General features: G+C 34.8%; 5 protein-coding genes and 1 long non-coding RNA gene across 6 annotated transcripts; 3 read left to right on the top strand and 3 right to left on the bottom strand.

Annotated features, from left to right (window-relative positions):
* The first annotated feature begins 8746 nt into the window (after positions 1 to 8746).
* Positions 8747 to 9774, top strand: LOC122277778. Its single transcript, XR_006229116.1, has 3 exons — positions 8747 to 8862; positions 8961 to 9048; positions 9186 to 9774. It is a non-coding gene; the product is annotated as an uncharacterized LOC122277778 (long non-coding RNA).
* Positions 9775 to 12481: 2707 nt separating this feature from the next.
* On the top strand, positions 12482 to 19113 carry LOC122276279 (tRNA wybutosine-synthesizing protein 2/3/4). Its single transcript, XM_043085874.1, has 9 exons — positions 12482 to 13347; positions 13795 to 14194; positions 14316 to 15509; positions 15715 to 15844; positions 17041 to 17276; positions 17729 to 17864; positions 18435 to 18511; positions 18672 to 18778; positions 18857 to 19113. The coding sequence occupies exons 1-9, from the start codon at positions 12600 to 12602 to the stop codon at positions 18961 to 18963; spliced, it is 3135 nt and encodes a 1044-aa protein (XP_042941808.1). The 5' UTR covers positions 12482 to 12599; the 3' UTR covers positions 18964 to 19113.
* A 6362-nt stretch (positions 19114 to 25475) lies between these two features.
* LOC122275445 (peroxidase 42-like) lies at positions 25476 to 27629 on the top strand. The gene is made up of 4 exons (XM_043084509.1): positions 25476 to 25809; positions 25907 to 26095; positions 26576 to 26741; positions 26908 to 27629. The coding sequence occupies exons 1-4, from the start codon at positions 25579 to 25581 to the stop codon at positions 27315 to 27317; spliced, it is 996 nt and encodes a 331-aa protein (XP_042940443.1). The 5' UTR covers positions 25476 to 25578; the 3' UTR covers positions 27318 to 27629.
* Positions 27630 to 29179: 1550 nt separating this feature from the next.
* Positions 29180 to 34788, bottom strand: LOC122275683. Its single transcript, XM_043084839.1, has 6 exons — positions 34026 to 34788; positions 32608 to 33468; positions 31445 to 31635; positions 30909 to 31115; positions 30513 to 30573; positions 29180 to 30044 (listed from the first exon to the last, which is right to left on the bottom strand). The coding sequence occupies exons 1-6, from the start codon at positions 34239 to 34241 to the stop codon at positions 29454 to 29456; spliced, it is 2127 nt and encodes a 708-aa protein (XP_042940773.1). The 5' UTR covers positions 34242 to 34788; the 3' UTR covers positions 29180 to 29453.
* Positions 34789 to 42022: 7234 nt separating this feature from the next.
* LOC122276780 (cysteine-rich receptor-like protein kinase 26) lies at positions 42023 to 53975 on the bottom strand. Its single transcript, XM_043086686.1, has 14 exons — positions 53760 to 53975; positions 52412 to 53026; positions 52166 to 52315; positions 51002 to 51288; positions 50465 to 50671; positions 47285 to 47596; positions 46770 to 47152; positions 46496 to 46588; positions 46153 to 46271; positions 45840 to 46047; positions 45470 to 45704; positions 45201 to 45345; positions 44858 to 45044; positions 42023 to 42781 (listed from the first exon to the last, which is right to left on the bottom strand). The coding sequence occupies exons 1-14, from the start codon at positions 53973 to 53975 to the stop codon at positions 42648 to 42650; spliced, it is 3291 nt and encodes a 1096-aa protein (XP_042942620.1). The 3' UTR covers positions 42023 to 42647.
* A 10492-nt stretch (positions 53976 to 64467) lies between these two features.
* LOC122277171 (cysteine-rich receptor-like protein kinase 25) lies at positions 64468 to 67717 on the bottom strand. Its single transcript, XM_043087067.1, has 5 exons — positions 66801 to 67717; positions 66512 to 66619; positions 65493 to 65715; positions 65218 to 65362; positions 64468 to 65047 (listed from the first exon to the last, which is right to left on the bottom strand). The coding sequence occupies exons 1-5, from the start codon at positions 67621 to 67623 to the stop codon at positions 64727 to 64729; spliced, it is 1620 nt and encodes a 539-aa protein (XP_042943001.1). The 5' UTR covers positions 67624 to 67717; the 3' UTR covers positions 64468 to 64726.
* Positions 67718 to 72089: the final 4372 nt, after the last annotated feature.

The raw sequence follows: 72089 nt of genomic DNA, 5'->3' as shown, positions 1-72089 counted from the left end.
AACTTCCTTCAAGTGCAAGAGAAGCTGCTGCTCATATTGACTGTATAGGAGAATATCGTCGAAATATACAACCACAAACTTGCCAATGAAAGGTTTGAGAGTTTGGTGCATCACTCTTGTAAAAGTGTTAGGTGCGTTTGACAAGCCGAATGGCATGACCAGCCACTCGTAGAGTCCTTCATTTATTTTGAAAGTTGTTTTCCATTCATCGCCAAGCCGAACTTTTATTTGATGGTAGCCACTCCTCAAGTCAAGCTTGAAAAAAATTTTTGAGCTTGCAAGCATATCTAACATGTCATTTAGTCATAGTATGGGAAATCTATATTTTATTGTGATTTTGTTGATAGTGCCACTGTCCACGCACATTTGCCAACTTCTGTCTTTCTTGGGGGTGAGTAAGGCTAGAACAGTGTAAGGACTCATGCTTTCTCAAATTAGCTCCTTGCGGATGAGGTCTTCAACTTGGTCTTGTAAGACTTTGTGTTCGTTGGGACTCATTCGGTAGTGCAGCAAATTGGAGAGACTACACTCGGCACCAAGTCAATGCAATGTTGTATGTTACGCATGGGAGGGAGTCCTGCTGGTAGCTCTTGTGGGATGATGTCCAAAAATTCTTCAAGCAAGAGCCACACGGTTGGTGGCAATTCGGATGTGGTCTCCTCTATCCTTCCTTTCACAACTAGTGTCACAATCTCGCCACATTCCTTTGCCTCAATTAGGAATTGGTCTTCGCTCACAGTAAGAAAACTAGCTTTCTTTGCAAGTGATGTTGTGTCGGGCGGTCGCTCTCCTGCAGGTAGCAATGTCACTTTCCGTTCATGCCACCAAAACATATACGTGTTATCGCACCCCCTGTATGTGGCATCCACATTATATTGCCAAGGTCTCTCGAGTAACACGTGACAAATATCCATATCCATCACGTCGCAATCTGCCACATCATTGTAAAATTTACCAATTGAAAAAGGAATTTTATAGGTGGTAGTTACCTTCGTCTCAACCCCCTTCTTGAGCCAACTGATCTTGTAAGGTTTGAGATGCTTCTTTATGTCTAGTTGTAACGTTGAAACCAACGCCCTTAACACTATGTTTTCACAACTCCCGCTATCGATGATCAAGTTGCAAACGTTGTGATCAATTGTGCAACAAGTTTTGAAGATAACATGCCTTTGAGTGTGGTCTTTCTGGTTTGGTGCTAAGAGGAGCCGTTGGATGACACAATTCACCAAGTCTCCTTCATCACCTTCTACAAGCTCACCTTCCTCCTCTGATCCCTCGTCGTCTTCCCTAGCCGAGTCTTCACCATCCACTATGTTGATTGATCTTCTCGCAAGGCACTCGTTGGAGCAATGCCCTGGTTGGTTGTAACGGAAACATTTACCGGTGATTGGCCTGTTGTAAGGATTGTTGCCAGTGCTCCCTCTACTCCCTATAGTGGCAGTGCTAGACTTAGGGGCTTGATAGTTGTTCTATGTCTTTGGGTCACGACTAGAGGAAGGAACATGTGGTGGATTCGGCTGAATCGGTGGTTCAATTCCTTTGTTTGTTGGTGAGAAACTCGGTGTCCTGGTGGGGGGTTGGGAGAGTTGTGATTCAATCTTCATCGCCAAATTGAATGCTTCTGAGAGCATCTAAACGGTGTGCAGTGTCACCTTGTCTTGTATGGCGACGCGTAACCCTCTAATATACCTGGCTACCTGTTGTCCTTTCATTTCCGATAGGTTGTTCCTAGAGTTTAGGCGATAGAACTCCTCAGTGTATTCATTAATGGACCTTGTGCCTTGTCTGCAGTTTTGATATTGTTGGTACAAGAGCTGCTCATAATTTGGTGGGAGAAATCAAGCTCTCATTAGACTTTTCATCTTATGCCACACACGGACGGGTTGCTTGCCTTGTTGTCTCTGGTTATTTTGAGTCTGTTCCCACCAAGCGGATGCGCCACCATGTAGTTTATAGGCCACCAACTTCACCTGTTGATTCTCAAGTATCTGCATATAGTCAAAAAAGTTCTCCACTTCCAGGAGCCAATCAAGGAAGCTTTCGACGTGGAGGTGTGCATTGAAACAAGGTAGATCAATTTTTATTTTGAAGTTGAAATTACCATTGCAACCCCTCTGATTTTAATTTTTCTCCTACCACTGCATCCTCAAGTTCATCCTCACTTGAGGAATCGTCTCCAGCGTTGTCGATTGGTGGTTGTCTGAGTCCCCTCCCTCCTCTAGGGTGAGCTTGATCCTATTGCCTTTTATTATGGTCTCTATTGCCTTCCACATGGACGTTAGTAATAGACCTTTGGATCTCTTGCAAGACACGCTCGATCCTTTCAAACCACTGTTGGTTTTGTTGGTTTTGCGTTTGGATGGATTCCCAAAGGGCCTTATCTCGAGGTTGGTTGTTATCATTTCCTGCCAATGAGTCAGGCGAAACCTTGCTCCGATGCCAATTAACGTAGCGGAAACATACAAAGATAGGAAAATTCAAGAAGAGTTGTGTCTCCTCAAACAATGAATCATAAGTTTATTGATAAACTCTGTAATGCTTACAATAATTCAGATGATCCCCCCCATTGTATGATTTGGTTCCTTAATAAAGGAAGCTTAGGCAACTTAGGAAATTAATTCAAAATGGAAAGTAGACTACTGTAATATTAACAACTAAGGTAACTTATATTGGAATGGACATAAAATCTGCAAGAGCCTTTTTAGGAAAGAATAAAATCAGCAATCATTCTTGATTTGTGCTTGAATCTTCTGATGATCCCTCCATTCTTGGTGTCATGTCTGCTGCATCATAATGTACATTAGTATTAGTAAAATATTATGTATTTATCAAAAAGAATATGTTGAGAATTTATTGGGTCATAAAATGTAATGAATATTTATATTTTATATTAATAACATATAATCAAACAAATGTTCATATTTAATATTAAAATTTTATGTTATAAATTATAATATAAAGTTATTTCATATATAATTATATATTATATATAATATTTTATATAATACTAAAAATTAATTTTTTATATATATTTTATAAACCGGTTCGATCCAGTTCGGTCCTAGAAAGTCAAAAACTAAAACCGGATCGGATTTAACTAATTTTTAAAATGTAGGAATTGGTCCCGGACCAGACCGATTCAAAACTGGACCAACCGTTTAGAGCGGTTCTCCGATTTTTTGGTTTAAATTTTTACCTCTACTTCTAAGTCTCAGTTTGGATGTCCAGATAATATACAAATTATCTTATCTGAGTTGTAAGTCATCTTTTATCTATCTATCTAAATGGTTGGAAACAATAGCTTATCTCATATCTGATTTTTCAACTAACGCTACAGTAATGCGACAGTAACGCTAATTATCACATTTTTAATATATAATTATCTATTATAATTTTATTTTATTGTAATATATAATTAACAATATATATTTCAGATTTTATAAAATATAGTATAATAAATAGGTCATAATATAAAAATATATTTTGGAAAAATAAAAATATTTATGAGTTTTTAAATTATTAATAGATATTACTTATTTTTAATATATTCATAATATTTTCCACCTAATAATTAAAAATACTTTTTAATAATTGGTGGGACCTACCACTTTATCAAATCCCAAAAAGTTAAAACCATCTTATATCATCTCACTATCCAAATATATTCTTTTTTACAAACTATGTTATCTTATCTTAACTCAAAAATCTCATTATTATTCAAAATATTTCATCTCATCTTATCTAAACTTTGTAACCAAACAAGACCTAAATATGGTTTAGCTTAAGCATGGCTTTCTTTGATCTATCAAGTGATTACAAATGGCATTAGAATTTCAAAAATATGAAATTTTATTCATTCATGCAGGAACCCTACCAAACTAAATATAGTTTGCTGACGATGATATATAATTGTTCCCGCATGGTCTTAAGTTGATTCTTCTAGACATTTTAGGCACAAGTAATTGTTCATACAATTATTAGGGTTTGTTTAAATTACAATTATTATGTGGGCCGTATGACGCTACGTATGTTTAAGCCGTTGTTTGCAAGGGTGCAAAAAAAGCTTGTGGGATGGAAATGAAAGCTCCTATCCTTTGGCAGTAAGATTATCCTCTTAAAACATGTTTTAAATAGTTTGTCGATTCACTTGCTCTCTGTGCTGAATTTACTGAAAGGAGTAGTTAAGGAGCTAAAGGGGATTTTTGCCAATTTTTTATGGGGTTCGAGTATGGAGGTAAAAAAGAGAAAATAGGTTTCATGAAGGATGATTTGCTTGCTGGTAAAGGAAGGAGGATTTGGGATTCAGGATCTCTCGGATGTTCAAAGCTCCTTATTCATGAAGTTTGCTTCGAAGTTATTAAAGGGTGGTTCTTTGTGGGCTGATTTCGTTAAGGTGAAGTATGTGGGAAATTCACATTTACTGTCGGTGGTTTCGTCTGTAAGAGAATCAAGATTTTAGAGAGGTATTTTAAGCGTGTTCCCTATGGTGTTGAGTAATTCTATGAGCTTAATTCAAGGGGGTGATTCAAGCTTTTGGTTTGATGATTGGTTGGGGGATGGTGTAGTTGCTGATTCGGAGGTGGTGGTTGGAGATCCGTGTTTGAGAATTTGGGATTTGGCTGTTGGAAATAGTTGAGATTTGTCTAGAATGTAGCAACTTGTTAGAGAGACGATGGTGGAGAAAATTGAAAGTTTTCAGTTGAGGCTTCGAGGGAGCAATGATGGGGAATTTACGTCTAAATCTGCCTGGGAATTAATTAGGGACATGGGTCCAATTTTGCTTGTGGAGGAAGTGGCTTTGGCAAAGTGAAGTCCCTAAGAAAATGTCATTTATGGTTTGGCGAGCTCGTCTTCATGCTCTGCTGGTGGATGAAAGGATTAGGCAGCTGGGTATTCCGATTGTATCAAAGTGTAATTGTTGTGTTGCTGCTTAGATATAAACATTAGATCATGTTTTGTGTGATGGGGAAGGGGCTAGGAGGGTCTGAGATTTTTTTGCTGGAGTGTTTGGGATCAGGATGTCGCAGTTGAGAAGTTGGCAAGGGATTGTTAGTGTTTAGTGGCTACGGGCATCCACTTCTTTTCAAGTGGGGTGGCTTTGTGGGGTTGCGCCAATTATTATTACTTGGTCTATTTGGAGGGAGAGATGTGTAACACCTATGGAGGGGAAGATTTTTTTGTGGAAACGGATTGTGCGATGTGTTAAAGGTTTTTTTTGTTAAGATTTCAACTTCTTTGAGGAAGCTAAAAAAGTTCAATGGGAGAGATGCTTTGATCTTGCAGGAATTACACTGTCCAGTGGTGTTGGCGAGTACTAGGGAGGTGAAGAAGATTGCTTGGACTAGGCTAGGTTTGGGGTTGGTGAAGTTAAATGTTGATGGAGGATCCTGTAGTAATTCGAGTATGTCTGGAGAGGGTGGTGTCATTAGAGATCATCATGGTAAGGTTATTGCAAGGTTTGTTCATTGTTATGGATATGTCACTAACAACGTTGCCGAATGCCAGGCTTTCCTTGATGGTTTAAAGTTGTGTCATCAACTTGGGTTGAGAGATTTTTTGGTAGAGTCGGATTCGATGGTGATTGTCGGTTGGTTTCGGTCGGGTGTGTGCAAATTTTGGTATTTATGGAATTTTTAGAAAGAAGCACTTCATTTATTTCATTTGATGAATGTCAGTGTTCGGCACATTTATTGAGAAGCAAACATGGTTGCATATTTTCTTGCTAAGGAAGGGGCGATGGGTCAACATTTCGACTCTTAGGGGGAGGAGTTTAGAGAGAAATGTTTTTTGTGGCCTTGTATGTACTCATAAATGGGATCTTCCCTATATTAGACGCCAATAATTTAGATTTGGGGCGAGCTTAGGAGTTTATGGGTGTTTGTGTTTTTAGAGACAGTTTGAATTTGTTTACTTGGTTTGTTTATGGGTTTTTTTGGCACCTAAGTTGTTTTGATCTTGTGAAATTTTTTGTAAACTCTAAGGTGACCTTGGATTGTTTCCATGGTACTCCTCCGCCATAACTAAGAGTTTTTTAATAAATTTGGGAGGAGGTCACTCGTGGAAATGTGACATTCGACTATTTAAAAAAAAAAAAAAAACCTTAATTCTTAAACACAAGAACCAAGTCTTTGCTATTGTATTTTCTGAAAAAATAAAATATAAAAATAAGATACTTTTTTTATCAATAAATAAGGATTTTATTGATAATAGGTGAAGGTTGAGTCCTAGGACTGCAAATGAACAAAGTAGCTCATGAACAGCTCGAACTCACCTCGTGTATACTCGGTTCGAAGTCGGATCATTTAGTAAATAAGAGGTTTGTAAATAATAATATATATTTGAATATCAAACGAGCAAAACTCGTATAAACTCGGCTTAACTCGGTTTAGGCTCGTGAATAAAACTCGTATAAGTTCAACTCGTTTGAGCTCGTTTTGAAATTTATAATATGTTTTATATATGCATATGTTATATAAATTACATGTTAGTTATATTTTATATATTTTTTCTTATATACTATTAATAAATTTATTGTTTACCTTATTTAATTTATATGTTATGTTTCCAAAATTTGGATAATAATATATCATACAACTACAACTATTGCTTTATTATATTATCTATATGTATTAAATAGTTTAATTTATTACATTTAGCTTATGTATTATTTTTTAATTTATAAGTTATTTTTATAAAAACTTATACCAAAAGAATTTTGAATAAATAAATAAATAAAATTTTGAACGTGCATCAAAATTATTTAGTTGAATACTTAAATATTTTGAGGTTTTTTTTATAGAAATTAAAATTTTTTATTAATCAAAAGATAATATTCATAAATAAAAAATAAAAAATCAAGGTAGTTTGAGCTCGAGCTAAATTTGAACAACATTAACGGTTAACGAGCCAAGTTTGAACAAGAATATTCGAGTTCAAACGAGCAAACATTTTAATCAAGCTCAAGTACCCTTAATCGAATTCGACTTGACTCGGTTCGTTTGCAGCCTTAGGCGAAGTCAAGTACACAGGACATATACAAAAACCACACCTAAGAATGATTGTCTAAAGATATAAGAAAATCATGTGCGTTCCTGCCATTAAAGTCTATTACAATCAACCAATGGCATAAAGTGTGTAGAAGAAAAGTTTTGAGCTCGTCTATTGTTCGTTCACGATTCTCAAAACTCTGACTGTTCCTCTCCATCCATATGTACTACCATAGTTAGGTTGGTATCATCTTCCTTATAGCTGCAATTTGAGTTACCCCAGATGCCTTGCCAAGTGATCCAAAAGTCAACAACCCTTGTTGGCGTTACCCAAATGAGTCCCACTCTCACAAAGATATTGTTCCACAAACTCATGGCTATATCACAATGCAATAATAGATGATCCACAAACTCATTACTTTTCTTATACATGTAACACCAACCCAATACAATGCATGGCGTTTTCTTAGATTATCTAAGGTGATAATCTTCCCTAATAAAAATGTCCATACAAAAAAGGAAGATTTTAAAGGGGCCTTAGTCTTCCATATGTTCTTCCATGGGAGTGTTCTTGTATAGTGTGTCATAAAAGACTTATAGTACGGTTATACAGTAAATCTCCCCTTCTTGGATGGTGACCATATCATCTTATCCACTCCTCCTGACACTCTACAATTGTGTAAAAGATTGAAGAAATTTTTAAATATGTCAATTTTCCAATCTTGGATAGTTTTAAGGAAAATGATGTTCCATTAGGGTGAGCCAATAGAGAGATCCATAAGCTTTGCTACTGAAGTCCCCTTACTTTGTGCAATGCTGTATAGTATTGGGTAGGCTTATTTGGGGATTCAATTTCCATACCATAAGTCATTCTATAATTTAATTTTAGAATCATCCCCAACTACAAAAAATGTTGATTGATGAAACATAAAATACTACTGGGCAGAATGGTGTGGCTTAGTGAGTTTCAATGTTTAAGGTCTTGTACGTTTGGATTCTAAGATTGTCTCATCTCATTACATCTAATTTCATCTCAATATCTAAATACTATAAACACAAACACTTTTAAATTTCAAATCTACTAACTTTTTTATGTAATCATTACTACCTAATTATTATAATTTTTCCATACTTTCAAATAAAATACAAAAAATAATTTTATTTTTTCAAATCTCAAAATAATTAAAAAATTATGTTCTTAAAATATTTTAATTTTATTATATTTTTATTCAATTTTTTCTATCTTATTTTTTAAAATTTTATAAAATATATTAAGTCAAACTATTTTACTACTATTCATAAACTTATTCACAAATTATTTTATTTATATTCATAAATTATTTTATTATTATTTTAAATTTTTTATTTTTTTTTTTATCTTATCTCAACATCCAAATGAAGGTTTTAAGTTAATATTTATTAGATTGGGCTGTGGGGTCTTTGTGAGCGTTGCGAGGCCACATCCCCAGCAAGAACTTACAAGACGCATAGAAAATAAAGTACTATAGCCTATAGTCGTTAATTAGTAGGACGTAGAAAAAGACAAGGGGGGATAGAAGCTTTTAGATGTCGATTCAGATTTTGCTGAGATCCACTAACTAGAACGATTTGTGGCTGTTCATATAATAAACACGAAAAAATGCCAACTCAACCGAAGATCAATGATAAACGTCCCAACGACCCATCAAATTTTAAAAACTACCAGTCCTTCGCTTTCTAAACCACTTGTAATGAACGATATAATTATGTTGATCAATATTCTGGTGGGAGTATTTTATTGATAGAACCATCGCCATCACTTATGCAGACTTCTCTTGGAGAACGATGGGAGAGGTAGATGATCATACCAGTATTACTACTCATGATAACAACAAAGGTAATTTAATACCACCCATTTCAAACTTGCAAGTTACTTCTAGTTTTATATTACCTCAAGGCAACGGACATTAATATATGTTCTTAATTTTATTTCAGAAGCGAAAAGTCTGGATTCTCCTGAGCTCGAATTCTCAAAAGACGAGGTGGTACTTATTACTAGGATGTTCAGATTAGTCGGAGAAAGGTTATAAATTCCTTGATTCTTACCCTGACTAATTGGCTTATTTTCTCACATGCAGCCAAATTAAGTCATATATATATATATATATCATGAATATCATGTTTGGGATTGGTAACATGTACTGCATGCAAGTTATATAGGTTATCTCTAATTGCTGGGAGGATTCCTAGAAGAACTGCAGAAGAGATTGAGAAGTACTGGACTTCAAGACACACATGATGATGATGATCTTCAACCTCGAGCGGAAGACGATGACTAGGATCCAAACGTACGCTAAGACCTACAATTAGTTTATACGGTTTGATTTAAATCTTGTTAATTAGTTGTTGCAGTATGCATGCGCATTATAAGAAAAATAGCTTTTTGCATGATTTAAAATCGTCGCAAAAATCATACAAAATATGGTGATTATTTTCTAGCGTCATTGAAAAATTGATGCAAGATGGTCGGTAATATTGAGTTCCAAAAAGTTTTTTGCGTCAAAATAAAATATTAACGCAAAAATAATTATTTGGTGACGATATTTGTTGACGCTAAAGGACAATAACTTTGATGCAAAAGATAATTCAACAATAGGAAAATGCCCTATGAGCGACCAGAGTCCAGTGTCACATAAACAAAATAGGACTGCAAATAACTTCATTTTCGTCACATATATATCGTCACAAAATTACTGGCTTGTTGTAAATGGACTATTTTTTTGCTTCTATATATATTGTTGCAAGAAATAACTAGTATCGCAAATGGGTTTCCATTTCTGGTCCATATATCGTGTCACAAAAGCATTGGTTAGTCGTAAATGGATTTTTTTTGCGTTACTCTATATTGTCCCAAAAACTATATAATGACACAAATACCTATTCATTTTCATCACATATGTCCCGTCACAAAAGCCAGCTTGCCGTAATTGGATTTTTTTTGTGTCGCTCTATATTGTTGCAAAACTAAATAGCAATGCAATTACTTTTTCATTTCCGTCACATATATCCTTGTGGATGTTGGCTTTATGTCGAACCACGTAAATCTGAGTATCTCCCTCACTTTTACATTCTCAGTATTTATTTTCCATTCACTACCATGGATGTACGCACATCTGCACTAGATCATAGCGGGGGCTCTAGACTACTGATCGAGTCCCAGATCATTAAAGCGGGCTGAGAATGACTCTTTTTCCTCTTCTGATCTGTTGTTTGATTTTTGGCATTAACATGACTTAACAGTCAAGTAACTATCAACATATGCAATAAAATTATCAATGAATTCCTTAACCACACAATCATTTTGTTGAAATAAAAAGTGATTTCTATACTTCCATATCCCCATGCAATTGTGAGAAAAAATGGGACACAAGCCAAATCAGTTACCATTAAATCTCAAACCATATTAGCAAAACCAACAACTACATCCAATAAAACCAGAACCTTAGGACAATGATCAACCCAAACTGAACATAAAGCTTGACATCTATATAAAGCATGAGTACTATCCTCAAGAGCCATTCTACATTGGTCAAATAAATATGAATAGAGAATGCCTCTTTTCATTAAATTCACCTTTAGGCAGATCATGGATTATCATGTCAAGCCCTCCAAGCAAACTGCTTTACCGTATAAGGTAACTTCAAATTCAAAACTTTCCTCCAAAAAATAGGCCTCCCCAAAGGATTTGAACTTACAGCACTATCACCTACAGCTTCCAAGTTTAATAATAAGTTATATGCATATCTAACATAATAATTGCCATTTTTATTGTCTCCCGTAATCAAGTGATCCTCTTTAACATGTGGAAATAAAGGAATATGAAAAATATGATCAAATTCATATGGTGGAAAAATTTCATGTACTAAGGCTTGATTCCAGGTACTTGATTGTTGATATATCAATCAACTAACTATAGCATTAGGAGGTAAGCTAAAAGTCTGTGATCTGATTGGCATAATCCCCAGTCTTCAAAATGGAGGCATGGAGTTCGAAACCCCCCTCCCCCAAATGTATATGAAAAAAAGGTATTAGGAGGTAAACACTGGCGATAAAGAAGAATTTGTTTCAGCGGAAAAGATGGCATCCAATTGTCTTACCAAATGCCAGATTTTATCACCCTGACTTATGCGCCATCTACACCCATGAACTAAACACATGTTTAGCTACAAATATACTTCACCACACATAAGAAGGGTGATTGCCAAGTGTTGATCTCAAATAATCAGAATTGGAAAAATACTTGGCCTTAAAAACTCTAAATAATAAAGAATGAGAGTCATGTAAAAGCCTCCAACCCTATTTAGCAAGCAAAGATACATTAAATAATTCTAAGTCCTTAAAACCCATTCCACCATGAAGCTTCAAAGTAAGCAGTTTTTGCCAACCCACCAAGTGAACCTTACGTTCATTACCACGTTGTTCCCACCAAAACTTTGCAAACATTCTCTTAAGATCCTTACAAAATAGTTTAGGTAGTTTAAAATAACTTATAGTATAGGTTGGCAAAGCTTGAACAATCTCTTTTAACAAAATTTCTTACCAACTTGAGATGATAATTTTTTCTTCCAACCCTACAGTTTCTGCCAAATTCATTCCCTTAGCTCTTTAAAAGTTCTATTTATGGGTTTACCAATAAAAGAAGTGAGTCCCAGAATATCTGTCATGAAGTTCATAATAACGAACATTCCAAAGTCTTGATATCACTAATTACCTCCTCCTCGACATTCTTAATTAACAGTAGTCTTCTCCAAATTAATTTCCTGCCCGGAAGCAAGTCCATAAATCTGAAGCAAGCACATAATACATTCATTTGCATAATGTGTTGCTTTCACAAGAAATCAGGCCATCATCAGCAAGTAACAAATGAGTGACGGAAGGAGTTTCATTATAGGCTGTTAAGGGCTTGTTGGAAAAAAAAGGCCATCCCGAAATCTTCATCTCATTTCATTTTATTCTATCTCATTCCCAAACATTATTCATATACAAATATCTTCAAACTAATTATTATAACTTTTCTAAACTTTCAAACAATTTTTTTTTTTAAATCTCCAAATAAAAAATATTAAAAAATTATATTCAACAATTTAACTTTATAATATTTTTTATTCAACGCTTTATCTCCCATTTCTCAAAATCTTATAAAATATTAACATAAATTATTTCACTACTATTCACAAATTATCTTATTAATTTTTACAAAATTTTCTTCTCATTTTATTCTCCCAACTTGTCTATTGTCTATATGTTAATAACATTATAAAATTTTTCTAAATAAAAATTTTATGTGTAGTTATTTTTATGTATTTTTTTATATATTTAACTAATATGATTAATTGTATTAATATAAAATAATTATTTTATTAAATTACATCAGTAAAATAGGGAAGGAGTGACTGTGTCACCAGCCCACTCTGCCCAGCCCACTTTTGTAAAACCAATGCCCAGCAGCCCAGCCACTCTGTGGTCCCCCGTTTTTCGGTTCGTCCCCTTCTTCCGTTGTTCGTCGCGAAGACTCTCACCGAATAGGGTTTTGGAGGGTTTTTTCGGTCGAGGAGAAAACGCACAAATCACGAAATGGAGTTCGAGAAGAGAAAAGCGGCGACGCTAGCGTCGCTGGGCTCAACCGAGACCGACAAATCACCCAAGGGCACCTTAGACGCGCCCATCATCCCTCTCCTCAACACCCTCAACCACCATCCCTCCTACTTCACCACCAGCTCCTGCTCCGGCCGTATCTCCATCCTATCCCAACCAAAGCACACAAATAATGATAATAATACCAAGAAAAAAGCCAGAGGCGGCACGTGGCTCTTCGTCTCCCACGACCCAGCCGATACCGACTCGGTCATCTCCCTCCTCTTCCCCCCAGAGTCGACTCACCAACAACCCCACTCCGAACTTGTCCTCAGGTTCGAGCCGCTCATCGTCGCAGTCGAGTGCAAAGACCTCGCTTCTGCTCAGTCTTTGGTCTCCACTGCCATATCTTCCGGGTTCAGAGAATCCGGCATCACCAGCGCGGGCAAGCGCGTAATCGTAGCAATTCGGTGCTCGATTAGGATGGAGGTGCCGTTGGGGACCACTGAGAAGCTTCTGGTTTCGCCCGAGTTCGTCCGGTACCTCGTCGACGTGGCTAACGAGAAAATGGAAGCTAATAGGAAGAGAACCGAAGGGTTTTTTCGTGCTTTGCGGCAGAGTGATGGCTTTGCGGGGCCTGAGGTGAGTGCAGCATTCGTTGGCAGTATCGACTCCGTGTGTAATGAGGACGCTGACTTGGAAGAAAAAGATGGTGATCCGCATTCGGGAAATTTGATTGGCAACGGAGGTTTGTTGTAATTGGTTGATGACATATTTCTGCTTATGAACTTTTTATTGTGTAAATTTTCCGAAGTGATATTTGGTGGTTTGTTTATGATGGCAATGGAAATGAATTAGAGGCAATGAAAAAGGTGATGAAATGCTTTCCTGGATTTTCGAAGCAGTTTAGTGTTAATTTATGGATGACAGTGATTAATTCTAGGAGTTTTTAAGTAAGAGTGAGACAAAGAAACAGAATGCATTTGGCATCAATAAGGCAAAGTGGATTCGCTATGCTTTGTATATTTCAAAGTTAGATTCGATGAGGACTACATATTGGTTTTCTTTATATGTGTGCATCACAGTGAATATGCATGGAGTTCAGTGGTGCTATTACATACTAATATATGTTTGAATGCAGGAAACCTTTCCTTTTAATGTGAAAGAACAGTCTGAGACTTTGAATCATTGGCAGGGACGGTGGGAGTTTCCAGTTGTTGTCTGTCTGTTGTTCCGATGGTGATAGTCGGTGAACCCGTGGAGAAGCTTTTTCTCTGGGGTCACTCGGCTTGTATATTGGATAACAAAAACGAGAACAAAGCTATGATATTTGGTGGTTTCGGAGGCATGGGAAGGCATGCAAGAAGGAATGAGTCTTTACTGCTTAATCCATTTGTGGGCACATTAGAAACGATGAATGTAGAGGGCAGTCCAACTCCACGTTTAGGTCACACTTGTTCTTTGGTTGGAGATTTTGTCTTTGTTATTGGAGGCAGGGCTGATCCTGTGAACATTCTATCTGATGTATGGGTCCTTAATGCAGCAAAGAATGAATGGAGATTAGCAGAATGTACTGGAAGTGTTTTTCCTCCCAGGTGAATTTATCTTCCTATCTTTGTGTTGTTCACTTGTTCATTCTGTCATAACTGTGTCTTTACATAACTATTTTTTTCAAGGGTTGATCTCTCTCTTCTACATGCATATGTTGCTTCACAGGCATAGGCATGCAGCAGCCGTTGTAAGCTCAAAGATATATGTATTTGGTGGACTTAATAATGATTCAATTTCTTCATCATTTCATGTCCTCGACACAGTGAACCTGCAGTGGAAAGAGTTACCAGTTGCCGGGGAATGGCCGTGTGCCCGTCACTCTCACTCGATGGTAGCATATAGGTCTCAAATATTTATGTTTGGAGGGTACAATGGTGAGAAAGCACTTGGTGACTTGTATAGTTTTGATGTTAAAACATGTCAATGGAAGAAGGAAAAGACTTCAGGAAGAAGTCCACAAGCTAGGTTTTCCCACTCTATGTTTGTGTACAATAATTATCTTGGGCTTATTGGTGGTTGCCCAATTCGACAACATTGTCAAGAGTTGGCATTACTTGATTTAAGGATCCACGTATGGAAGCATTTGACACTGGATTCTGTTGGAAATGATTTGTTTGTACGAAGTACTGCCAGCATTTTTGGTGACGATCTTGTTATGATTGGTGGTGGGGCCTCTTGTTATGCATTTGGAACGAAGTTTAGCGAGCCCATGAAAATCAACCTGCTTCCTTTGATATCTTTAAATGACAATCCTATGCCTTCTAAAATTAGAGAAGTGCATGGTACCCATCGGAATGATGTAGTGATGGGAGAAAAGAATGCCCGTTTTCAACATCCACGATGCGAGAATGGACAAACTTTATCCACAGCTCCTAGCTTGAATTTGGGGGTTGAATCAGCTGGAATGAATGGAAATCATATGATTGCTTCGCATTGGGTTTTACAACTTGAAAGAAAATATGCAAAATTAGGAAAGGATATATTGAAAAAGTTTGGATGGTTAGATCTTGGGAGGAAGGTTTATTCTAGGGAAGATGGAATGCATATATATTTTCCTGTGACTAAAAAATTTAATGGTGCATATCATGAAAGGCTGAATTATTCATTAGATGAATCTGAAGGACATAATGACCTTCATGTATTAAAGCCATATGCTGGAAAAGTACTCGTGTTAGATGAGATCTCATGTTTTGAAGCCTTAAATCTTTTGGAGGAGTTTGGTGCCAGAAAGTTGGTAGATGAGGTAGTTGAAGTCAAAAGAACTGCAAAATCTACATTAAAAGTAATGAGTGAAGCTGTGGCCTCTTTGATAGAGCACAAAGGCCTTTCAGAACAACTTTTAGAGGAGCTACCCACAAGGTTTGTGCTTCATTGCTTTGTTTCCTTCATGTTTTCCATGAGCTTTGGTAATATGAACTGGGAGATCATTACATGCCACTTTTTCTTCAGTTAGAATCCTTTCTAGATGAAAGCTGTGCTTGCACATTCTAATGCTTTTGTTGCTTGTAAGTGAATGCAATATCCTTGTATATGTGACTCATATCAAATTCTTTGGCATTTTCAGATGGGAGCGACTTGGTGATATTGTTGTGCTTCCTATCATATCCTTCAAGGATCCAGTATGGGACTCAATTGGGCCTGAGCTTTGGCCCATTGTTGCCAAATCACTTAATACTCATCGCCTTGCCCGTCAGGTAAGCTATGTTCTTGAATTACATATGAAGTTGTATATTGCTTGTTGATGCCTGCTTTTCTTCATTCTGTTTCAAAATCTATCATTTTGTGTGAATTCAGTGTAACAGATATTTTGGCTCCTTGAATCTCCGCGGACATACATAAATAGTTTGAATTTAATGTTCAGGATCTGTGCATCAATTATATCGGTTTACATGTAATAAGTATGTCGAAAGATTTTTTTTTGGTAAGTAATAAACTTTATTGATCGAATGCAACTAGGCAAAGCCCATGTACACAGGAAGTATGCAAAAGAGACACCTAATTACACTCTAGCAAGCTGAAAAGAAATAAAAAACTCATGAACATTCTCTCCCTTAAGACCGAAGAGAATACAAAAAAGTTCCAGATTTCCCCCACTGTTCTCTCCTTCTTGTTGAAGCATCTTTCATTTCTTTCCATCCACGTTGAAAGATTTTGTTAGAGGCTTAAAGCAAATATCAGAAATATGATTCTCAGAATAGAAATATTCTGTCCAAGAGGTGATACATGCCATTATGCATCCTGATTGTTTGTAAGATCCTTTCAACATGGACATTGTCACGACTTGGATCTTTTATTCTTCACATTATAATTTTTTTTTTTTTTGATAAATTATTCTTCACATTATAATTATTATCCATCCAGATTGTTCTTCACATTACAATTATTATCCATCCAGATTGTTTAAGTTCTAGATTATTCTCCAAATGGCTTTTTAGTATCTGATGATGTGTTAAACTTGTATGCTGAATTAGAAGGAACCATCATCTTTCAAAGACAAAATAATCTTTGACAAAGGCAACAACTTCCAAGAAACATGGACTATGTACCTGCTAGACAGCCAAGACTATTTTATTCTTGTTTCTTTTTCTTTTTTTGGTTTCTTTCAGGGGGAATCCTAGCTCATTACATATAGGATACAAGTAGTTATGTTATGGATCCCAATCCATGGGCCAATACTTTTCAAACTCCCCTAATTTCCTCTTCTAGAAAAGTGGACACATCTGGGTAGATGATGTCTTATAGTGTAAATAGTTCAACTGTGAGCTGTAAAACTTTGTACAATGTTCAGTCATAGTGCCAGAAAGTCTCCTCTAAATTGCATTTGCCAGAAGCTTGGCTATGCTTGTCATTGCCTATACAATGATTACACGAATTTGCTGGTGTTTTCAAGGGTCGAGTTGCGCAAACTGGTACAAGGGACAGTACTTTGGAGATTCTAGTTGGAGATAATGGTTGGGTTGATCATCGGGAAAATGGAATTCTCTATTCTTTTGATGCTACAAAGTGTATGTTCTCCTGGGGCAATCTTTCTGAGAAACTTCGTATGGCCCGTCTGGATTGTAGAGATGAAGTAATTGTAGATTTATTTGCCGGAATTGGATATTTTGTGCTGCCATTTCTTGTCAGGTATGCTTTTTTTTTTTTATCATCTCAAGGTTTCTCCGTAGGCATAGTTTATTAGTCAAGAATCCTCTTATCTATCCATGAAATGAGTTTATCCAACCAAAACAAAGATTAGGAAGCATGCAACTGAAGTTAGGACAACTAGTATTTACCCGTGTCAAATTTCAACTTCTATGTCCAACTTAAAACATGTCCTAAAAAAAATTAATGTATAGATTAGTCTTATGCAAACAGAATAAATTAATATAGGCTTACTGGAATGCACATTAGTAGCTGGAATTCTGGCTCGGAGTATCTCCAGCTTTGAATTGATAGAATGATTTTTTTATTTTTTGATAAGTAATGATAGAATGATTTTGAGTGGGGCTTTCTAGTTGTCTATTCTGACACAAGCAATTCAACTACTTTGGTCATTTGTAGACTTATGGTTTACTTATTGTCACCTCACTTGACAGGGCCAATGCAAAATTAGTTTATGCTTGTGAGTGGAATCTCAATGCCATCGAAGCACTCCAACATAATCTACAAGCAAATTCTGTGAGTGATCGCTGTATCATACTTGAAGGAGATAACCGGATCACAGCACCTAAAGTATGTTCTGAGATCAGATGCTGGTTTTTTATGTTCGTTAATAATAAGTCATGCTGTATTTGTTTGTCCAAATTATTGGAACCTGAGTCTTCACAACTGAATTCGTATTAGGTTATTTAAATTTAAACAAATTTTCCTTGGAAATTTTTTAACTGACAGCACATTAGCACAAAGCAGATTATTTATGCATAATTTATATGTGTAGGGTCATGAATGAGTGATAGATGATGTCCTGCCAGCTTTCCCATCGATGTCTGATGAGAGTTGGATGTAGTGGCATGCCTTTTTCAATGCTTGAAATTGAACTTAGTTTGGGAGATAAATGATTGTACTTAGCTGCTGCTTCTCATTCCTCTTAACCTCCCAATCCCCATCGCAACCTTTTATGCCTGGTTGGCTACATTTTGTGAAACTGTCCTTTGTTAATATCTCTTTATAGAATACTGGTGAAATGATTTAATTTGTATTGATATTTTACATTGGTCTGGAAAATGAAAATTTTACCATGAATGCATCCATGTACGGCAGGCTGCGCTGCTGCAATTGATTCTTTTTGTTGTTTGCTGACAGGGTGTTGCTGATCGTGTCTGTCTTGGTCTCCTTCCAACAAGTGAGGGTAGCTGGGTCACTGCTGTTAGGGCATTAAGGTAGATATATGGTTCCCTTCATGGGAGTTTGAAGCGATGACATGGTTATTAATTCAGATTAATTTTACAAATTTTTTAGCACCAAAAAAAACTTTTTGCGTATTCAGTTGTTATTTCTTTTTACTGCCCTCTCTCCTTAATGGTAGTACTGATGATGCAGGATTGAGGGTGGGACGTTACACGTGCATGGGAATGTGAAGGACTCAGAGGAAGAATTGTGGAAGGAACATGTTTCAAAGTCAATATTTGAAATTGCTAGATCGGAAGGTATTGTTTTCTTGGGGAATGCACGCCAAGGAAGAAGCATTGAGGATGTCTAAAATTGCACTCTTTTGTTGTTTGCAGGTTACTTGTGGGAAGTTTCAATAGAACATGTGGAAAGAGTAAAGTGGTATGCCCCGCACATCCGCCATCTTGTTGCAGACGTTTCATGCAGAGAGAGAATAATTTAACAGAATGTTCATTTTCAGCTAATCCAAAAGCCCCATATAAATTTTGATTTATTTATTGTTCCTGCATGGGGAACGCTTTGTATCAAATACCTGGGGTAATTCTCATTTCTCAGATAGATAGATGGAAGAAGTTGAGACTTGTGTGCTTTATGATGTTGCATGCTGCTTAAAAAATTTACGTATATTAGTTTGATTGGGAAATAGGCTGGAAAATGAGGATTTTGGTAAACTAATTGGAAAGACATTTTTTTATTCAAACTGCAAGCATAATCAAGCTCCACTTTTGTAAGGAAAATGATAGAGTTACTATTCCATTACAACTTATTTACTACTTTTTTTGTATTTGATATTTTTTTTAATTCTTTTTTTACTTAATGATTAAGGAAGTGAGTATTAGTAAAGTTATATATATATATATATATATTTTAATTTTTTCTTAGTGATTAAGAATGTTAAAAAAATATTTAAAAGAAAATGAGATAAAAATGAAAAAATTTAAAATGCACTTGAGTAATAGATGAGTGGTGTAACCCTATCACTACCCCTTTTGTATAAGAAAAAGTATTGGCAGCAGTCCCTGTTTGAGATCAGCCCCTGCACACCTTAGGTGTTAGAGTAAAATGACTAATTTGTCTCTATAATAAAATGCACTTCCTCTCTTTGATTTTACTTCCCCCGTGTTCCGTCTGCACCCCACCCCCACCCACATATCATCTCCCCCACCTCTGCCCCGCGTCGGCATGCTTTCCCCCGCCCGGCACCTCGACCCTCTTCCCCACCCGGCACCCTCACTTGACATCAATGGTATCTTCCAAATGGATGGAGAAACCCATGGGAGAGTGAGGCTGCAGGTAGGAGAAATCTAGACTATGGGTGGCTGGGTAGGCCGATGGTGGCTCTAGGTGGCGGTTGGAAGTTGTGAGTGGCGGTATACAACGGGTTAAGGTGGAGAACCCGTATATGGGTGAAACCCATTTTGAGAGAGAGGGGGCTGCGCGTGGGGGCTTTTATGGAGGTTTGAAGGTGGTTGGAGGTGGCCGGCGTGAGGAGGTGGCGATGGTGGTGGTTAGTGGCATTGCTGGTGGCGCATGATCGTGCTGGGTGATCTAAGAGATAGATCGGGTAGGAGGAGGGGGTGTTGAGAGATGGCTGAGCTGAGAGATGAAAAAAAAAAAAAAAACATGACACGTAAGATGTGTTACGGTAGCAAAGCTCTGTGTAAATGGTGTGGAACGAATAGCTATACGCAATCGTACGATAATGACAACCATAACGAAAACTACTAATAGGATGATGGGATATAAAAAGAAGAAAAAATATAATATCTTGAAATAATTTGTAAATAACAGTAATAAATAATAAAATAATTTATAGATATCTTAAAACAATTGTCCTAAAACAAATCTATATATCTTTTATCTATCTGTTGCATCCCATTACCGAGTATCTGCAAAATGGTCTTGATGAGCCCGCGATATGCTGGAGCTGGCCTTACCTTGTTCCCACCCTTTTCTTTTGATTAATAATAATATTATACTTATTGGGAAAGACAAAGAAGATGCCAATGCTACATGGCCGTATCGCTCTTAAAAATTTTTATGTGTAATTATTTTTATATATTTTTATATATTTTATTAATATGATTAGTTAAATATTAAAAAAAATTAATATAATTAATTATATTAATAAAATATTTAAAAAATACGTAAAAATAACTCAACACAATATTACTCATAATTTATATTTGAATATATTAACCAGGATTACTCTTTTTGTGGGCAGGCATGGTCAGTATATCTATATCTATAAGTATATATAAAGTGCTGATAGCTTAAAAATAGTATTTTTGTCTATTTTTTTTCCAATTTTACCCTTTGTTTTATTTGACAATGACTTTCGTTTTATTTTGTTCTTTTTTGCCGACAAGAGGTTTTGGTCTTTTTACATTGTTACAGCCTGACTTTTTTTCCACTATTCTATTTTCGATTTTGCCCTTTCATTCTATCGTTTAATTCGCTATACTTGCTGTCATTTTACTTAACCGCCTAAATATTATTATCTTTTTACACTTAAAATATTGTCATTTCGTCTGCCACAAGTTTAAAACTTCAGATTTCCATTTCATTTCAATTTGTGTTCTATATTCTCACTTTCTCTAAAAACAAATAAAATTGCTCATTTCTTTCGGATTCGTGCACTCGTCAATCTCAACAGTAGTTGTAGGTATGCTTCTTATTCTTTATTTTTTCAGTATTGCATGAGTGAAATATTTCAGTATATATAATTACATTATATGAGTATGCATATGCATCACAGCATAAATAAAAATAGAAACAGAATAAGATCGATGTTTGTACATTCTTTATTTGTAGTTTACAGAAAATATCCCAACTAAAACGACCAAATTAGTGTAAAAAAAAAATGCAGACTAACAAGAGAAAAAAAAGAAATCAAACGCGAAGAAAAAAATACTTTTGAACCGAAAACAGAAAAAGCATAGGAACACAGATGGAAAGAAAAAAAAATGTTTTGTAGATGTGAAAAATACAAAGGTAAATATACAGTAGAACAATAAAAAAAAAGTGAAAGAAATCAAACAAAAGAAAAAAAAAACTTGAATAAAATTTTTACAAACATATCTGAAATAAACGCAAGAAAATCAACCAAAAACAGATCTCTTCAGATCTTTGTAGATGTGTTCAGACCTGTTTCTCAACCGAGCACCGTTGCCATGCCAGCTGCACACACAACTCCACGGACCACCAGTCACGGTGGGTTGCTAGCAGGGGCATATCTAGAGAGAGAGAGAGAGAGAGAGATGAGGAGAACTGGTTTGTTGAAGATGAGAAGGGAGGAGAAGAAGAGAGGAAGGTGAGTTGGTTCTGGGTTCTTGGAGAGAAATGGAAGATGAGATCGACGGAAGACGGAAGATGGAGAAAAAGTTTTGTCTCTTTGTTGGATAACTGGATAAGACTGATGGGTAAGGGGGTGAGACTTGAATTTTTGGTCAAAAACTTGAGTTTTTAGTCATTTGCTTGTATGGACGGTGGAGATTGAGTGTGGAGAGATATTTTTCTCACTTGACATTTTAATCACTAGGATTAAATACAATATTATAATGAAAATAAATCTGATATTCATAATATTATCAATGAAGTTATTAAAAATAACATTAATAAAAAGTTTATTTATTGTAATAATTTATTTAGTAAAATTTTTAATTTTTTTATAAATATTTATTGAATAATGTTTTTTTAATTTTTATTAAATAAATAAAAGTATTAACAAATTTGAAATTAATAAAGATGTCAATGTCCTTACTAACATTATTGCTTATGGTTAATAAAACAAATAATAGTTCTATTAATATTTAATTCCATTTAATTTATACTTTAATAATTTATCCAACATTATTAATAGTATTCTAGAAGTTCAAAAATTCTTAATGAGGTGCTTTATTTAGATTTATTAATATCATGTCCACGTTTAAAATTAAAACATTATATATTTAATTATATTCATAAAACTTAATAACATATAGAAATATAGTTTATTGATAATTCAAATCAATTCATATGTGTATTACAAAATAAATAATATGTTCCAATTTATTGTATTTATTATCATCCTTAATATGTTAATATAGTTAAGCTCAATAAATAAAATTATATTTTTATTATATTCTATTTTTATATTTTTTTATAACATATTGCAAATTTATACATTAATAATTATTGCAAATTTAATAATAATGTTTATAAAAAGTTTTCATTACTTAGCTATTAGCACATAATTCATTTAATCTTTTTCATTTAATATATCAATTTTACATAAAATTGTATTAAGAATTTAAAATATAAAAAAAATGAAATTTAAAATGTCTTTTCACTTAATATTATATATAAAATTTTTGTTTACTTTTAAATTTATATAAATTTCTCACTTATAATTATATATATATATAAATATATATTTGTGGGAAGGGGTAGTTGCCTAAAACGGTGCCATTTTAATTATCGAGTTATTAGACATGATTAATTTTAGGCTTAGATGAATTGAGGTTTTTTTTTTTAAAATAAAACAAATACATTGTTATATGTTTGTTTATTTAGCTATTAGGACATAGTTCATCCAAATTTTTTCACTTAATATTTCAATTTTACATATAATTGTATTAACAATTTAAAATATGAAAAATTAAATTTAAAATGTTGTCAAATTTTATTTGTCTTAATTTATATATTAATAATTAATTATGAATTTAATAATAATGTTCATGAAAAATTTTCATTACTTATGTATTAGTATATAGTTCCTTCAAATTTTTTCATTTAATGTATGAAATCTGCATAAAATTTTATTAACAATTTAAAATGTTTTTTTCTCTTAAATTTAAGTTTTAAATTTTTCAACCTAATATATCAATTCTACATAAAATTTTATTTGTTTTAATTTTTATATTAATAATTATTGTAAATTTAATGATAATGTTTATAAAAAATTTCATTATTTAAGTATTAGCAAATTGTTCATTTAAATTGTTTCAATTCATATATGAATTTTATATAAAATTATATTAAGAATTAAAAATATAAATAAATAAAATTTAAATTGCTGTAAATTTTTATTTGTTTTAATTTATACATCAATAATGACTCAAAATTTAATAATAATGTTTATAAAAAATTTTCGTTATCTAGATATTAGCACACAGTTCGTTTAAATATTTATGCCTAATATATGGGTTATAAATAAAATTTTGTTGAGAATTTAAAATGTAAAAATAAAAAGTTAAATGTTTTAAAATTCTATTTGTTTTAATTTATACAATAGTAGTTTTTACAAATTTAATAATAATATTTATAAAAAAAATTAATTCAGTGATGTGTTATGAAAAAATATTAAAAATAATATGTAAGTTGGGACTTGCTGTGCAGTAGGGGAAAATAGAAAAAAGAAATTGTATATAGGCTAAATTGAAATATAAAAGAAAATAAGATTTTCTTATCTTTTTTATCTGTATCATTTTGTTATACATACTGTACATATTGCCCTTGGCATATATAGATAGATAAATAGAAAATAAATTAAAACTAGATGAAAAAAAATTTTAATTTTTAATTTTATTAAATTAATAATATAAATATTATCATCTTAGCTGGTGTTAGTTGTTGATAATGTTTAGGCACTTCTGGGTGTGATTAGCCTCTTTTAGTTGTTGTTGATCAGCTTTTGAATGAGTTTGGATTTTATTTTATCTATATTATTTTTTGCATCAACTTTCAAAGAAGAGATTTTTGGACATATTATGATTGGTTTGCTTGAGTTAATTTGTGTACCATTTTGATCGTTTTGAAAATTGTTGGTCTACTATTTATATGGATTAGTATAATTTATGAAGTTATTTATGTTGAAATCTATTTGGTTCTCAATTTTTTGATTTTCAATACTAGCTTCTTACAAGATTTCCTCTATACTTTTATTTCTTTTATCAAACATATCAGATTTGACATTTATGATTTTTTGGTGTCACAAAAATTCTTAGATTTCTTTTTGTTAATATTTATTTTAGCAATATAGTGTTAAAGGTTATACAATTTTTTATTTTGATCATTTTGTTTGATTAACAAGTAAACTTACACTCTAGCACTAAGTAAACATCTCAATTTTATTTTTTAAAAAATTATAACAACATAAAAATTTATTTTACAGTCTAAATTATACCTCCACTGGACAAACGTCCAAAGGATGTTACCTCTACTAGTGTATATATATACATGGGCTTTGCTAGATACAGTCGGGAAATACAGTCGGCGTGCAGTCGGCTGTACGGAATGAATAAAAAAAAATTATAAAAAAATTATTTTATATTCAGGGAGACCTACATGAATAAAAAAATTATAAAAATAATTTTTTTTTATATAAGTCACGTATTAATTTATTTTTTTTTTCATGACTATACGTGGACTGTATTTTCTGACTGTAAAAAAATATTTCTCATATATAAAATGATATGACAGTGATGGCAGTGTGTCCCATGCTTCATGAAGTCTTACATCCATAATTTTATCCAGTGTTGAATGGTCGGTGAGCATAGATACTTTTACTGTATACAAATAAAATGATTAGGAAAAAATAAAGTACATGGCTACCATCACAGCCGTTTTCCTGAAGCATAGACAGGATGATCTTCTCTTTGAGGTTTCTGTAGGAGTTTGCTTCTCAAGTGAACTCCTTTTAGAACAGTTAAGAGTTGTTGATCCAGTAGGAAGGACCGTAGGATCAACTAGGCAGCCGGCCCTGACTGAATATCTTAACCCCACTCAATTACCGCATACAATTGTAATTTACGAATCATAGTTGCTTTCAGTATCCTCTGCTAGCTCGAGGACAAGTTTGTCCAACTTTCAACAAAAGATAAGGTCAAAAACTTAGTCTGTTGAGCAGTAAATGCTGCAGAACCTACAAGTACTAAAAAAGTAGTGTCGTCACTGTCGTGAAGTAACAATGTCTCTTATGCCTTACTTTTAATGGCAAAAAAATCTATCCATCCAAGGCCTTATTTTAGAAGTACCTGTTAGAACCAAAGTAGAGTCTGTCAGTGAGAATTGAGAGATGGCTTCCAAAGCTCTCTTCTTCTTTGCTTTGTTGTCGTTCTCAGCTGTGTCACTCAGGCCCGCTTTTGCAAAGAATGAGGAGGACCCAGGTCTTGTAATGAACTTTTACAAGGATTCATGTCCTCAGGCTGAAGACATTATCCAAGAACAAGTCAAGCTGCTCTACAAGCGCCACAAGAACACTGCCTTCTCATGGCTGAGGAACATCTTTCATGACTGTGCTGTTCAGGTAACCTGTTCACGGCCTTTTCTCTTCTTTTTGTCATTTGTGTGGATCAAAGATTTGTTTGTTCTTGATGAAAGCATTTCTATGGTTTGTAAACTAGTCATGTGATGCTTCACTACTGCTGGACTCAACAAGAAGGACCTTGTCTGAGAAGGAAACAGACAGGAGCTTTGGGCTGAGGAACTTCAGGTACCTCGACACCATCAAAGAAGCCGTGGAGAGGGAGTGCCCCGGAGTGGTTTCCTGTTCAGACATCCTTGTGTTGTCTGCCAGAGATGGCATTGTTGCGGTAAATTCCTTGGCCTCTCAGTTCTCCCTTTCCTTTTCAACTTCACCTTCAGTCATCTGGTTTTCCAGATCCACTTTGTTCCACTCACTCTTTTCTTTCCGATGAGTCCAGAGATTAATGTATGTTCTTTACAACTGTTCATTTCACATATATACTGGATCATTGCATCCACACTAACAGTGCACAAATCGAACTTCTTTCACCAAGGCTTAATAGAACATCGTCTGTATTACAGATGCTCTCCGTTCTAAAAAGGTTCTGATCCACAGAACTACTGAAAAAAAAAAAAAAGTTTCCGATCCACAGAACCGCACTGCATGCAATTCTAAAGTTTCTCGCTGATTTTCTTGTTTTGTTGCACTTTTTTTTCATTTTATAGCTAAAGAATCACGGTGGTTATTCCAGATTTCCTTCTTTTTCACCATAAAGCAAGTACTATTCTAGCATGTGAATGTTAAACTGCATGAAACTTTGGTACAGCTGGGAGGCCCTTACATCCCTCTCAGGACTGGAAGAAGAGATGGTAGGAAGAGCAGAGCAGAAGTGGTAGAGCAGTACCTCCCAGACCACAATGAGAGCATCTCTGTTGTCCTTGAACGCTTTGCTGACATGGGTATTGACACGCCGGGAGTGGTTGCTTTGCTAGGTATATATAATACCCCGTCATCCATCACGCCCATATACATTGTATTGTCCATATACATAGGATACGTGACATATATAGATAAGAAAATATATGATTTCATTCATGCCAGATGAATATAAATCCGTATCCGAAAGACTTCAATTGTTTATCTTCTTGTATCCAACAGGAGCTCACAGTGTTGGTCGAACCCACTGTGTGAAGCTAGTGCACCGTTTATACCCAGAAGTTGACCCTGTGCTCAACCCTAACCATGTTGAGCACATGCTGTACAAGTGCCCTGACCCTATCCCAGACCCCAAGGCTGTTCAGTATGTGAGAAATGACCGTGGTACTCCAATGAAGCTAGACAACAATTATTACAGGAACATATTGGATAACAAAGGTTTATTGACAGTGGACCACAAACTTGCCACCGACAAGAGGACAAAACCTTACGTGAAGAAAATGGCTAAGAGCCAGGACTACTTCTTCAAGCAGTTTGCTAAAGCCATCACCCTTCTCTCCGAGAACAACCCTCTTACTGGTACAAACGGTGAGATCAGGAAGCAGTGCAATGTTGCCAACAGGCTTCATTAAAAGCTCTACTATAAGTTAAGATCTTCTTTCCTTGCGGTCCGAAGGGAAGAATGAGAATTGCAGAAAAATATCGGGCTTTCTGGATGCTTTTGTTTCTTAATTGTGCCGTGGTGTTAAAACTACTGTAACACTACTTTTTGTAGGTTTCTTCTTTCTTCTTATGAGGTTGATGTTGTGATGGGCATGCAATATGGTGGATGCTGGATGTATAATATGTCATATATTTATGTATATGTATGATAGGTGGTGATGGTGTATGCATGACGGATGGATTGCAATGATGCTAGTTATATAATGATGATCCATGCCATATGATCTCTGGCAATGTCATGAAGCTGGCATCATGTATGGAAAGGGATGCAATGAAAAAGGCCATTCGATCCCAAGCGTCAAAATGGTAACAAATGAACATGGGGCCACAAGAGTCAGCAGCATCGTGAGACTAAAAATAAATAATAAAGGTAAATTTGAAAGGGATGCTAGAAAGATAAAGAAAAATTGTAAGGATACGATTCGCTTTTATATTAATGCGTAACGCTACGTACGTATTCAAAATATACGAGCTTTTGCACACTTCAAACTTATCAAGCATTAATCTATATAATCACGTCATGCATTACTCGTATTTATGCCAGCCATCTCGCTTGTAACTTCGTTTTTGTGCGATTAATCAGGACACGTATCCCTAGAGTAGGCATGGTAGACACATGTCTGCATCCAACTGCAACCTGCTCGAACTTGACCAAGACAAGCAGTAACCTTATCCATCCAACAATCTATTATTTTGTGGTCGGTAGGGTTTGATAATCATCAATGTGGAGTCTCCACAAAGAGAAGCTAGCGTGGAACAGGGGTGTGGGTATCCCTCACCCGCGGAAAAGAGTTATCCATTTGTCAGTAACCTAGGATTAAAAAGCTTGTGCTGACATAAAACATGGCCAAAATAACTCAATGAATTGGTCAAATTAATCTAGTCGTTACTCATTTAGAATTGCTCAATGCTTTCTATTGCCTCGGTGGATAAGAACTACATAAACCCATTTTCAAGGACAGTTATGAGAAGTTCAAGCTCAGCTAGCTTGGGCCCTCTGGCTGCATAGAGCCGAATTGAATCTTGAGAATGCCAAGCAGGAGATACTAATTCTATTTCTGGTATGCATGTTCAAGTTTGAACTTATTTTATACAACTACCACTTCCAATATGTTGAGTCAACCCAAGTGTAAATGCAAGTGGTTGCATAGTTGCTTTGTTTTGTTAGGCACCAATTTTGTTAGGCCACCCACCATGGTTTGTTTTACTAGGCACCCACCCTCCAGTAAAGTCAGAAGATGCAGGCTATCGTAGAGGTTTGCTCTCCTATAAATAGGAGAGCTTAATTGTGCAGAAAGTGGGGCGGTGGGGGAGAAGAGAAAAATCAGAGAGTAAGAGGGATGTGAGGGAGAAATGAGAATTTGTAGATTTTTGTAAATCTCGTACAAATTCTATAAAAGTGGCTTTAGTGGACGTAAGCAATTTGCTGAACTATTTAAATATCGTCTTATGTGATTTTTGGACAGGCCGGAGGCCTAACACAATAAATCTTTAGGGATTGATTCTTAAAGTAAATTTTGAGATTGTAGTAACCCAATAGCCAAGGCAAGACTCATGCTTATCGCTTCTGTGATTCAATGGTAAAGATTGTAAACCATGAAGCTCATATGGTTACCACGAGAGCAAATCAGTAACATCTCGAGGTGGAACTTAACCAACTATTGGCAGCGAACCAGCGGACTGTTTTGACAGCTTAGACGTAGTATGGGATTTATTACTAGTTTGAGAAATAAAGAGACACTACCGATTGAATATTTCTTTAAGCCACTCACCCACCTATAAAATTTTAGTAAATAAACACCACCTCATTTTCCCAAGAAAAGAGCAGAGGTTTCATACAAAATTTTGCATATGCAATTACCAATCTGCTGCAACCCTCGAATAAATTCTCAGTGTAAACCGACAAATGCAAACTTACATCGAATAAAGACTAGGTAGTTACATACCCGCTGCAAAGAAGAGCCCCAAAAATGCATTTCACCACATCTTCCAAAAATATTCCCCTATGACGGACATTTACATGGAACTCATGTCAGATAGACGGTTCAATACTGTTCTTTTGTATCAGTACTGCTTGAACTGCTGTTAGAGTCAGTAGCAGCTTCATCTAATGCCACGTTATTTATCTCCTGTGTGCCTCCTACGGTTTTGGGTACGAAAGGAGTGCTGGAGGGATTGCTGTAATAAGGTTGTTGATGGATAGAGATGTAATTTGTAGTCGATGGAAAAGAGTGGAAACCATATGTAGATGAATAAGGTCCAGGAAGAAAAGAGTTTGGGTGAGGCCAGTATATCATAGGTAGGAAAGAATTCGCGGGTTGATGTGGAAACACATGGTATGGGGTTTGATTGCGGTAGGAGACATTGGTAGCAGTACTGGGAATCATTGGATTTGAAATTTGAGGGGCATCTACTGAAGTCTGAGATGGAATGGCCTGTAGTGCTGCCATTGCTTGAGTGTGAATAGAGGTGTAGCCCATTAACCCAAATTGAGTAGGAGCTGCGGAGCTTGAAGGTTTCGTTTGCTGAACGGATGATCTTTTCAGATTATTAGGCTTACTATTTGAAATGGTTTGTTTCCTTCTTGATTTAGTTGAAATCGTCTTCCCAGTCAACTGCTGAGAACCAGGACTAGCCTGATGAAAGAAAAAAAAATGTCAACTGAGGAAATATCTTCAAAACTCAACCAGTTCATTTTGAAGATACGAGAACTGCACAAGGTGATTGGTCTTGCATTAGCCATCTTTACCATAAAAAATGTAGCTAAACATGTACAAGCACTAGTAGACTAGTCTTTCTGAACAAATTTTCCTCCCAACAATCAAAGCTAAAACAAATATGGACAAAACGACAATAATCAATCCTCAGCAATCTCTTGGCACTCCTAGTGATTCAAAGTAGAATTATATCTAATAATGTTTTAGAAGGTGTCTGACGCCTGATTCCCTTAGCCCTGTATATATTGACAACCAATATGCATCATCTTCAATTGTGCTATTCACATTGATCTTTGAGCTTTATGCACACAGATAATAACATTTAAAACAACTGACTGACAACTCAAGAATACTAACAGGATTTATGATCTGGGGTTGTGATCTTACATTATCGCAAGTCTCTGGATGCAGATGAAATAATTCCTCCCCTTCAGCGTCTTCATTTGTCCTGCAATATGAATATGTGCAGCAAGTGAAACAGCTCTAGATGATTGAGCATGAAGAGTGAGTAGCATTTTTAGTGCAGACCATGACAAACAGTTATAAGGGACATTAATCTCCACACCTTACAACGAGATATAACTGACGAGTCCGCATAGTATTTCATTTGGTAAGAATGGCCTCATTGCTTTGTGCCATCCATCATGAACAGACGTGATGGTAATACATATGCAGGTATGCTACGTGGCTGATCGAGTCTCATACATCATAGTTCAATGATCATGCCTATTCTACTATTCCATTGCACAAATATAATTTCTACGAGTATGCAGTAATGCATACCTGTAATATTTTTGTAGTAAGTCCAATTTCCGGTATTTTGTTTCCCTTTGAACCAGGTCGTCAGGAAAACCAGCCATGAACAGAAGTGTGATGCCTAAGGCCTTGAAGAAGAAGCTCCCACTGCGAATATGAACTAGCATTGCTATTCGACACATCAGTGGGCCAAAAGACTTCAGCTTGTTTCTTCCCATCCGCTGCCTAACATATCTGGAACAATTCAACTCACAGTTGCTTTTAGATTAGATTGCAAGAGGATACTTTCAGATATTTTCAGAGAAGAAAAGGCTTCATGGCATTGATTGCCAATGCTGGCGAGGTTGAGTACGTAAGAATAAAACCTTCCCTTTAACGGAAAAAATCTCTATGTGTAGGTAGATAGTTGATATTAAAGTAAAGGGGGAAATAGGAAAATAATATTTCTGTGCATACAATTTGAAGAAATTGAAAATAAATATAAATCAATTAGTGATTATGCAAATCAAGTATAGGAACCATAAGCGGAAAATCAATTGTTGAAGTTTTGGGACAGTACTTACTCATTTTGGGGAAGATTTCTTGTTCTTCCACCATACTTGATACAAAGAAATAGGCAGGATGGGCAACTAGCATCAGACGGTCGCATAGCCTTATCTTCCTCAAGTACTTGAACAGGACATAATGTTGGATTCTGTCGATTGGGATAAAAGACCTTTCTCCGAACACCAGGATTCTCATATAAAACGTGCTCCTGATGATAAGATAAGTTAGTGGTTTCCTTGATTGACAGAGGATTATTAAGGAAAGAACTTGAGAAACCTAGAAGCCAACCAACCATGGGCATCCTCTGAAAGTTGAAACATGCATTTGAGACAGCTTTGTAGCAGGCAATTTGGTATTGTAATATGATGAGATCACCAGTATTTCCTATTAAATTGGAAATTAAGTTCTTTATTTATTTATTTTCACTTTCTTTGGCAACCCAAGATGCTTCGATTTGGTCTTTTATATTCACCAAAAGAACTAGACTCCCATCAACGCAACCAAATTCACAATGGCACCAATCCAAATCCTATCAATTTCCCGTAATATTCTGATGTCACTGAGTAAAGCAGAAAGCGAGTAGGGAAACAAAAAATATTTTTTCCTAGCTTTCAAGCAATTTGTTCTACCATGTGGCAACCCCTCACAAAATTACCTGAGTTCAGATGAGATATTGCCTGGTGAAAACACCATCCTCTTTCTATCAACAAGTTAACCAGAAGAGCTGACTAATTCACTTGATAGAGAGAACAAGGGGAAAATAAGTTAATCAAATGTTCTGGGAAGCACTGTGCTACTGATGATAAGACAACATGGCATCAAAGGCGGAAGAGCTTTGAGACTGTTTACATATATGACGTCAGTAATGATAATAGTGGATGCATGGAGAGGCAACATTCAGATATATCAGGACAAGAATTTCAGTTGTATCAGGACTATAATTGACCCAAAAATATCTTCACATTGAGGAAAACAATCTTGGCAATCAAACAAAATGATGAAAAGGTAACGCATACTTCGCATCAAATAAAAAGAAGGCCCCTGGCGAAACAGCAGCAAAGACAAGGAACCCCAACAAATACTCCTATCCATAAATCCTCAGTATCTTTCAAGCAACTATACTAAAACCAATTATTCGGTCTCATGAAACTAACAAAGTTTGCAAAATCAGAATGTTTACCCCAGGATTTGTGGGAGATACATATGGTTCTCCCTTCCTCAGAATGCTAAAATGATTGAAGTCCAACTCATACATATCTTCACATCCATGCCTTATACCGAGAGATGCAAAAACTATAATTTTTCTTATGGTGTGAGACTGAGCATTTTTCTGTAACAGGATATTTGACTCAATAATTTTCTTCACTTCTTTTGGACAGAAAGCCACCTTTGGAGGTTTTTTTTGTAATGATAGGCTATGACAGACCCCTTTATCAAAACAAAGGAACTCCGATAGTTCTTTCTGTCCTTCAGTATTTTTGGTCTCTTTCCTGTCAAGTCTTTTGAGTTCCCTCTTATCATAACCTGGCTGTGTATCAGGTGCCATACCGTTTTCGTTTTGGTTTTCATTCGTTTCTTGGCTCACAATTGAAAATGTTGGCTCAAGCTGAACACCAGAGGAACTTTCCAAACATGGTATAAGTAATCCCTCATCACCACCTTCACGAGGACATTCTTCCCGTTCAATAGCAGTTATTGAAGTTTCATCAATATTCCCAACTTTATGGCCACTGTTAATATCATCCTCTTCATGATAATCATCATTTTCATCATCACTATCATCTGTATCATCACAGTCTGCTGTTGAATCACCATCTTTAAATTTCTCATAATGAAAAAAATGGTTCTCATCCTTTCTCATCCAACTAACCAAGCAGTCTTCAAGGCTAGCCTCTCCCGGGGGTGAACACTGCGAGTCATGCGTCTGCTGTGTTGCCATTTCACTTTTGCTAATGTTTCCATTCTCAGTTCCAGCACTCCGTTCTGTTTTCTGTCTTTTTAACTTCTTCATGCTTCTTTCCATTGCATTGGGACAATCGCCCTGAAATTTAAGATAAGTGAGCCTTTTGATAATATGATCAAGACAAGTTGTTACGTTGAAATAATTGCTCTCAGTTGTGCATGTTTGAGATAAAATGAAAACAAATTATAAAGAAATTTGATTTAGTTATTATTCTTATCAGATATTAAGAGATTTGATTTGTAACTATACTTATCACTATGTAATTTACAATTGCTAAACCATCTGTCTGTTAGTGACAATTTCCCTCGTCTGTCTTTAAGTTTCATTAGTGAGTTTGCCATAAACAATATCAAAAGCATTTCATTACATCTTACATGCTGTTTTCTTTGTATTGTAATAGCAGTTTCAGTATCTTCTACTTTAAAGCGAAATTAACATTCATCTCAATTCAAATGCAAAATTCCTCGGGCCAATCGAATCAACACATACTTAGCAGAAATTTTGGAACATAACAAAATAGCCAGATTGAACAGATGATTTCTTACCCACTCGTAAAAGAGACATGCAAACATCACAATAAAATAACAAAACCAAAGAACTAAGAAAAAACGCAAGCATGAACTAGGCTATCATACTTGTCCATCTGTAGGAAGAGATTGTTTTTTTCTTTCCTGTATTTGAGCTTCAAGAATTGATATTCTCTCCGAAAGCTCAGCATTCTTCCGTCTTTCCCTTTGTAACTCGGCAGTAATCTCAGCAATAACACTGATGCCCTCCCCTTTCACTTCTTGCTCTATAGCACACAATGCAGAACCATTGACCAAGCCAGCGCAGGACTGAAGCTCCACCATTGAAATATACCAATAATCACAAAAATTACATGCACCCACCAATCAAAACCTCGTAGAAATGCTTCCCAGATGAAAATCTTCAAAGTAAATCAAGATATATAAATGAGAGCAGTGATCGGACGTTAACCATGTAGCAAAACCGCAAAAGTCAAAGAAGGACCATTTGAATGCAAAACCTTTGTCATAAAAAAATGGTTTTCATTGGTTGTCTAGCTTTTTAGTGGAGATGCATCAATATAATCAAGGACTATCCGAATGTGATCAGAAGAGAGCATGAAAGGGTTACAAAGAAGGAATTAAAAGAGCTTGAAGAGCAGTATAGTTTGATCAGTGCAAGTGAAACTATGCTAATGTTGAAGCTACATGGTCATTCATGACAGGAAGAGTTCAAAAGAGAACATGAAGTAGAAGACGTCTCTGAATAATCAATGATGACATTCTGGTGAGGCAGATGAACGTGAATGGAAGTTGAGGAGACTCTTGGGTTTGATTATTGCTTCAGTTTCGGAAGTAAATCGAAATGAGAACGCCGAGGGTTAAGGCATGCATCACCACGTGCGCCTCTCTCTCTCTCTCTCTCTCTGACTCTCTTCCTCCTTGGATTCTTGGGGCTCCAAACACCCCTCACGGGCTGGTTTGGATAGTGATATGAGTTGAAAATATTTGTAAATAGTAGTAAGATTATTGAGAAGAGATTAGATGGTTTTGAAAAATTTTATTTGTTTAAATTAAAAAATGAGATGAGTTGAAATGGTTTGCGAATAATAGTGATATTGTTGAGTTGAGATTTGATAATTTTTGAAAATTGTATGTTTGGAATAGGAAGTGAAATGAAATGGTTTTGAATTAGGAAATGATTTTAAAATAATTGTTTAAATAAAAGAGTGTCTCTCTATATGAGTTGAGACAGAAGGGATGTGTAGCAGTATAGTATAGTAGTAGAATTCCAATGTTCATTATCCATACCTGCCGTTCTTATATATATCCTATGCAATCAAGCTGGTCACACGGTAATCAATGACAAATCATATATAATTTTTTTGAGATTAAAAGTTTCTATTGTAGTACTGTATGTGGTGATTGTATCTGCTTGTAAATATGCTTTGGTATCTAGGCAGTTTGTGCAATCTCTGACCTCTTTCTTTCCCTTTCTTTTTATTTTTATTTTTGGTCTAGAAAAATAACTTATTCAGTAAAGCAAAGCTCTAAATTAATCAAGAGAAATGCCCATTTACCAATTGATTAATGCAAAAATCAACGAGCAAAGGTTGTAATTAGTGGAATGAAAAGATAGAAATTGGGTGTCTGTCTTGAGTTGCGAGTCTGATGACCCCTTTTCCCAGATTATACATTAAGAAAATATATGCACACGTGCAACTAATAAGCTTTTATGCTTAGTGGGGTACAATTAGAAAACAACCTCACGTGCAATGGTAACCTAAATGGTTGTCTCTTGATGCAGTTTGTGTCAGGGGAATATGAAGCTAAACCTTGGATACCATCCTTCTAATTTTAAATTAATCCCACCCACATGAGCAACCCTTTGTTTGTCAAAAAAATACGGCATCCCCATCTTAATTTAATCAGAGCTTTTCAATTTAAAAACTAAGAAAAATTGCCTAAAAAAGCACCAAATCACAGGGTTAAAAGTCCATGAAAAATGTGCTGGTAAGGTAATGGAGTCCTGTAATGAGTACACACACGCTCGCACCCCTTGATTCACTATCTTTCTAGTTTTTTAGATAAACAAAACAAATAAAAAATATAAAAAATTAAAAAATTGGACCTTGGAACTTAAGAATTGCAAGTGGGAAGGGGGTAATATAATATAATATTATTCTGTTTGCGTTGTGGAATGTGTTTAGTAAGATTAAGCTTTATGATATTTAGTTTATTATATACATTGATTAGCTTCACATGATACGTTGTTTATGTAGCTTTGAAAGGTGAAATATGCGACAATGAAAGATGGATATATATTTTATTTAGAGATGACAGGCCAGATATTCCAGGGACACAATAATTAAAAAACTTCGAAGATTAAATTGTCATGAAATTTCTCCATTGTATTATCACATGCCTCGTAATGATTGTAGCAGAATACGAAGAAAAATATCTATCAAAAGAGAGAGGGATTCAGATTTGACTGCTTGAATTGCACAAAAATCTGAACAGTCAATATGAAAGGAATATGCTGATCTCACTAACAATGGCCCAGACCAGAGGGTGCACCTACTAAAGGCAATGGGGCTCTCACACTCTTTTCACATTGGTTGTCCAAATTGCAATACAATCTAACTAGCCAATTTCAAGGGATCTAACTAGCCAATAGAGAGAGAGAGAGAGAGAGAGGAACTCAATCCTAAGCTGCTAAAATAGTACATCAAGTCAATGCAAATAGTATAATTGGTCTGCAATGCAAAACAGGTCTGCCACTAAAGTCTGGCTCTGCACAGACTTGGACCTTGGTTTTAAGACGAACCAGACCCAAGAAACAAGGCTCGAGGTCCCTGCTCTGTACACGTAGTTGGACGATACTTTCCCAGACCTTCCGCGGCTTCGCTTTCAACGTCGGGAACATAGGCCCATTTACCCGCTTGCCTATCACCTGTTCTGAATGACATATCTTTTCCTCGAGATCCCTCTATCAGCCGTTCATCATAGATTGAGCTCCATAATCAGGCTCACCAAGTGAAAAGTCCTACATATCGTGGGCAATTCCAGTACTGGAACGTCCATTGCCATCTCTGTTAGAATAATAAAATACAGAATAGGTAGGAACGGAATAATAAATTACATACTTCTTGTTATGGTGATTCAAGAACGAGTAAGCGTCTAAAAGAAAATTCACTTAAAGAGAAAGAAATATTTGAATAAGAAGAGAATCTTTTGGCCTATGCCTTTTGATCGCCACACTGTGATATACATAGGCCTTCTATTTATAGGCTAGGCTGAGACCCTTTAACAGAGTTAGATTTGAACTATTCCTCCCATCAAGGAATATGATAGAGCTTATCTATTATTAGTTGTTCAAAATGAAACTCTTAATTCCTTAGTTTAAATTTAAATTTAAACTTCTTAACAGATAAAATCTTATCAAAACTTAATAGGTAAGAGGGTTACTCAAAATAAAACTTTAACATTCTCCCACTTGACTCTCATGTCACACAAGTTTCCATATAGGGTGATAGAAAACCAAATATGGCCAAACATTATTTATTTTAACTAGTTATAAAACACTCCCACTTAAATAAATAATATTATGTACGAATCGTGGCGGTAAAGCTTTTATAAAGTCAAGCCATTCATTCCATGTATCACATGTACAATATCCATTAAATAAGTACCATATAAGCAAATAACTTTATGAATGAACTTTCAACAAGTCATTCGGGTCCCACTTTACATAATCCACATGAATAAAAATAATATGCGCAAAACAACTTTATTCTCCAAAATAAAACTAAAATAAATATTGTATGTCTATAGACCAAATAAAGAGAAACTAAACATAAAATAAGTTGACAAGTACCATATTGTCCACATAACTTTGGAACTGCAGTACTGGTAAGCCTTTGCTCATGGGATCTGCAATCATCAACTCAGTACTTATGTGCTCAATAAACACCTTATTCCTCTTGATGCTCTCTCTAACACTGAGGTACTTGATATCGATATGCTTACTTCTGCGATTGCTTTTATTGTTTTTGGAGAAGAAAACTACAGCAGTATTATCACAGAAGATCTTTAGTGGTCTCTTTACTAAATCAACAATCTTAAGACTACAGAGAAAATTCCTTAACCATAATGCTTGTGCAATAGCTTCATAGCATGCTATGAACTCTACCTTCACAGTAGACGTAGCAACAATAGTTTGCTTACAACTCCTCCAGAATATAGCACTCCAGCAAGTTAAAAAATATATATCCTGAAATAGATTTTCTGGTGTCTACGCATTTGGCAAAATCCGAGTCTGAATAACCAACCACCTCTAATTAGTCAGTGCGTCTGTAGATCAATCTGTAATTCTTGGTTCCTTATAAATACCATAGAACTTTCTTTGCAGCTTTCCAATGACCCAATCCTGGGTTATTTTGATATCGATCCAATAATCCCACTGCGAAGTCAATGTCAGGTATAGTGCAGACATGTACATACATTAGGCTTCTTACTACATATGTATACAATATCCCTTTCATCTTCTCCTTCTTTCATGCATTTTAAGGGTATTGGATTTTACTAAATGCATCCTCTTTGACAATAGGTGCCACTGAAGCCTTACAACTCTTCATATTGAATCTCTCCAAAACTCTTTCAATGTAGGCTCTTTAAAACAGTCTCCAAATTCTTTATTCTCTGTCTTTGTGAATCTCTAAGCCAATGAAATAAGATACTTTACCTAAATCCTTCATTTCAAAGTTTTGAGAAAGAAACTGTTTGGTGTCGTATAGCAAGCCTAAATCATTGCTCACAAGCAAAATATCATCTACATATAAGACTAAGAAAATGAATTTACTTTCACTGACCTTAAGGTATATGCACTGATCAACAAGGTTTTCAATAAATCCAAATGAGATAATAACCTTGTGAAACTTTATATACTACTGGAGGGAGGCCTGTTTAAGTCCATATATTCTTTAACTGTTTTCTTTAAAACCCCCAAGTTGTAACATATATACCTCCTCTTCAAGATCTCCATTTAATAATGTTGTTTTCACATCCATCTGATGTAACTCTATATCAAAATGAGCTACTAATGTCATGACTATTCTGAATGAATCCTTCTTAGAAACTGGAGAGAAGGTTTTATGGTAGTCAATACCTTCATTTTGAATAAATCATTTAGCTACAAGTTTGGCTATACATCGTTTAACATTACCAGAAGCATTCCTTCTGGTTTTATAAACCCATTTACAGTCAATGGCTACTGCTCCATTATGTAAGTTAACGAGATCTCAGACTTGATTTTTAGCCATGGATTCCATCTCATCTTTTATGGCATCATACCAAGATGTGGAATTATCTCCACTCATGGTCTTTGAAAACGAGCTTGAATCTTCCTTAGGTCCAACATTAAAGTCAATTCTTGAAGGTAAACCATATAATCATTAGAAATTGTTAGTCTCCTTACTCTTGAGGATCTTCTTAATACTACTTCCTTTGTAGTTTGTAAACAAGGATTAGGTTATGCTTGAACCTGATCTTCATGAGTAGACTGTTCTTGAAATGATTGTTGTTCAAAGTGATCAATTTGATCTTCTCTTAGCATAATCATGCGTCCTTCATATGAAGGAGTTTTAGTATGCTCTTGTGCTTCCTCAAATTGTAACTTATGAGGATAAACACTCCTACTAGTTTCAACATCCTCCAGGAATTTGACATTTCTGCTTTCAACAATACTAGGACTATTTGAATGACAATAAAACTTGAAACTTTTGGAGTTTACTAGATAGCCAATGAAAAAACCACTTATTCTTCTTGGGTCCAATTTCTTTATGTGAGGATTATAAATCCTCACTTCAATAGGACAACCCCATACCCGTAAATGACTCATACTTGGTTTTCATCCCGTCCATAACTCAAAAGGTGTCTTAGAGACAGCATTGGACAAAACTCTGTTCAAGATATATACAACGGTTTTCAAGGCTTTCACTCTTCAAGAATAATGACAGTTCAGAATTACTAATCATGCTTCTTACCATGTCTATAAGCGTGTGATTCCTCCATTCAGCTATACCGTTCTGTTGTGGTGTGCTGGGTATTGTGTATTGTGCAATAATTCCCTCTTCTTTGAGGAATTTTGCAAATGAACCCATCATTTGTCTATTTTCTGTATACCTACCATAATACTCACCTCCACTTTTAGATCTTACGATCTTGATTTTATTTTCCTTTTATTTCTCTTCTTCAACTTTATAGGTTTTGAAAACATCTAGTTTTTCAGCCTTTTCATTTAGAAGGTAGATATACATATACCTTGTATGGTCATCAATGAATGAGATAAAATATCTCTGACCATTTAGGTAGGGAGTAGGAAAAGGTCCACAGATATCAGTGTGTATGATTTTTACAATACTCGAACTCCTTATGGCACCTTTAGTGGTCTTGTTGGTCTGCTTTCCTTTTATGCAGTCCACACCAGTCCTAAAGTCAGTAAAATCAAGAGTTTGTAAGACTCCATCATTCATCAACCTTTTAATTCTCTATATGGAGATATGTCCCAATCTCCTATGTCATAACATGGATGAGTTCTCATTTATGATGCTCCGTTTAATACCAACATCAATATGCAAGGATAAATAATTATTCTCAAAATTGGGATCTAACTCAAATTTAAATAAACCATCAATTTTTATTCCACCACCAATATAAACATTATTCTTAAAAAATGCTGAAAGTAAAATTAACAAATTTAAACTCAAATTCAATCTCAGTAAACTTTGAAACTAAAACCAAATTTCTAGAAAAATTAGGAATAAAAAATACATTTTCAAGATCTGAAACAAATCCAGTTTTTTTTTTCCCCACAATCTCAGAAGAATAATTTCTTTCCAGTCAAAGAAATTATCATCATTTAGCATCAGAATACGAATAATATCATCAAAAGGTGAAGTGGGAAAAGTTAAAACTGCAATAACCAAAAATCACTTTAATGCTATGAATTTTAACTTTATTTAAATCAACCAATGTCAATTTAACCAATAGTAAGTTTTAACCAACTATAAATAGTGGTTGCATCACATAAGAATTTACTAAATATCTAAATAATAAGAATATAATAATTCAATGTTAATAAATAAATTCTCCATACCTTTGGGCATGGGAAAATCTACCACCAACACTAAACCATCTATCTTATTCTAATCAAACCATAAAATAATAACCTTCCTTTGGGGCCAAGTCACTAAAATAATGATTTAATCACAACACATATGCTAATATATTTTTATAAGGTTAAATCTTTATATGATTATCGTTATAAATTAGGATGCTTTGGCTACTCCCAAAATATTTCGATTATCGACCTTATATGATTATTTTTCAATAGATGAGGATGCTTTAGCTACTCCCAAAATATTTCAAATAATCATAACCTCTAACATCTTACTATAGGAAAAACAATATATATTAATCCACCAAAAATTAATACAAAAAACAAACAATCCAAAAACAAGCCCAGGAATAAAACTTTTTTTTTAAATAATAAAATATTATTTAAAAATCAATATTTTATTCCTTTAAATTGGGTTGGTCGAAATTATTATGTGTGAATCAATACTTACTGAACATATAGCCCATTATTCTGTCTGCCTTTTAATAAGGGTTAAAAGCCAAGACTTAATAAGGCCAAGAAAGTTTAAAATGCAGAAAGGTGTAACAAGTCGTTAAAGGCCTAATAAGGCCAAAATTGATAGAAGACCAAATCAGACTAAAAGTAAATCCATAATTGAGGTTCATACTTTTTATTTATTTTTCATTTATAAACAGACTAAATGTCAAAATCGCACGATTTCTCCCCTTTTATTTTTTATTTTTTATAAACATGGCCAATCAATGCCTTGATGAATTTTATTGTAAAAATAAATAGTACTACTAAGTAAGTTCTTAGGGAAGATTCTTCTTCCTAGATAGAACTTCAAGGTTCCTAAGGAAGATTGGGTCACAATGGTTCTGCTTAAGTTCCAATCTCCTAGACAGAACCGCCTTAGACTGTAAATATCCACACTCCCACAACAAAAGGCCATAAAATTTCTCATATCAAACCAAATTTGATCTCACAATGAAAACACAATAATATTAGATTTTCATGCTAAAACGAGAAAATACATGTATCTCAAAAATCTTAATCAATAGGCATGAAGGTGGCTCTGATACCACATGTAAGAATAATAAAATACAGAATGTACAACAACGGAAATAATAAATTGCATACTTCCTGTCATGGTGATTCAAGAACAACAAGAGCCTAAAAGAAAACCTACTTAAAAAGAAAGAAATATTTGAGTAGGAAGAGAATCTTCTAGGCTACGCCTTTTGATTATCATACTGATGGTGTACACAGGCTCTCTATTTATAGGCTAGGCCAGGGACCCTCTATATGAGTTAGACTTAAATTATTCCTCCCATCAAGTAATGAATAGGATAAGACTTATTCATTACTGGTTGTTCAAAATGAAACTCTTAATACCCAGTTTAAATTTAAATTTAAGCTTCTTAACAGATAAAATCTTATCAAAACTTGATAAGCAAGAGGGTCTAACATGTTCAACTCCAAAGAAATTGAAGTCAATAGTATTGTGGCAAGTATTCATCCTACCTAATGCTCTATATGGTGGAATAATTGGGAGAATTCAAAAGTTCAGAATGCGTCCGATGCATATATATGGTGGCTCAGATCAGCGTTGTCTACCATGATTCCAGGACTCGAAAGCCTTTTTTCTTCCAAAACAATCTCCGGACCCTCTGACGGAAAGTTCTCCTATCTGACACTCTATGATTATCATCCTCAAATAAAGGCTTTTCGATTTCAATGCTTCCATGTTTGTCAAAACTGTCGAGCATGGTAACAACTGAAGCCATGGTTGGTCTATCATCTTCATTTGATTCAAGTTTATGTAGATCCAGAGACACTGAAGGAGAAAAAAATATAGGCATTTTAATGTCCTCTCTATTCAAGCAATGCAAGATTAGAAAAACGTTTGATTGTCATCCTAGAATCAAAATTATCTCAAACAGCTTTCATAAAACTATGGACGATGTTTATTTATAGGATCATGTTATAGATTTTATTAATGCTCTTATTTTATAATATATCACAACGTGTAATTGTTTATCAATTACATAAATATTATATCGTTAGTTATTTAATTAACCAAAAATATTACGTCTTTATTAGTAAAAAATAAGTTTTTAATAAAAAAAATTAAATATAAACTAAGTAAACGTGAATTGTACATTACTTTCACCTAACATTTTTATAAGGTTAAAACTTTAAATGATTATTGTTATAAATTAGGATGCTTTGGCTACTCCCAAAATACTCCAATAATCGACCTTATATGATATTTTTCAATAGATAAGGATGTTTTAGCTACTCCCAAAATATTTCAAATAATCATAACTTCTAACATCTTACATAGGAAAAACAATATATATTGATCAGCCAAAAATTAATACAAAAATTAATACAAAGAACAAACAATCCAAAAACAAGCCCAGGAATAAAACTTTTTTTAAAATAATAAAATATTATTTAAAAATCAATATTTTATTCCTTTAAATTGGGTTGGTTGAAATTATTTTGTGTAAATCAATATTTACTAAACAGATAGCCCATTATTGCGTCTGCCTTTTAATAAGGGCAAATCTTTCTTAAAACCAAAGACTTAATAAGGCCAAGAAAGTTTAAAAGGTCGAAAGGTGTAATAAGTCGTTAAAGGCCTAATAAGGCCAAAATTGATAGAAGGCCAAGTCAGATCGAAAGTATATCCATAGTTGAGGGTCATACTTTTTTTTTTTCTTTTTTTCTTTTTATAAGCAGACCAAATGTCAAAATCGCACGGTTTCTTCCATTTTTATTTTTATTTTTTTATAAACAGGGCTGATCAATGCCTTGATGAATTTTATCGTAAAAATGAATAGTAATACTAAGTAAGTTCTTAGGAAAGATTCTTCTTTTCTAGATAGAACTTCAAGATTCCTAAGAAAGATTGGGTCACAATGGTTTCGTTTAAGTTCCAATCTCCTAGACAGAACCGCCTTAAACTCTACGTATTCACACTCCCACAACAAAAGGCCATAAAATTACTTATATCAAACCAAATTAGATCTCACAAAGAAAACACAATAATATTATATTTTCATGCTAAAATGAGAAAATACATATATCTCAAAAATCTTGATCAATAGGCATGAAGGTGGCTCTGATATCACATGTAAAAATAATAAAATACAGAGTGGACAACAACAAAAATAATAAATTGCATACTTCTTGTCATGGCGATTCAAGAACGACAAGAGCCTAAAAGAAAACCCACTTAAAAAGAAAGAAATATTTGAGTAAGAAGAGAATCTTCTAGCCTATGCTTTTTGATTGCCATACTGATGGTGTACACAGGCCCTCTATTTATAAGATAGGCCAGGGACCCTCTAATAGAGTTAGACTTGAACAATTCCTCCCATCAAGGAATGAATAGGATATGACTTATTCATTACTAGTTGTTCAAAATGAAACTCTTAATACCCAATTTAAATTTAAATTTAAACTTTTTAACAGATAAAATCTTATCAAAACTTGATGATAGGCAAGATGGTCACTATAAATAGAACTCTAACATGTTCAACTCCAAAGAAATTGAAGTCAATGGTATTGTGACAAGTATTCATCCTACCTAACGCTCTATATGGTGGAATAATTGGGAGAATTCAAAAGTTTAGAATGCGTCCGGTGCATATATATGGTGGCTTAGATCAGCGTTGTCTACCATGATTCTAGGACTCGAAAGCCTTCCAAAACAATCTCCGGACCCTCTGACGGAAAGTTCTAGGCTGTGCACACCGGAAAGGTCTATGGTGTACACAGGCCCTCTGACGGGGCATGATTTCAATGCTTCCATGTTTGTCAAAACCGTCGAGCATGGTAACAACTGAAGCCATGGTTTGTCTATCAGCTTCATTTGCTTCAGCACAGAGTAAGGCAGTGACGATGCAGTTGATCATTATTTCAGATGTTGAGCCATCTGGCATCAATATTGTGGGATCTATAATATCTGAAGCGGTTCCTTCAGTGAAGTTTTTCCAAGCCTGCAGGATAGAAATATATACATGATTTTAACCACTTAATGGGCAGAGGCATTTATTTCCATTATGATTATGTTGATTTCGTGTGCATGAAGTACTGACCAGTGCTGGACTAAATGAAGAAAGGAAATGCATCCGATTGAGTTTGATTGTACTTACATAGCTCAAAAGATTGTCCGCATTCCCCTCATTTCGAAAGCAATTGTTCTTCTGCCCGCACACCATCTCCAAGACTAATACACCAAAGTTAAAGACATCGGACTTCATTGAGATCAACGGCATGTGCATCACATCTGAAGCTCCGCTGTACATTGTAAATAACGTCCATCAGTTTAATTCAAATATTGTTGGTACTAACCCTGCTTACATGTCCTTCTACGATACAAGTTATACCTATTAAATGTCAATCTCCTTTCCATGATACTTACTTGGTCCTCCCAATTCTACTAGTATTCTCGGGAATTTGATCCAATGAATGCAAACTTTTCAAGCAAAAATCTGAAATCTTTGGATTCATTTCTTCGTCCAGAAATATGTTACTAGCATCAAGACCGTGATTCAAACATAGGTTATATTCTTCATGAAGGTAAAGAACCGCTTGTGCAATGCCTCTTATGATTTTGTAGCGCATTTCCCAATCCAAAGTTGCAAGCTTGAGCGGATCTACATTTCCAAGCAAGTATATGGGTCATTTAACTAAAATAAATGGAAGCATATATATTCTAACAAGACATGCAATGCAAAACAAATGTTCTGTATATATAAATCAGAGAAGAAGTAGGTAAGTACGAAATATACCAGACAGGTAGTGATCAAGGCTTGTATCTGGAACAAAATCATGTATTAGAAGTATTTCATTTCCTTGAATGGAACAGCCTAGGAGCTTAACAATATTACGGTGTTGAAGTTTAGTCAGCGAGAGGGCCTCTTTCTCAAATTCTAGACGTGTTTGTCCATAATCCATTGAAAGCCTTTTTACGGTAATGACTTTATCAGAGAACCTACCCTGATCAGAATAAAAATGGAGTGTATGTAATCATCCAAGAATTTGAAATTTACTATCTTTTGAGAATTATAGTTGTTACAATTCAAAAGGACAACATCTACTTACCTTGTAAACAGTACCAAATTCACTTTCTCGGATTTTATTTGCTTCGGAAAAGTTGTTCGTGGCAACTTTAATATTGTCAAAGTCGAATAGTATGGAATCTATGGATCCAATTATCTCATCTACATTTTTAAAAAGAAATCATCAACACACATAAGGGATCAATTAAGTTAATTCTAAAATGAGAAGTAAAACAACCTAAAATATGTCCATACAGCAAATCGGAAGCTGAATCTTATTCCCAACATCATGCCTATTGTTTGAATTTGTTATTTCCTTTAGCGATATACAAAAACAGTCTTTACTCATAGAGTAACAATTAATTAACATGAAGAATATCACTTACTGTCAACTTTCTTCCTTCCCCGCTTCGCCCTTATATAGATGCCAGTGATGGACGAGATTAGTCCCAGAAAAGTAATAGATGCCAAAACTACAACTGCAAAAATTATAAATCTGTTCTTATTGGAACATCCTGATTTTGTTGATCGAATTTTGGCATTCATATTTTGTCTGGATATGGAGAACTAATATTTAAAGCAAAAATAACAACAAACACATATCAAGCACTACATCAAATGTCAATCATGAGATTCTTATAAGCGTAACGGCATGGGTACCTTTTCTAATTGTAGGCGACAAGGGCCGCTCAGTACTTGGGTTTGGCGGATAATCATAAGGGCCTGACCTGGGCTGTTCAGTTGGGGTTGGGAAACGAGTAGGGGGTAGCAAATTAGTTGTATAGTTATAGAAGGGGTAGACCTCAAACCTGATATCACAGCTGGGTCTAGCAATTCTTCCACCTTTCTTCCCATCACAACATCGTGGAATACCTTCAGATGCCCCAAGCAAGCAATCGTTGCATTCTTGTTCAGATAAATCAGGTGTGCATTGCACGAGTGCAAATATGGTTTCGAGGTCTGATACGTCTGCATCCCCTGATGCAAACTTACTAAGAGAATAGGGTGCGGCAGCTAGACTTCTTAGCCCTTCCAGCAAGCTCCTAACAACGTCAAAGAACAGATCCGCATAGTTAGCCGACACGTTATTGATGCCCCACATGGTGAAATTGGGGCTGGTTTCTAAGACGCCCAAAATCGAGCGATTTGAGTAGCGTAGCATACAGTGTTCGTACCACCCAATTGCCTCCTTATGATCGGGACAGAGCTCAGGGAGAAGGTAACTAGCATTGTAGAGACAACCGCGGCAAACATCCAGATGAACATCTCCTCTACAGAGTCCAATTGCGTGTACTGCGTTGATGTTCTGGCCATAAGAAGAGCTGTAGAATCCGTCGTTGATAATTTCGTTACTGGTGTTGGATATGGAGTGGAGGAGGTGATTGAGATTTGCCTTAAATGTACCGTCAGAAATGTAGTTATCCCTGTTGTCCTCTAAACAGGAATGGTATAGGAAGGCTGGCTGTGCAACGACTTGAGAAATTATCCTGAAAATGGCAGCGACGAACAGAAGAACTAACGTTGACGAAACCATTATTGCCATATGATCTTCAATAAAATGAACCGACAAGGGAAGACTTCAATGTTTCGAGCAATCAATAGAGGTTAATGGTGGAGCAATTAAAGATGCTTTTTTCTTTTTATAGGCGACAGGCGTGCATATTGTTGAGGGGAAAATCGGAAGAATGAATGTATAAACAATGTAGTTTGTAAAATCATTCGTAAAAAATGATAAAGATTCATACGATTTTCTACCAAAAAGTACTTGTTATTACTAATGAGAAATAAATATAATACGTCAATCCCATAATATTTAATATTGCATGTCTTTGATGTTTCTTCCTCTCCTCTAGGAATATTGAGAAAAAGTTCCATCAAATTCTTACCCGAACTTGAGTGTCCGGAGTGAGAAGAAAATAGATATATCAGTTTTAGTGAGCATTTCATGCTACCTTAAAAAATCTATATGAATAACAATACATATGTTATAGCTATTTTATTGTAACAATATTCTAAGAACTTAAGGGTCTCAAGCAAGAATGAGAAAGATACATCAAGTAGGCTTTCTAATATTTATTGTTACTCGTGTAAACATTTTAAGTAATATTAGATAAATAATATTACAATTTTTTTAAAATTTTAAATTAAATATAATAATAATTTAATTATGTTAAATTTTAAAATAAAAATAATATTAAAAATTTTATATTCTAATAATATTTTATTTAATTTTTATTTTATCTGATGTCAATTTATATAGCCATACTAAATACTGTTAAAAAATCTTATAATTCACCTTCCTCGAAACCCGAAGGAAGGCTCTTAGAAAAGTCTCCCCCGAGGAAGCCTCTTAGAAAAGGATCTTGACTCAAGATTCTTGAGCACTTGAAGCACTCCGGGGCGTACTACTTTTTCCCGTCAATCTCGGTCGGTCGGCTTCAGAGAGTCAGAAATTACCAACGTGCGACTGTGTTAAATCACCAAGCACGTGCGAAAGTCTTTTGCCACCGGATTTAAATATTTGAATAACGTTATGTATAATTATTTTTATATATTTTTTTATATATTTTATTAATATAATTCGTTAGATTAATTTTTTTTAATATATAACTAATTATATCATTAAAATGTATAAAAGAATACAACTGATTACACATAAAATTTTTATAAATATTTTATACGTAAGATTGGACATGCGGTTTTCAATTCCCACGGAAAGAGTTCTCGTTTATTGTGCAAGACTGCAAGTTTTTCCGCTCCCACCACTTGCTGGGAGCCACCACTATTTTTTTTTATATTTTTTTTATTTAGTAATTAAGAAAATATTTTTAAATAATATTATGAATATTTTTTAAAAAAATATTTAATAATGTTAAAATATTACATCTAAAATAATATAAAAAAAATTTTAATTTTATACTAACGGTGGCTCCAGCGAGAGCTAAGAGTAATAACCGTAGCACGATCCTTCTTTATTTCCTCAAGCGCGTAGTGTTTCTTACCAACCCGGTTATTTCTACTTGTGAATGCTTTTCTGAAAAGAAAGCAATTTAAGTAACAAGTCAAAGTGGGAAGGAAATTACCGTAGCCTTTAGAACTTCCATTAAATTACCAGACTTGTTATACCCTTTTTACTTTGTACAAAACCAAATTTTAGAGTAGATTGTATAAATTTTTATAAAAATTACTTGTTTGATCTATAGTAAATCAGCTTCATTCTAGAAATATCGGATTAGTACTGCAAGGTAAATAGTATGATCGTGCCCTTACATGTATTTACAGTAAATGTCATGTCTTTTATAAAAATATTATGCATATATACCTTTCTTTGGAAGCACATTTTTACGTATCCAAATCATGATAAAATAATAAAAACCCATGATTTTACGTGAAGAATTATGCATTAAGTTATTTACGAAAATTCATGATTTTATGAATGGAGTTGTGCATTAAAAGATTTATAAAAAGTCATAATTTTACGTGAGAGTTATGCATTAAAATATTTATAAAAAACCATGCATGATTTTATGTGAAGATTTATGTATTAAAATATTTATGAAAAATAATAATTTCTTGTGAGAAAACATGTGTCACGAAAATTTATGAAAAAATGCAATTTCATTTGAAATCTATAATACGATATGACAAGTATATGATTATGATGAAGTATGAATGAGAAGATACGTAATGGCCTATGCTATGATATGAATACGGTACCATATGTTATGGTCAGGCATATTGCATTGTCAAGTTGTACATGCTGATAGTGCACCCAATGTGTCTTTCTTATGTATGAATTCTACAACCTGCGGCCAAGGACGGAATCAGAATTTATTTAGATTCACTAACCCTAACTCACGAGAGTCAACAGTGAGTAACAGCCTATGACAAGTGAAAGATAAGTTCATATTCATGTTATTTATGTATGTATTTATGAGCATGCATATTTTCAAGAAAGCCATATGTTTATTATGTTTACTATATGATGTATTGCTTATTGAGTATTCAACTCATTTTTTGTATGTTTTTAATCACTTCGGGTGATGAATTTTATGAGAATGGGACTACAGGATAGGACTTGACCCCAGGAGGTGAGGCAGAGACCTAGACAAATTATGCTATGATTAGTTTTATGATTTTACTTTAATAATTTATTTTGATAAGCACATCAGATTTTAGTGATTTTAATAAGTGCTTCCGTATACATTATTTTGGATTTTATGTATTTAATAAAGATTAAATTTATTTAATTATAAGGAATCTTTCGTATCTGACACTTCTTAGTTCAATGATCATGCCTATTCTTCTATTCCATTGCACAAATATAATTTCTACGAGTATGCAGTAATGCATACCTGTAATATTTTTGTAGTAAGTCCAATTTCCGGTATTTTGTTTCCCTCTGAACCAGGTCGTCAGGAAAACCAGCCATGAACAGAAGTGTGATGCCTAAGGCCTTGAAGAAGAAGCTCCCACTGCGAATATGAACTAGCATTGCTATTCGACACATCAGTGGGCCAAAAGACTTCAGCTTGTTTCTTCCCATCCGCTGCCTAACATATCTGGAACAATTCAACTCAAAGCTGCTTTTAGATTAGACTGCAAGAGGATACTTTCAGATATTTTCAGAGAAGAAAAGGCTTCATGGCATTGATTGCCAATGCTTGCGAGGTTGAGTACGTAAGAATAAAACCTTCCCTTTAACAGAAAAAATCTCTATTGTGTAGGTAGATAGTTAATATTAAAGTAAAGGGGGAAATAGGAAAATAATATTTCTGTGCATACAATTTGAAGAAATTGAAAATGAATATAAATCAATTAGTGATTATGCAAATCAAGTATAGGAACCATAAGCGGAAAATCAATTGTTGAAGTTTTGGGACAGTACTTACTCATTTTGGGGAAGATTTCTTGTTCTTCCACCATACTTGATACAAAGAAATAGGCAGGATGGGCAACTAGCATCAGACGGTCGCATAGCCTTCTCTTCCTCAAGTACTTGAACAGGACATAATGTTGGATTCTGTCGATTGGTATAAAAGACCTTTCTCCGAACACCAGGATTCTCATATAAAGCGTGCTCCTGATGATAAGATAAGTTAGTGGTTTCCTTGATTGACAGAGGATTATTAAGGAAAGAACTTAAGAAACCTAGAAGCCAACCAACCATGGGCATCCTCTGAAAGTTGAAACATGCATTTGAGACAGCTTTGTAGCAGGCAAGTTGGTATTGTAATATGATGAGATCACCAGTATTTCCTATTAAATTGGAAATTAAGTTCTTTATTTATTTATTTTCACTTTCTTTGGCAACCCTAGATGCTTCGATTTGGTCTTTTATATTCCCCAAAAGAACTAGACTTCCATCAACGCAACAAATTCACAATGGCACCAATCCAAATCCTATCAATTTCCCGTAATATTCTGATGTCACTGAGTAAAGCAGAAAACGAGTAGGGAAACAAACAAGATTTTGTCCTAGCTTTCAAGCAATTTGTTCTACCATGTGGCAACCCCTCACAAAATTACCTGAGTTCAAATGAGATATTGCCTGGTGAAAACACTATCCTCTTTCTATCAACAAGTTAACCAGAAGAGCTGACTAATTCACTTGATAGACAGAACAAGGGGAAAATAAGTTAAGCAAATGTTCTGGGAAGCACTGTGCTACTGATGATAAGACAACATGGCATCAAAGGCCGAAGAGCTTTGAGACTGTTTACATATATGACGTCAGTAATGATAATAGTGGATGCATGGAGAGGCAACATTCAGATATATCAGGACAAGAATTTCAGTTGTATCAGGACTATAATTGACCCAAAAATATCTTCACATTGAGGAAAACTTAATCTTGGAAATCAAACAAAATGATGAAAAGGTAACGCATACTTCACATCAAATAAAAAGAAGGCCCCTGGCGAAACAGCAGCAAAGACAAGGAACCCCAACAAATACTCCTATCCATAAATCCTCATTATCTTTCAAGCAACAATACTAATACCAATTATTCGGTCTCATGAAACTAACAAAGTTTGCAAAATCAGAATGTTTACCCCAGGATTTGTGGGAGATACATATGGTTCTCCCTTCCTCAGAATGCTAAAATGATTGAAGTCCAACTCATACATATCTTCACATCCATGCCTTATACCGAGAGATGCAAAAACTATAATTTTTCTTATGGTGTGAGACTGAGCATTTTTCTGTAACAGGATATTTGACTCAATAATTTTCTTCACTTCTTTTGGACAGAAAGCCACCTTTGGAGGTTTTTTTTGTAATGATAGGCTATGACAAACCTCTTTATCAAAACTAAGCAACTCCGATAGTTCTTTATGTCCTTCAGTATTTTTGGTCTCTTTCCTGTCAAGTCTTTTGAGTTCCCTCTTATCATAACCTGGCTGTGTATCAGGTGCCATACCATTTTCATTTTGGTTTTCATTCGTTTCTTGGCTCACAATTGAAAATGTTGGCTCAAGCTGAACACCAGAGGAACTTTCCAAACATGGTATAACCAATCCCTCATCACCACCTTCATGAGGATATTCTTTCTGTTCAATAGCAGTTATTGAAGTCTCATCAATATTCCCAACTTTATGGCCACTGTTAATATCATCCTCTTCATGATAATCATCATCTTCATCATCACTATCATCTGTATCATCACAGTCTGCTGTTGAATCACCACCTTTAAATTTTTCATAATGAAAAAAATGGTTCTCATCCTTTCTCATCCAACTAACCAAGCAGTCTTCTAGGCTAGCCTCTCCCGGGGGTGAACACTGCGAGTCATGCGTCTGCTGTGTTGCCATTTCACTTTTGCTAATGTTTCCATTCTCAGTTCCAGCACTCCGTTCTGTTTTCTGTCTTTTTAACTTCTTCATGCTTCTTTCCATTGCATTGGGACAACCGCCCTGAAATTTAAGATAAGTGAGCCTTTTGATAATATGATCAAGATAAGTTTTTACGTAGAAATAATTGCTCTCAGTTATGCAGGTTAGAGATAAATTGAAAACAAATTATAAAGAAATTTGATTTAGTTATTATTCTTATCAGATATTAAGAGATTTGATTTGTAACTATACTTATCACTATGTAATTTACAATTGCTAAACCATGATCTGTCTGTAAGTGACAATTTCCCTCGTCTGTCTTTAAGTTTCATTAGTGAGTTTGCCATAAACAATATCAAAAGCATTTCATTACATCTTACATGCTGTTTTCTTTGTATTGTAATAGCAGTTTCAGTATCTTCTACTTTAAAACGAAATTAACATTCATCTCAATTCAAATGCAAAATTCCTCGGGCCAATCGAATCAACACATACTTAGCAGAAATTTTGGAACAGAACAAAATAGCCAGATTGAACAGATGATTTCTTACCCAATCGTAAAAGAGACATGCAAACATCACAATAAACTAACAAACTTCTGATAAAAAATGACTTTAATGAGCAATTAAAGTTCGAATAAAATAAAACAAAACAGAAGAGAAGAAAATAAGATAAAACAAGACGGCTCATTCGATGGTTTATCTCATTTTTATTTATGTAATTAGAATTCGAAGAAAATAAAGTATTCGTGGGCTAATAGAAGACAAAACCAAAGAACTAAGCAAAAACGCAAGCATGAACTAGGCTATCATACTTGTCCATCTGTAGGAAGAGATAGTTTTTTTCTTTCCTGTATTTGAGCTTCAAGAATTGATATTCTCTCCAAAAGCTCGGCATTCTTCCGTCTTTCCCTTTGTAACTCGGCAGTAATCTCAGCAATAACACTGATGCCCTCCCCTTGCACTTCTTGCTCTATAGCACACAATGCAGAAGCATTGACCAAGCCAGCGCAGGACTGAAGCTCCACCATTGAAAGATACCAATAATCACAAAAATTACATACACCCACCAATCAAAACCTCGTAGAAATGCTTCCCAGATGAAAATCTTCAAAGTAAATGAAGATATATAAATGAGAGCAGTGATCGGACGTTAACCATGTAGCAAAACCGCAAAAGTCAAAGGACCCTTTGAATGCAAAACCTTTGTCATAAAAAAATGGTTTTCATTTGTTCTCTAGCTTTTTAGTGGAGATGCATCAAGATAATCAAGGACTATCCGAATGTGATCAGAAGAGAGCATGAAAGGGTTACAGAGAAGGAATTAGGAGAGCTTGAAGAACAGTATAGTTTGATCAGTGCAAGTGAAACTATGCTAATGTTGAAGCTACATGGTCATTCATGACAGGAAGAGTTCAAAAGAGAACATGAAGTAGAAGACGTCTCTGAATAATCAATGATGACATTCTGGTGAGGCAGATGAACGTGATTGGAAGTTGAGGAGACTCTTGGGTTTGATTATTGCTTCAGTTTCGGAAGTAAATCGAAATGAGAACGCCGAGGGTTAAGGCATGCATCACCACGTGCGCCTCTCTCTCTCTCTCTCTCTGACTCTCTCCCTCCTTGGATTCTCGGGGCTCCAAACACCCCTCACCAAACCCAAGTAGCAAACTCAAAACTAGGATGAAGTTTCCAAATTTACGAGGAGATTAAGGGCTGGTTTGGATAGTGATTTGAGTTGAAAATGTTTGTAAATAGTAGTAAGATTGTTGAGATGAGATTAGATGGTTTTGAAAAATTTTATTTGTTTAGATTAGAAAATAAGATGAGTGGAAATTGTTCACGTATAATATTGTTGAGTTGAGATGAAATGGTTTTTGAAAATTGTATGTTTGGAATAGGAAGTGAAATGAAATGAAATGAAATGACTTTGGATTAGAAAGTGATTTTAAAATAATTGTTTAGATAAAAGAGTATCTCTCTATATGAGTTGAGATAATGAGATGGTTACATACCATCTCTTAAACCAAATGGCTCCAGAGAAAAAGATTGAATACTTAAAAAATAAAAGATATTTGAGAAAGAAAAAATCTACTCAACCACCTACTATTCACACAACCTCCACACATCACACTTATTTTAATTTTAATTTTAATTTTTTCTTTTATCAAATATTTAATATATAAATAATGAATAAAAAAACTGAATTAATTTTAAAAAATAATCTCAAAAAAATTTTAAAAAAAAATATTAAAAATTTGAAAAAAAAAGTGGTGTGTGGAGATTGGGAGGTTATTTAGCATTGCTCTTTGTCTTCTAATCTTGTAAGTGGTGAGGCTGGTGCCTTGTGTAGGAGCATCCGAGACTGTGATCGTGTAAGAATTTTATTTTATTTTATTTATTTATTTATTTATTTTTATAGATGCTCAACAGGTTAAAATATCTTTAAGTTTTTACTTACCTTCCAACATTTGACACAAACAGAAGGGATGTGTAGCAGTATAGGATAGTAGTAGAATTCCAATGTTCATTATCCATACCTGCCGTTCTTATATATATCCTATGCAATCAAGCTGGTCACACAGTAATCAATGACAAATCATATATAATTTTTTTGAGATTAAAAGTTTCTATTGTAGTACTATATGTGGTGATTGTATCTGCTTGTAAATATGCTTTGGTATCTAGGCAGTTTGTGCAATCTCTGACCTCTTTCTTTCCCTTTCTTTTTATTTTTTATTTTTTATTTTTGGTCTAGAAAAATAACTTATTCAGTAAAGCAAAGCTCTAAATTAATCAAGAGAAATGCCCATTTACCAATTGATTAATGCAAAAATCAACGAGCAAAGGTTGTAATTAGTGGAATGAAAAGATAGAAATTGGGTGTCTGTCTTGACTTGCGAGTCTGATGACCCCTTTTCCCAGATTATACATTAAGAAAATATATGCACACGTGCATCTAATAAGCTTTTATGCTTAGTGGGGTACAATTAGAAAACAACCTCACGTGCAATGGTAACCTAAATGGTTGTCTCTTGATGCAGTTTGTGTCAGGGGAATATGAAGCTAAACCTTGGATACCATCCTTCTACTTTTAAATTAATCCCACCCATATGAGCAACCCTTTGTTTATCAAAAAAATACGGCATCCCCATCTTAATTTAATCAGAGCTTTTCAATTTAAAAACTAAGAAAAATTGCCTAAAAAAGCACCAAATCACAGGGTTAAAAGTCCATGAAAAATGTGCTGGTAAGGTAATGGAGTCCTGTAATGAGTACACACACGCTCGCACCCCTTGATTCACTATCTTTCTAGTTTTTTAGATAAACAAAACAAATAAAAAATATAAAAAATTAAAAAATTGGACCTTGGAACTTAAGAATTGCAAGTGGGAAGGGGTAATATAATATAATATTATTCTGTTTGCGTTGTGGAATGTGTTTAGTAAGATTAAGCTTTATGATATTTAGTTTATTATATACGTTGATTAGCTTCACATGATACGTTGTTTATGTAGCTTTGAAAGGTGAAATATGCGACAATGAAAGGTGGATATATATTTTATTTAGAGATGACACGCCAGATATTCCAGGGACACAATAATTAAAAAACTTCGAAGATTAAATTGTCATGAAATTTCTCCATTGTATTATCACATGCCTCGTAATGATTGTAGCAGAATACGAAGAAAAATATCTCTCAAAATAAAGAGGGATTCAGATTCCCCATAATTGACTGCTTGAATTGCACAAAAATCCGAACAGTCAATATGAACGGAGCATGCTGATGATCTCACTAACAATGGCCCAGACCAGAAGGTGCACCTACTAAAGGCAATGTGGCTCTCATACTCTTTTCACATTGGTTGTCCAAATTGCAATACAATCTAACTAGCCAATTTCTAGGGATCTAACTAGCCAATAGAGAGAGAGAGAGAGAGAGAGAGAGAGAGGAACTCAATCCTAACCTGATAAAATAGTACATCAAGTCAATGCAAATAGTATAATTGGTCTGCAATGCAAAACAGGTCTGCCACTAAAGTCTGGCTCTGCACAGACTTGGGACCTTGGTTTTAAGACGAACCAGACCCAATAAACAAGGCTCGAGGGCCCTGCTCTGTACACGTAGTTAGACGATATTTTCCCAGACCTTCCGCGGATTCGCTTTCAACGTCGGGAACATAGGCCCATTTACCCCGCTTGCCTATCACCTGTTCTGAATGACTAGGGCTGTAATCGAGCCGAGCCGAATTTTGGCTTGCCGAGCTCGGCTCGACTCAAAATACTTGAGCTCGAGTTCGAGTTCGAACTCGAAATTTTTTTTAATTCTTTGTTCGAGCTCGACTCGATAAGTTAAAATCTCAACTCGAGCTCGTCCCACAAAAAAGTTCGAGTCGAGTCGAGTTCGAGTTCGACCTCGAGCTTGAATTGTTTCCTTTTTAATAAGATTTAATAATTAATAAATTAAATAAATAAATAAATAAGAACTAATATTAAATTTATACAACTAACAAGTAGAACCTTTATTAAATTATAAAATTTTAAAACATTTATAAATAATTAATATCTAACTAGTTGATATTTATCCAAAATAACAATATATTATATGCCTACATATATTATTAATACATACACTTAATATGATAGAATATATCTATTTCATATATGATTTCCACATACTAGTATATGAAATTATTAAATTTTATCAACTAATTATTATTCAAATTATAAAATATACCTATGAAGTATATTAACTATATAGACATAAGTAATTAGAATACATAATATATATTTAATTATACAAGTGGTATGCTTATATTATTAGCTAATACATATATACATGCATAGGTGTATGTATATATTTATTAATATATGAATGAGTTTTAATCGAGTCGAGCTAATGAGTCGACTCGAGCATAAACGAGTCTTAGTCGAGTCGAGTCGAATTTTGTCGAGTATGTATCATTTACAAATCGAGCGAGTATCTGCTTTAACGAACGAGCTTTTTTTTTTTTCACGAGTCGAGTTCGATTCGAGTTTAACCGAGCGAGAACCGAGCAAGCTATCGAATAAACTGGTTCATTTACAGCCCTATGAATGACATATCTTTTCCTCAAGATCCCTCTATCAGCCCCGTTCATCATAGATTGAGCTCCATAATCAAGCTCACCAAGTGAAAAGTCCTACAAATCCTGGGCAATTCCAGTACTGGAACGTCCATTGCCATCTCTGTTAGAATAATAAAATACAGAATAGGCAATAACGGAAATAATAAATTGCATATATTTTACCATGGTGATTCAAGAACCGGCAAGAGTCTAAAAGAAAACCTACTTAAAGAGAGAGAAATATTTGAGTAGGAAGATAATTTTTTGACTTATGCCTTCTGATTGCCATACTGATGGTATACACAGGCCTTCTATTTATAGGCTAGGCTAGGAACTCGCTAACAGAGTTAGATTTGAACTATTCCTCTCATCAAGGAATATGATAGAGCTTATCTATTACTAGTTGTTCAAAATGAAACTCTTAATACCCTAATTTAAATTTAAATTTAAACTTCTTAACAGATAAAATCTTATCAAAACTTAATAGACAAAAGGGTCACTCAAAATAAAACTTTAACATTCTCCCACTTGACTCTCATGTCACACAAGTTTCCATATAGGGTGATAGAAAACCAAATATGGCCAAACATTATTTATTTTAACTAGTTATAGAACCCTCCCACTTAGATAAAGAATATTATACACGAATCATGGCAGTAAAGTCTTTATAAAGTCAAGCCATCCCTTCCATGTATCACATGTACAATATCCCTTAAATAAGTACCATATCAGCAAATAATTTTATGAATGAACTTCTAATAAGTCATTTGGGTCCCACTTTACATAATCCACATAGATAAAAATAATATGTGCAAAACAACTTTATTCTCCAAAATAAAACTAAAATAAATATTGTATGTCTATATATCAAATAAAGAGAAACTAAACATAAAATAAGTTGACAAGTACCATATTGTCCACATAACTTTGGAACTGCAGTACCAGTAAGCCTTTGCTCATGGGATCTGCAATCATCAACTCAGTACTTATGTGCTCAGTAAACACCTTATTCCTCTTGATACTCTCTCTAACACTGAGGTACTTGATGTTGATATGCTTACTTCTACCACTGCTTTTATTGTTTTTGGAGAAGAAAACTACAGTAGTACTATCACAGAAGATCTTTAGTGGTCTCTTTACTAAATCAACAATCTTAAGACTACTGAAAAAATTCCTCAACCATAATGCCTGTGTAATAGCTTCATAGCATGCTATGAACTCTACCTTCACAGTAGACGTAGCAACAATAGTTTGCTTACAACTCCTCCAGAATATAGCATCCCTAGCAAGTTAAAAAAAAAAAAAAATCCTGAAGTAGATTTTCCGGTGTCTACACATTTGGCAAAATCCGAGTCTGAATAACCAATCACCTCTAATCGGTCAGTGTGTCTGTAGGTCAATTTGTAATTCTTGGTTCCTTGTAAATACCACAGAACTTTCTTTGCAGCTTTCCAATGACCCAATCCTGGGTTACTTTGATATTGACCCAATAATCTCACTACGAAGTCAATGTCAGGTCTAGTGCAGACCTATGCATACATTAGGCTTCTTACTGCAGATGTATACAGTATCCCTTTCATCTTCTCCTGCTCTCATACATTTTGAGGGTATTGGATTTTACTAAATGCATCCTCTTTGACAATAGGTGCCACTGAAGCCTTACAACTCTTCATATTGAATCTCTCCGATACTCTTTCAATGTAGGCTCTTTGAGACAGTCCCCAAATTCTTTATTCTCTGTCTTTGTGAATCTCTAAGCCAATGAAATAAGAGACTTCACCTAAATCCTTCATTTCAAAGTTTTGAGAAAGAAACTATTTGGTGTCGTAAAGCAAGCCTAAATCACCGCTCACAAGCAAAATATCATCTACATATAGGACTAAAAAAATGAATTTACTCTCACTGACCTTAAGATATATGCATTGATCAACAAGGTTCTCAATAAATCCAAATGAGATAATAACCTTGTGAAACTTTATATGCCACTGGCAGGAGGCCTGTTTAAGTCCATATATGGATTTCTTTAACTTGTAAACTCTCTGACTGTTTTCTTTAAAACCCTCAGGTGGTAACATATATACCTCTTCTTCAAGATCTCCATTTAATAATGTTGTTTTCACATCCATCTGATGTAACTCTAGATCAAAATGAGCTACTAATGCCATGACTATTCTGAATGAATCCTTCTTAGAAACTGGAGAGAAGGTTTCATGGTAGTCAGTGCTTTCATTTTGAGTAAATCATTTAGCTACAAGTTTGGCTTTACATCATTCAAAATTACCATAAGCATTCCTTTTGGTTTTATAAACTCATTTACAATCAATGGTACTGCTTCATTATGAAAGTCAACGAGATCTCAGACTTGATTTTCAACCATGGATTCCATCTCATCTTTCATGGCATCATACCAAGATGTGGAATTATCTCCACTCATGGTATCTGAAAAAGAGCTTGAATCTTCCTTAGGTCCAACATCAAAGTCAAATTCTTGAAGGTAAACCATATAGTCATTAGAAATTGCTAGTCTCCTTACTCTTGAGGATCTCCTTAATACTACTTCCTTTGTAGTTTGTAAACTAGGAATAGGTTCTGCTTGAACCTATTCTTCAGGAGTAGACTGTTCTTGAAATGATTGTTGTTCAAAGTGATCAATTTGATCTTCTCTTAGCATAATCATAAGTCCTTCATATGAAGGAGTTTTAGTCTGCTCTTGTGCTTCCTCAAATTGTAACTTACGAGGATAAACACTCCTATTAGGTTCAACAACCTCAAGGAATTTAACGTTTCTACTTTCAACAATACTAGGACTATTTGAAGGACAATAAAACTTGAAACCTTTGGAGTTTACTAGATAGCCAATGAAAAAACCACTTATTGTTTTTGGGTCCAATTTCTTTATGTAAGGATTATAAATCCTCACTTCAATAGGACAATCCCATACTCGTAAATGACTCAAACTTGGTTTTCATCTCGTCCATAACTCAAAAGGTGTCTTAGAGATAGCCTTGGATAGAACTCTGTTCAAGATATACACAACGGTTTTCAAGGCTTCACTCTACAAGAATAATGACAATTCAGAATTACTAATCATGCTTCTTACCATGTCCATAAGCGTGCGATTCCTCCATTTAGCTACACCGTTTTGTTGTGGTGTGTCGGGCATTGTGTATTGTGCAATAATTCCCTCTTCTTCAAGGAATTTTGCAAATGAACCCATCATTTATCTATTTTCTGTATACCTACCATAATACTCACCTCCCCTTTTATGGTCACCAATGAATGAGATAAAATATCTTTGACCGTTTAGGCAGGGAGTAGGAAAAGGTCCACAGATATTGGTGTGTATGATTTTTACAATACTCGAACTCCTTATGGCACCTTCAGTGGTCTTGTTGGTCTGCTTTCCTTTTATGCAGTCCACACAAGTCCTAAAGTCAGTAAAATTAAGAGTTTGTAAGACTCCATCATTCACCAACCTTTTAATTCTCTCTATGGAGATATGTCCCAATCTCCTATGCCATAACATGGATGAGTTCTCATTTATGAATCTCCGTTTAATACCAACATCAATATGCAAGGATAAATAATTATTCTCAAAATTGGGATCTAACTCAAATTTATATAAACCATCAATTTTTATTCCACCACCAATGTTTACATTATTCTTAAAAAATGCTGAAAGTAGAATTAATAAATCTAAACTTAATCTCAGTCAACTTTGAAACTAAAACCAAATTTCTAGAAAAATTAGGAATAAAAAATACATTTTCAAGATCTAAAACAAATCTAGTTTTTTTTTCCCCCCCACAATCTCAGAAAAATAATTTCTTTATAGTCAGAGAAATTATCATCATTTAGCATTGAAATATGAATAATATCATCAGAAGGTGAAGTGGGAAAAGTTAAAGCTGCAATAACCAAAAAACACTTTAATACTATGAATTTTAACTTTATTTAAATCAACCAATGTCAATTTAACCAATAGTAAGTTTTAACCAACTATAAATAGTGGTTGCATCACATAAGAATTTACTAAATATCTAAATAATAAGACTATAACAATTCAATGTTAATGAATAAATTCTCCATACCTTTGGGCATGGGAAAATCTACCACCAATACGAAACCATCTATCTTATTCTAATCAAACCATAAAATAATAACCTCCCTTTGGGGCCAGGTCACTAAAATAATGATTTAATCACAACACAGATGCTAATATATTTTTATAAGGTTAAAACTTTATATGATTATCATTATAAATTAGGATGCTTTGGCTACTCCCAAAATACTCCGATAATCGACCTTATATGATTGTTTTTCAATAGATAAGGATGCTTTAGCTACTTCTAAAATATTTCAAATAATCATAACCTCTAAAATAAGGATGCTATACTTTTTTCGTTCTCTCCAACGCGACCTTCCGTTCTCTCTCCAAAAAAATCCTAAAAGACCAGAGCGACCGACGGGGGTGGGAGCTTCGGCTCCTCCCCCCCCTCCTCCATTCCCCCTTCTTTTCTCTCTATTTCCTATTTTTTCTGTGTTCGTTTTTCCTTTTGTGTTGGGTTTTTGTGTGTGTTTCAGGTAAATAAAGGAGGGGGTTCCGACGGGATCGTTTCCAACCGTCGAACATCAACACACAGCCCACCAGAACGTTGGCCAGCTGCCGATCTTCAAGACCACCGAACGCGGCGCCAAAAGGGAGGGAGCGTAGCCCGCACACGCGGGACAGAGTCTTGGATGGAATCAGAGCGTGGTTGTCACGAGCCACCAAGGAGCCACCTGCCGACTCAAAACATGGCTTTTCTGGGTCTTAAGACTCCGGGTGATCATCGAACGATCGTCGGATCCCCTCTAAGAGTGGTTGCATTGCACGCACCACTGATTTGTTTTGTTTTCATCCGTCTGTTTTTCAGTATTTTTCTGGTTTTAGTTCTGTAGTATTTGTTTTAAACCGAGCGGGTGATGAGTTTTTGACTGGACACAACCCGGTGCTTGTGCTGTGGAGAAATGCAGTCGGTGTTACGACCAGTGGACGTACGGCTAACCTCTGATGGAGGTTCTGTGTTTCGCACGCGAGCTGGGTACTCATGCTGTGCTTGGGCTCCTGATGCCGTCGTCTGGGGTGGGTGTGCCGCCGGGCTCTCGCTGCTGCTCAGTTTCTGTGGTGGTCTGGTTTTGTATGGTAGTATAGTTTTTATGTTATTCTATTAGTAATAGCTTAGGAATAATCTTTTGGACTTAGTGTCCAAAGCAGTGATGTACCTTAATCCACCTTCTTAGAAGGTCGGAGGGGCTGGTAATTCTGTATTGTACAGAGTGCTATCTCTTTTCGGAGAGGTTTAGAGGTTAAAATAATGTCTGCCACTTCGTGTGCGGGGGTGTTCCAGAGCAAATGCGTAGGTTGGCTTATAGTCTGGATTTTTCTGTATTAATAAATCACATTTGTAACTTTGTTATGATGAATGGATTCACATTTTCAAAAAAAAAAAACATCTTACTATAGGAAAAACAATATATATTGACCCACCAAAAATTAATACAAAGAACAAACAAACCAAAAACAAGCCCAGAAATAAAACTTTTTTTTTAAATAATAAAATATTATTTAAAAATCAATATTTTATTCCTTTAAATTGGGTTGATCGAAATTATTCTATAATACTTACCGAACATATAGCCCATTATCTGTCTGCCTTTTAATAATAGCAAATCTTTCTTAAAAGCCGAAGACTTAATAAGGCCAAGAAAATTTAAAAGGCCGAAAAGTGTAATAAGTCGTTAAAGGCCTAATAAGGCCGAAATTGATAGAACAAATCAGACCGGAAGTAAATCCATAGTTGAGGTTCATACTTTTTTTTTTTTTTTCTATAAACAGACCAAATGTCAAAATCGCACGGTTTCTCCCCTTTTTATTTTTTATAAATAGGGCCAATCAATGCCTTGATGAATTTTACCATAAAAATAAATAGTGCTACTAAGTAAACAAAAGGCCATAACATTTCTCATATCAAACCAAATTTGATCTCACAAAGAAAACACAATAATATTAGATTTTCATGCTAAAACGAGAAAATACATATATCTCAAAAATCTTAATCAATAGGCATGAAGGTGGCTCTGATACCAAATGTAAGAATAATAAAATACATAATGGACAGCAACGGAAATAAGAAATTGCATACTTCCTGTCATGGTGATTCAAGAACGACAAGAGCCTAAAAGAAAACCCACTTAAAAAGAAAGAAATATTTAAGTAGGAAGAGAATCTTCTAGCCTATGCCTTTTGATTGCCATACTAATGGTGTACACAGACCCTCTATTTATAGGCTAGGCCAGGGACCCTCTAACAAAATTAGACTTGAACTATTCCTCTCATCAAGGAATGAATAGGATAGGACTTATTTATTACTAGTTGTTCAAAATGAAACTCTTAATATCCAGTTTAAATTTAAATTTAAACTTCTTAACAGATAAAATCTTATCAAAACTTGATAGACAAGAAGGTCACTCTAAATAGAACTCTAACATGTTCAACTCCAAAGAAATTGAAGTCAATAGTATTGTGACAAGTATTCATCCTACCTAACGCTCTATATGGTGGAATAATTGGGAGAATTCAAAAGTTCAGAATGCGTCCGGTGCATATATATGGTGGCTCAGTTCAACGTTGTCTAACCTAATTCTAGGGCTCGAAAGTCTTTTTTCTTCCAAAACAATCTCCGGACCCTCTGACGGAAAGTTCTACTACCTGACACTCTATGATCATCAACCTCAAATAAAGGCATTTCGATTGAATTGATTCCATGGTTGTCAAAACCGTTGAGCCTGGCAACAACTGAAGCCATGGTTGGTCTATCAGCTTCATTTGCTTCAGCACAGCGTAAGGCAGTGAGGATGCAGTACGTTTTTTTTTCGTCAAATATTAAGCAATTTGACAATATTGTGGGATCTATCATCTTTGAAGCAGTTCCTTCAGTGTAGTTTTTCCAAGCCTGCAGGATAGAAATATATACATGATTTTAATTTACTTAATGGGCAGGGGCAGCTACTAAGAGCATTTATTTCCATTATGATTATGTTGATTTCGTGTGCATGAAGTACTGACTAGTGCTGGACTAAATGGAGAAAGGAAATGTATCCAATTGAGTATGATTGTACTTACACAGCTCAAAAGATTGTCCGCATTCCCCTCATTTGGAAAGCAATTGTTCTTCTGCCCGCACACTATCTCCAAGACTAATACACCGAAGTTAAAGACATCGGACTTCATTGAGATCAACGGCATGTGCATCACATCTTGAGCTCCGCTGTACATTATAAATAACGTCCATCAGTTTAATTCAAATATTATTGGTACTAACACTACTTACATATCCTTGTACAATACAAGTTATACCGATTAAATATTAATCTCCTTTCCATGATACTTATAATTACTTGGTCCTTGTATTCTTGGGAATTTGATCTAATGAATGCAAACTTTTCAAGCAAAAATCTGAAATCATTGGATTCATTTCTTCGTCTAGAAATATGTTACTAGCTTTAAGACCGTGATTCAAACATAGGTTATATTTTTCATGAAGGTAAAGAACCCCTTGTGCAATGCCTTCTATGATTTTGTAGCGCATTTCCCAATTCAAAGTTGCAAGCTTGAGCGGATCTACATTTCCAAGCAAGTATATGAGTCACTTAACTAAAATAAATGGAAGTATATATATTCTAATAAGACATGCAAGTCAAAACAACAAATGTTCTGTATATATAAATCAGAGAAGAAGTAGGTAAGTACGAAATATACCAGACAGGTAGTGATCAAGGCTTGTATTTGGAACAAAATCATGTATTAGAAGTCTTTCATTTCCTTCAATGGAACAGCCTAGGACCTTAACAATATTACGGTGGTGAATTCTAGTCAGCGAAAGGGCCTCTTTCTCAAATTCTAGATGTGTTTGTCCATAATCCGTTGACAGCCTTTTTACAGTAATGACTTTATCAGAGAACCTAGCCTGATCAGAATAAAAATGGAGTGTATGTAATCATCCAGGAATGTGAAATTTACTATCTTTCGAGAATTATAGTTGTTACAATTCAAAAGGATAACATCTACTTACCTTGTAAACAGTACCAAATTCACTTTCTCGGATTTTATTTGCTTCGGAAAAGTTGTTCGTGGCAACTTTAATATTGTCAAAGTCGAATAGTATGGAATCTATGGATCCAATTATCTCATCTACAATTTTAAAAAGAACTCATCAACACACATAAGGGATCAATTAAGTTAATTCTAAAATGAGAAGTAAAACAACCTAAAATATGTCCATACAGCAAATCGGAAGCTGAATCTTATTCCCAACATCATGCCTATTGTTTGAATTTGTTATTTTCTTTAGCGATATACAAAAACAGTCTTTACTCATAGAGTAACAATTAATGAACATGAAGAATGTAGCACTTACTTTCATTTTTATTCCTTCCCCGCTTCGCCCTTATATAGATGCCCGCGATGGACGAGATTAGTCCCAGAAAAGTAATAGATGCCAAAACTACAATAAAGTTATAGTTCCCTGCAAAAATCATAAATCTGTTCTTATTGGAACATCCTGATTGTATTGATCGAGTTTTGGAATTCGTATTTCGTCTGAATATGGAGAACTAATCTTTAAAGCAAAAATAACAACAAACACGTATCAAGCATTACATTAAATGTCAATCATAAGATTCTTATAAGCGTAACGGCATGGGTACCTTTTCTAATAGGCGACCTGTGAGGATCAGTTGGGGTTGGCGAATGAGCAGGGGGTGGCGAGTTAGTTGTAGAGTTATAGAAGGGGTAGACCTCAAACCTGACATCACAGCTGGGTCTAGCGATTCTCCCACCTTCCTTCCCATCACAACATCGTGGAATACCTTCAGATGCCCCAAGCAAGCAATCGTTGCATTCTTGTTCAGATAAATCAGGCGTGCATTGCACGAGTGCATATATTGTTTTGAAGTTTGATACGGCTGCATTCCCTGATGCAAACTTACGAAGAGAATACTGTGCGGCAGCTTGACTTCTTAGCCCTTTCAGCAACCTCCTAACAGCTTCAAAGAACTGATCCGCATAGTTAGACGACACGTTATTGACGTCCCACATGGTGAAATTGGGGCTGGTTTCTACGACGCCCAAAATCGAGCGATTTGAGTAGCGTAGCATACAGTGGTCGTACCACCCAATTGCCTCCTTATGATCGGAACAGAGCTCAGGGAGAAGGTAACTAGCATTGTAGAGGCAACCGCGGCAAACATCCAGTTGAACATCTCCTCTACAGAGTCCAATTGCGTGTACTTCGTTGATGTTCTGGCCATAAGAAGAGTTGTAGAATCCGTTGCTGATAATTTCGGTACTGGTGTTGGATATGGAGTGGAGGAGGTGATTGAGATTTGCCTTATATGTACTGTTAGAAATGTAGTTATCCCTGTCGTCGTCTAAACAGGAATGGTATAGGAAGGCTGGTTGTGCAACGGCTTGAGAGAATATCCTTAAAATGGCAGCGACGAGCAAAAGAACTAATGTTAGCGAAACCATTATCGAGAAATCAAGAGACGTTAATGGTGGAGCAATTAAAGATGCTTTTGTGTTTTTTACTTTTATAGGCGACAGAGACTCAATAGAGGTTAGGTAGTGGGTTGACTCAAGGGTAGTGGGCTGAGTCGAAGATGGAAAATTTTATAAAGTTATAAACTACGATTTCGTCTTACTTCTTTTTAAGATTTTTATTTAAAAAATCGGATGGTGATAATATCACATTTATATATTAGAATGAATTGAATAAACAGCGTGGTTTGTAAAATTATTAGTCAAAAATTACAAAGATTCATAGGATTTTTCTACCAAAATATAATATGTGAATCCCATAATATTTAATATTTAATATTTAATATATATCAAGTGAGTAATGACTCCTATCAATTTTAGCGAGCATTTCATGCTACCTTAAAAAATCTATATGAATAACAATACATATGTTATAACTATTTTATTGTAACAATATTCTAAGAACTTAAGGGTCTCAAGCAAGAAAGAGAAAGATAAATAAGTTGGCTTTATAATATTTATTGTTACTTGTATAAACATTTTGAGTAATATTAGATAAATAATATTACAATTTTTTTAAATTTTTAAATAAAATAAAATAAATAATTTTATTTTTTAAAATTTAAAAATAAAAATAAAAATAATAAATTATATTTTAATAATATTTTATTTAATTTTCATTTGATTAAAGTCTTATAATGCACCATCCTCGAAACCCGAAGTAAGGCTCCTAGAAAAGTCTCTTAAATCTCCATCCTCGAAACCTTGTGAAAGGCTTTCGGAAAAGTCTAAAATCTCCATCCTCAAGAGTCAAGACCGAGAGGAAGGCTCCTCGAGACCCCGAGGAAGGCTCTTAGAAAAGGCTCTTGAGCACTTGAAACATTACGGGTACTACTTTACCCGTCAATCTTTGTATGACCCACTCTGTCATACCAACATGTGTGGCTGCGTCTGCGTCTGTGTCTGTGTCTTAAATGACCCACTCTGTCGCGAAGGTCAGTCGGCACTTGGACATTGATCAAATGTAAATCCAAACTAATAGATCTGATTGTGATAACGCGTACATATACAGTTGCATTTGACCAGTTATAACGCTTAAGGTGTTGCTTGAATACTTAGATGAGATGAGATGAGATGAGATGATTTTAAAAATTAAATAAAATATTATTAAAATATTATTTTTTAATATTATTATTATTTTAAGATTTAAAAAAATTAAATTATTTATTATATTTCATGTAAAAATTAAAAAAAAAATTATAATGATAAAATAAAATGAGATGAATTAGATATCCAAACTAGGCCGTACTAATTAGCATTCATTACATAAGATAAAATTCCCAATTTGTTCTCCTACCTTAATTGGCGAAAACAAATTGTTTCCAGTTCGGATATTCCAACGATCAACTTGCTAGGTCTCAGGTGCTGCGCTCTTTAGTTTAAACCCTTCGAGTTTCGATTTGGGAACTCAACCCACATCCTACTAAAAAGTGCCCACCGCTTCAGTTCCATCAAACCAAACAAAACTTTTGGCGAAATGAAAATGGGCCTCTTGGCAATAGGCCATATGGCCTTTTCGTGCAAATGACTAATCCAAGTTTCTTGCTACCATCTAGAAGTAAATATGAAAATTAAATAAAATATTATTTTTTAATATTATTTTTATTTAAAAATTTTAAATTATTTATTATAATTTACGTGAAAGTTTAAAAAATTATAATAATTAAATAAGATAAGTTTAAAAATAAACGAGATTATGTTTAGATGTCATAATCACTTCAATCCATCTCAAATTAATCATCAATAATGTGATTAATAATTGAAGTCCAATTCCTACATATCTTCACATCCATGCCTTGTACCGAGAGATGCAAAAACTATAATTTTTCTTATGGTGTGAGACTGAGCATTTTTTTGTAACAGGATATTTGACTCAGTAATTTTCCCTACTTCTTTCGGACAGAAAGCCACCTTTGGAGGTTTTTTTTGTAATGATAGGCTATGACAAGCCTCTTTATCAAAACTAAGGAACTCCGATAGTTCTTTATGTCCTCCAGTATTTTTGGTCTCTTTCCTGTCAAGTCTTGTGAGTTCCCTCTTATCATAACCTGGCTGTGTATCAGGTACCATACCATTTTCATTTTGGTTTTCATCCGTTTCTTGGCTCACAATTGAAAATGTTGGCTCAAGCCGAACACCAAGAGGAACTTTCCAAACATGGTATAACCAATCCCTCATCACCACCTTCATGAGGATATTAAGTTCATTACAGTCTTTATGGCCACTGTTAATATTATCCTCTTCATGATAATCATCATCTTCATCATCACTATCATCTGTATCATTACAGTCTGCTGTTGAATCACCATCTTTAAATTTTTCAATGAAAAAAATGGTTCTCATCCTTTCTCATCCAACTAACCAAGCAGTCTTCTAGGCTAGCCTCTCCCGGGGGTGAACACTGCGAGTCATGCGTCTGCTGTGCTGCCATTTCACTTTTGCTAATGTTTCCATTCTCAGTCCCAGCACTCCGTTCTGTTTTCTGTCTTTTTAACTTCTTGATGCTTCTTTCCATTGCATTGGGACAACCGCCCTGAACTTTAAGGTAAGAGAGGCCCTTGATAATATGATCAAGATAATTATTTACGTAGAAACAATTGCTCTCAGTTGTGCATGTTAGAGATAAAATGAAAACAAATTATAAAGAAATTTGATTTAGTTATTATTCTTATCAGATATTAAGAGATTTGATTTGTAACTATACTTATCACTACGTAATTTACAATTGCTAAACCATCTGTCTGTTAGTGACAATTTCCCTCGTCTGTCTTTAAGTTTCATTAGTGAGTTTGCCATAAACAATATCAAAAGCATTTCATTACATCTTACATGCTGTTTTCTTTGTATTGTAATAGCAGTTTCAGTATCTTCTACTTTAAAACGAAATTAACATTCATCTCAATTCAAATGCAAAATTCCTCGGGCCAATCGAATCAACACATACTTAGCAGAAATTTTGGAACATAACAAAATAGCCAGATTGAACAGATGATTTCTTACCCACTCGTAAAAGAGACATGCAAACATCACAAAAAAATAACAAGATTCTTCTGATAAAAAATGACTTTAATGAGCAATTAAAGTTAGAATAAAATAAAACAAAACAAAAGAGAAGAAAATAAGATAAAACAAGAGGGCTCATTCGATGTTTTATCTCATTTTTATTTATGTAATTAGAATTCGAAGAAAATAAAGTATTCGTGGGCTAATAGAAGACAAAACCAAAGAACTAAGCAAAAACGCAAGCATGAACTAGGCTATCATACTTGTCCATCTGTAGGAAGAGATTGTTTTTTTTTCTTTCCTGTATTTGGGCTTCAAGAATTGATATGCTCTCCTAACGCTCAGCATTGATCTTCCGTCTTTCCCTTTGTAACTCGGCAGTAATCTCAGCAATAACACTGATGCCCTCCCCTTTCACTTCTTGCTCTATAGCACACAATGCAGAAGCATTGACCAAGCCAGCGCAGGACTGAAGCTCCACCATTGAAAGATACCAATAATCACAAAAATTACATACACCCACCAATCAAAACCTCGTAGAAATGCTTCCCAGATGAAAATCTTCAAAATAAATGAAGATATATAAATGAGAGCAGTGATTGGACGTTAACTATGTAGCGAAACCGCAAAAGTCAAAGAAGGACCATTTAAATGCAAAACCTTTCATAAAAAAATGGTTTTCATTTGTTCTCTAGCTTTTTAGTGGAGATGCATCAAGATAATCAAGGACTATCAGAATGTGATCAGAAGAGAGCATGAAAGGGTTACAGAGAAGGAATTAGGAGAGCTTGAAGAACAGTATAGTTTGATCAGTGCAAGTGAAACTATGCTATGTTGAAGCTACATGGTCATTCATGACAGGAAGAGTTCAAAAGAGAACATGAAGTAGAAGACGTTTCTGAATAATCAATGATGACATTCTGTGAGGCAGATGAACGTGATTGGAAGTTGAGGAGACTCTTGGGTCTGATTATTGCTTCAGCTTCGGAAGTAAATCGAAATGAGAACGCCGAGGGTTAAGGCATGCATCCCCACGTGCGCCTCTCTCTCTCTCTCTCTGACTCTCTCCCTCCTTGGATTCTCGGGGGCTCCAAACACCCCTCACCAAACCCAAATAACAAACTCAAAACTAGGATGAAGTTTCCAAATTCATAGATTAAGGGCTGGTTTGGATAGTAATATGAGTTGAAAATGTTTGTAAATAGTAGTAAGATTGTTGAGATAAGATGAGATGGTTTTGAAAAATTTTATTTGTTTAGATTAGAAAATGAGATGAGTTGAAATGGTTTGTGAATAATAATGAGGTTGTTAAGTTGAGTTAAGATGAAATGGTTTTTAAAAATTGTGTGTTTGGATTAGAAAGTGAAATGAAATGAAATGGTTTTAGATTAGGA

Source organism: Carya illinoinensis, chromosome 9, assembly GCF_018687715.1.
Source record: "Carya illinoinensis cultivar Pawnee chromosome 9, C.illinoinensisPawnee_v1, whole genome shotgun sequence".
Taxonomy (NCBI): domain Eukaryota; kingdom Viridiplantae; phylum Streptophyta; class Magnoliopsida; order Fagales; family Juglandaceae; genus Carya; species Carya illinoinensis.
The sequence above is the reverse complement of the archived record's forward strand: the minus strand, read 5'-3'. Positions and strand labels throughout refer to the sequence as shown.

Coding starts and splice junctions, on each gene's coding strand:
- LOC122276279 (XM_043085874.1), top strand. CDS start 12,600: ATGGAGTTCGAGAAGAGAAAAGCGGCGACGCTAGCGTCGCTGGGCTCA. Junction 15,510..15,714: donor TTAGAGGAGCTACCCACAAG/GTTTGTGCTTCA, acceptor TGGCATTTTCAG/ATGGGAGCGACTTGGTGATA. Junction 18,779..18,856: donor TGAAATTGCTAGATCGGAAG/GTATTGTTTTCT, acceptor TGTTGTTTGCAG/GTTACTTGTGGGAAGTTTCA.
- LOC122275445 (XM_043084509.1), top strand. CDS start 25,579: ATGGCTTCCAAAGCTCTCTTCTTCTTTGCTTTGTTGTCGTTCTCAGCT. Junction 25,810..25,906: donor TTCATGACTGTGCTGTTCAG/GTAACCTGTTCA, acceptor TTTGTAAACTAG/TCATGTGATGCTTCACTACT. Junction 26,742..26,907: donor GGGAGTGGTTGCTTTGCTAG/GTATATATAATA, acceptor TGTATCCAACAG/GAGCTCACAGTGTTGGTCGA.
- LOC122275683 (XM_043084839.1), bottom strand. CDS start 34,241: ATGGTGGAGCTTCAGTCCTGCGCTGGCTTGGTCAATGGTTCTGCATTG. Junction 31,116..31,444: donor AGAAATCTTCCCCAAAATGA/GTAAGTACTGTC, acceptor GAATTGTTCCAG/ATATGTTAGGCAGCGGATGG. Junction 30,045..30,512: donor ATCCAGAGACTTGCGATAAT/GTAAGATCACAA, acceptor TTCTTTCATCAG/GCTAGTCCTGGTTCTCAGCA.
- LOC122276780 (XM_043086686.1), bottom strand. CDS start 53,975: ATGGTGGAGCTTCAGTCCTGCGCTGGCTTGGTCAATGCTTCTGCATTG. Junction 50,672..51,001: donor AGAAATCTTCCCCAAAATGA/GTAAGTACTGTC, acceptor GAATTGTTCCAG/ATATGTTAGGCAGCGGATGG. Junction 46,272..46,495: donor GGGAAGGAAGAAAGTTGACA/GTAAGTGATATT, acceptor TTAAAAATGTAG/ATGAGATAATTGGATCCATA.
- LOC122277171 (XM_043087067.1), bottom strand. CDS start 67,623: ATGGTTTCGCTAACATTAGTTCTTTTGCTCGTCGCTGCCATTTTAAGG. Junction 65,716..66,511: donor GGGAAGGAATAAAAATGAAA/GTAAGTGCTACA, acceptor TTGGAAATGTAG/ATCCGCTCAAGCTTGCAACT. Junction 65,048..65,217: donor CGGACAATCTTTTGAGCTGT/GTAAGTACAATC, acceptor TCTATCCTGCAG/GCTTGGAAAAACTACACTGA.